Raw genomic sequence first — 72,089 nt, forward strand, 5'->3', positions numbered from 1 at the left:
AAAAAGACAATCTGATACATTTGGGGGACCTCTTATCTTGATAATAACTATTAGCTGAAAAAGGTAATTAATAACTTAAGTTCTTATAGATTGAACATCTTTTCATATGTCTAAGGTCTTTTCTACTTATTTTAGTTTGTCTTGGGGACTACAACAGCTATGCTCAGCTTTTATTCCTGACTTTGAGTTCAGGGATCACTCTTGGTTGGTCTCGGGGGATCATATAAAATGCTAGGGATCCAATCTGGGTCTGTTCATGCAAGGCTATGAGGTAAATAGAGACCTTTGAAATAGTTCCCCTCTGTGTCTCTGTTTCCATTGACTTTCTTCAGGCTTTTTCCACTTCCCCCAGGGGAGGGGTTTTGGCGTTATAGATAAATAAAGGGGAGGCAGATCAATAAAGGGGAGGCAGGAAGATGGAGCTAGAAAGCTTTTACTCTAAGCTTATGGTTCCACGTGTGGAGCTACTGGCTTGTGGGTGAAGAGCTTGTTGTGTGAGTTTCTTGCCTCTTATAACCTTCATATCTGTGGGGATAATTTATTGCGAACTACTACAACTGAACAGAACCTCCTATCCTTTCCAGATAGGGGATATAGGATTTCCATTCCCCACTTGGGGACTGTGGAACAACCAATCTGTCCCTCTACACAAGGCAAATACCCTAACTGCAGTGCTATCGTTCTGGCACATCTATTTCTTTTTAATAGGGGCCACTTCTTATGATACTTGGCCAGGTAGTTCATTGCTCAATTTAGAGGTGCTCTGTTAGGTTTAACAGTTCTCTGGGGACACCAAGACCAGAGCGGAGGGGTGGAAATTTTGGTGCCAAGGTTGAATCTAGAGAATTACATCATATAGGCATGCATTCTACCACTTAAGTTATCTTCCAGGCCCTCATTTGTATTTCTTTTGTCTGAAAAAACATCTATACTGTTTTGGCACATTTATTCTAATGGGGTATTAACCATTGTATTAGTTATTTGTATGAGTATATTATTACAATATTAGTCATTTGATGAAATGTACTTAAGAGATTCTGTTTTTTTTCTAAAGTTAAATCTTTTTTTTGAGAACTCAACTTATAAATCTTCCTCAAAGCATACTTTGTTCACAGGCAATCAATTCCCAAAAGCTTAAAAGTCATTAGTAACATTTTTACGGCAACTCTGTACTCCCAGGCTCATCTCCAGGAAAGGCCTCCCTGTCTTAGGGGCTGCTCATCAGGGATCTTCCTGCTCGGGTATCATATTTCAATGTTCTAAGAAAGAGGCTGCCTTAAGAGTCTATATTTAGTGTCTGATCCCCTAACCTAGACAGATGGATGTCTGTGAACTAACTTCAGCATAACTTTGTCCCTGAATTCTGGAATTATTTAGAGGGAATGTAGGATTAAAAAGTTAACAAAAGGGAGGAATGAAAAGCTTATTTTTTTTGACAACTATTTGGGGGTCCTGTAAACTCTTCATTTCATGAGGAAAAACGACAAAAACCTCAAGGGTGTTTGAGAGATTTGTTCAGCCACAGACCCTCACCACTCTCTTCACTAAAAGATGGTGACCACTAGTCTCTGCTATGGAGACACATGAACGACAGCAATAGAGATACAGCTTACCAGTACCCTCATGGAATGAAAATGACATCATCTTATTTCCTAATGTGGGACAGCAGTAGATTGTATATAGTATATTGGTGTGATAAGATTGAAGCAATCACATATATTTTGTAAATCTAAATAAGCCCCTCATATTGAAAACAGGTTAATCTGGGAAGTCACTAATTTTCATGCTCTGGTTTTAGAAGGAGTTGGGTCTTTTAAAATGCTGGAGTTATTGATGAACAAAAAAATCTCAGACATCTGACAGAAATCTTAGTCATAACTTAGTTGTAACTTCAAAGGGTTATAAATTGTGTCAAATTGCCAAATTAGACTGTTACAAGTAAATAAAATGAAATTAAAGGCTAATTTATAGATTACATAGAAAATATAGTAATTTTTTTTAGAAATTTTTGTATTTAAAATGTCAATTGTGGGACTGGAGCAATAGTAGAACGAGGAGGGCATTTGCTTTACACACTAATGACCTGAGTTTGATTCTCAGCATCTTATATGGTTTCACAAACTTGCCAAGAGTAATTCCTGAGCACAGAGCCAGGAATAACCTCTCAGCCATATGGACTGTGGCCCCAAAACAAAACAAAACAAATTAATAAATAAAATTCAATAACAGGGAATAATGGGCACTCCCCAGAGATAATGGCATGTGGCTGACCAGGAATAGATTCCCAGCATATAGCATCTGGTATCTCAAGCCCCTTCAGGAGTGATCCCTAAGCTAGAGCCAGGTGTTGCCCCGCAAACAAGCAAACAAAACAAACAAAACATAAAATGTCAGTAATACTAGTCTTCTGTGACAGTTGCACAATCCTTTATAGCAACTAGAAAACATTTGAAATGTATGTATTTTTACATGTATACCTCCTCCCTTGATTTGGTTATGATGATCATGGAATCTCATTATTTAGTTGTATACTGAAACACTCTTGGTTGTGTTAGCCACAGATAGCACATGTGTCTGGTAGCACCATGGTTCCTAAATGGTAGTGTCAGTAAATCTACCAGTAAATCTATCAAGGAGGGATTTGAATGTTGCCTCATGCCTGCAAGGGAGGCATTTTTGCTGCTGAACGACACTCCTTAGACCCATGGATTTTTTTAATAATACCTATCAGTGCAGGGGGTTGCTTCTGAGTCAGGGCTTGGGTTTGTTCCTTGTGGATCTGGGGAGAGGATCACGTGAATTAATGAATTAATCATTTTGTATGTTCTGACTCTGAAGCCTCAGGTGAAATGCAATGATGGCGTTCCTTGCTTACAAAAGCAGCGACTGTGAATGTTGAGAGGGAAAACAGTGGAAAAAAAATAAAAAGAAAGATAAGCTTCTCCTTCCACTATCTTTTTTCCCTACACTTTTCCCCTGGTTCATTGGGGGTGGGGGACAGCAATGTCCTACAAGTGGAGCGGTGAAGAAAACCTCGATTTTACAGCCTAAGAGGAAAACAGGGTTCCTTCTAGAAGCCGCAGTGAAAATGGGACCCGAAGCTGAGGACTAGGTGAGCGATGCCGATCTCCCCTGATAAGCAGAGAAAGGCAACCCCCAGCCTCGGGCAGGTGAAGGCTGGGATGTCACAATATGCAGAGGACCCGACTTGGTGGCCCGCTGGTGCTCCCAGGCACCCCGCATTCAGACACAAGAAAGGGAGCCGGTGGTTGTGGGGTTGGGGGGATTCTGTCTTACTGGTCTGTGGGAATGGGGTGAGGAGGAGGGGTAGCTCAGCGATGACGCGGGGCTTTCACGTGACCGTGAGCTGCAGAGTAGACGCAGCCTTCGGTGCAGTCGTCACTCGCATCTGGATACCAGAGCCCCGCTGCCCAGCGGGGCGGGCTGGGACCAGCCCGGGGAAAGCCGAACAGGTAAGGTTTGAAGGGCCCTTGCGCCAAGGCCTGGGGGATAGTGGCCTGCGGACCGGGTAGCGCGTCGGGATTTGGGGGTGAGGGACAAAGCAGGTTCAAGTTCCTTGGAGGAAGGAGCCTTGCCTCTGAGTGTCCAGAACTCTCCCTCCCCCTTCCTAAATCTCTGCTGGCGAGGCTTGGGCTGGGAGCATCAGTGGCCGGGATGGGGGGAGATGGGAGCAGTGTCGCCAGTGGGAAATGCAGAATTTGAGATCCCCAGGGTCTCTGGCCTCTGACTCACTGATTGTACATGCCCGCCCAGCTTCCTGCTTATTTCAGTGGAAGAGACTCCATGGTGGCGTTTGCAGATAAAATGGTGGGCAGTAGTGAGTGGACGCGGGATTGTGAAAGGTGGTGGGAGAAACGTTGGTTCGCATTGGGTTCTCGGAATCCAGATAAGTGATGTGGCCTGGATGTCAGCTAGTTGGGCGCCTTTATTCTCTCCTGTTCAGTGTGGCAATGTTTGTGGCAGGGAGAAGGACAAAGGAGAGGAAAACTGCACAGCATTTGTGGTGATTAGTGAACACAGGCTCTGGCTGTGAAGCCTTGAGATTCTGTAAGAATTCTCTACAACAGGAAGTTAGACATTGTGTATTTGTGATTTTGGGGTGGGGCGAGCGAGGCAGGAGACTTTCTCCTGAACTGATTGTATTCACAGATCTTAGGATTTTTAACTGAAATGGAAGATTGAAGGTCAGTAAAAACAGCAAATTGATTTTTACTTGCATTTCAGTTCAGATTGAGAAAATAACAAGTGTTGTACCAAAGAATATTAATTTTTATGGGTGGAGGGATTATAGCCTTTGCTGGATGAAGCTAGGTATTTGTAGGCTTTGATTTTGGAATATGGTATCTGGGGTGGGGTTTTCCAATCTCTTGTCATCCTCTCCTTTTCCAGATATCACACTTGTCTTACTATCTTCATGAAGGAAACGATGGAGAAATCCTTGAATCTTACAGGTGGTTATAAACTATTTTACCTCTGTTTTCCCTTTTTCCTGCCTCCCTTTTCCACACTGCCATATTTGATGTAAGGAAATTCCAGGCTCTGGTTGTCAGAGAATGAAACTCTAAATACAGGGAGGTGGGTGCTGGGGTTCATGTCTTTGATGATGGAATGTTCAAGAATTCAGCATTCACCTCCTCCCTTGTCTGTATTTTTCCCAGATCTTTCCCTGGGCCTACAGTAGGGCTGTTTACTACTGGAAGCAAGGGCTAGGAAGGCCTGGAACCATGGAGGTTGGTGTGAAAGTGTTCATTGCCCAAGGATAAGGGAGCTCGTGCATAGGACGTTGCTGAGACTTGATAAAATCTAATAAAAGGTAGATTTCTGCCATTTTATACTGTCATATTTCTACCAGGTAGATTTACCTCCAGTTGATTTAGGAATATGGAATTAATGTTGGGTAGGAATGTGGCTAAGAGGAGAAGACCTCAGGGTGGGGGGAGACTGGGAGGTGGGACCTATTAGTAAACTGGACCCAGTTTCCAGCAAGGCTGGATTAGGATTCTTGTCTACTTTATATGTCTTAGTGTTCATTGCCTTGTATTTGTTTACTTTTTCATAGAACTGCTTGCAGATCTGCTATAAGGTTTGAGATCAGTGGAAACAAAGAAAAAAGGAATTTGCTCTTGATCAGTATAGACTGGTAAGAAGATGGGGACTGCCTGACTTCATTTTAGGGTGGGTTGATGGGACCAGTATGTGTCTAGAAAAACCAGTGTCCAGTCTGGAGTATCCTTAAACTCTCCCTTTCCAACACCTTTTCCCAGCATCCCTCTAATTGGCACAGAGAGTAGGGTGAACTGATGGGATAGAGTTATCTTACTAATAACATACCTGTTTCATCAAGAGTAAAATGTTAATTTGCATCTGTCACTCCGTATATTTGTTTATCTGTCTCTAGGTTCACAGGTCTTGTGAATAAATAAATCGACTTTAGGGTTTATTACCAATGAAGAAAAGGAAAGAGGAGGGAACTGCCTTGGATCGTTACAGGTTGGTATGAGAAGGGGGATCTAAGGGAGTGTTGACTTGATTAGGTCTAGTAAAAATAAAAGTTTGAGGGCTTGTTATTCTTTCCAGTTCATATTCAGCTCTTCCACCATTCATTTTGGGTAAGGAAATATGCATAGAAGTAGCTTGGGAAAATTTTGGGGCATTGGGAAAAATGTACAGAAGATAAAAATAAAGGGATAGAGAAAGTTTGCTACTCATCTTTTTCTTATACTGAGAACATCATTTCTACATTTCCTGTCTTGTGTATCTATCTATATGATACACAATATTAGAAGGGAAATTTTAGTCCATTTCCTTCCTCCACTTCTAGGTCTACTTCCTGTGGCAGCTGTAGTGGCCTTTGAGTGGCTGAAGACCAGCACCCTCACAGGCCTTCACCCAGACCTACCACCCTCTTTCCCCAGCTTGACTGAACCCCTGCACCTTGTTCGTGCCTTCAGCAGGGGTGATTACATGGGTCGTGTTCAGGATGTGGGCTGGGTGACTGCAGGACTGTTGCTCTCAGCTGGTGCTTGCTACTACATTTACAGATTAACAAAAGGAAGAGCCCAGAGTGTGAGGAGACTGGACAGAAATGGGTCAGAAGACAAGATGGAGACTGTGGTTGGGGCACAGAACCAGACCTTGGCCAGAGTCAGTGAAGCCATGGCTGAAATAGATATTGAGACTAGAACTAAGGCAGAGACTGGATCAGTAACTGGAGTAGGATGTGAGGCTGGGGCTGAAGTAGAGACTCAGATTGCAAGAGCCAGACACAATGCAAGCTCTAGGGCCAACGCAATGTCTGGATCAGAGGGAGAAATCCAGTCAGAAGGTAAAACAATGGCTGGAACAGTGGCCATAACAGAGGCACCTCTGACTGAGGCCACGGACAAACCTGAGGAAGCGGGCCTAAAAGAGGCAGTGACCCAAACTCACTCTGGTGCTGGGAGAGTGGTCAAGAAAGAAGCAGTCACCCAGACCAAGACTAAAGCTTGGGCACCAGTGGCCAGGGAAGAGATCAAGAAAGAAGTACTGACCCAGACCAAAGCAGAAGCTTGTATGTTGGCTGAAAAAGAGGCAGAAATTAAGAGAACAGTGACGACACAGAGTGAGACCTTGACTGTGATGAAGGAAGAGGCCAAGATGGGTGCTGTAAACAAGACTGGAATTATTGCTGAGACCAAGGCAAGAGCTCTGGAAGAGACTGTGAGTGTGGCCAAGATTCCAACTGAGGGCAGGCCTGGTACCACAATTGATGTTAAAGGAAATGTTGATACCATATCCAGGGCAGAAACTGGAGTAGATTTGAGGGCCTTTGCACAGTCTCAGACTATGGCCATAACCCAGGTTGACAATATGCCTGGTTCTGGAACTGAAGCCACACTGAATTGGAAAATTATGTCTGGGGCAGATGTGAGGGCTTCAGCCCAGCCTCAGATTATAGCCAATGCCCAGGCTGAGGCCATTTCTGGGGCAAGGAGAGATACTCATGGTAATGCCAATGCTAAGTGTGAGACAGGGGCAGCAGCAGATATGATAGCTTCTATACAATCTCAGACTGTTTCTAAGCAACAGACGGAGGCAATATCTGCTGCCAAGGCTGATGACAGGGAAAATACCAGTGTCACATCTAGAGTAATGATTGGAATTGACATGAGAGTTACTGCTCAGCCCCAGGCATTCACCGTTGTTCATACTGAGGCTATGGCTGATGCTAAGGCTCATGATAGAGGCAACCCCAATGCTGTGTCTAAAACAGGGGGCAAGGCGAACTTGAGGGCCAATTTCCAGACTGGTGCTATGTCCAATGAGGAGGCTGAGACATACATGTCATATACACAGTCTCAGCCTATGGCCAATGTGCAGACTGATGCCTTGTCTGATTACCAAGTTAAGGCCAAGAGCAATCCCAATGTGGTGTCTAAGGAAGAGTCTGGAATGGACACAAAGGCACAGTCTCAACTTGATACTGCTAAAAATCAGGTTGAGGTCCTACCAAGTAAAAGAGCCAAGACTAGAAGCAAAGGTAAAGCCAAGAGTAAAGCAGGGATGGGGACAGACACAAAAACTTGTGTGGAGCTTCAGACTGAGACTAAAACACAAACTGATGCCTTGCTTGATTTTAGAGTTGGTGACAAAAGTGATACTAATGTCATTTCTAGATCAGAGACTAAGACGGAAATGAAGCCTCAGGCTATGGCCAGTTCCCAAGGAGAGACCTTGCCTGGTGCCAAGAATACAGTCAAGGGTAATCCTAATGTCATGTCTAAGGTCAATGCTATGGAAGATGCAACATGTTCTCAGCCGCAGACTGTGGTCAATTCCCAAAGTGAACCTTTGCTTGGTACCAAAAATAAGGCCAGAGGAAATCCCAACGCTATATCTAAGATTGGGGACAGTGCTGATACAATGGACTTAATCCAGGACCAGGCTTTGGCCATTTCCCAGACTGATGTCTTGCCTGGTACCAAGAATAAAACCAAAGGAAAGTCCAATTCTGTATCCAAAACAGAGACTGGGTCAGATACATGTTCCGGTCAGTCACAGACTTTGGCCTGTTCCCAGATTGAAGTCTTGCCTAGTACCAAAAATAAGGCCAAGGGAAATCCCAGTGCTATGTCTATAGCAGGGACTGGGTCAGATATTGTACATTCTTGTCAGCCCCAGACTTTGGCAAATTTTCAAAGTGAAGCCTTGCCTGGTACCAAGAATAAGGTCAAGGGAAATCTCAGTTCTGTGTCTAAAGCAGGGACTGGATCAGATACAGTATGTTCTGATCAGCCCCAGACTTCAGGCAGTTTGCAAAGTGAAGCCTTGCCTGGTACCAAGAAGAAGGTCAAGGCAAATCCCAATGCTATGTCTAAAGTAAAGACTGGGTCAGATTTGGTATGTTCTGGTCAGTCCCAGACTATGGCCAGTTCAGAAGGTGAATCCTTGCCTAGTGCAAAGAATAAAGCCAAAGGCAAGTCCAATGCTATATCAAAAGCAGGACCTGGGCCAGATACACTGTGTTCTTTCCAACCCCAAGCAGATACTATAACTGTTGCTCAGCTCCAGTCTGTAGACAAGCCCCAAGATGAGGCCTTGCTTGGGGCTAGGAATAAAGTGAAGAGCAATTCTGGGGCTAAACTAGATTTGACAGTCTCTGCCCAGCTCCAGGCTGTGGACAATTCACAGAGTGAATCTTCGCCTGTTACTAAGACTAAGGGCAGGGGCAATCCTAATGCTGTATCTGCTCAGCCTCAAACAGAAAAAACGGGCTCTGCTCAGCTACAAGCTGTAGCCAACTCTCAGGATGATGTCTTGCCTAGGACTAGGAATAAAGTCAAAGGCAATTCTAATGTATCTAAGGTAGACATCAAGTCAGGTCCAATGAGCTCTGACCAGACTTATGCCGTGTCTAAATCTCAAAATGAAGGTGAGGCCTTATCCTGTGCAAGAAATAAGGCCAGTGGAAATACCAATACTACGCCTAAATCTGGGGCTAAAGCACATACAACAGATTCTGTCCAGCCCCAGGCCAATTCACAATGTGGATCTTTGCCTGGTACCAAGAATAAGGGCAAGGGCAATTCTAGTACTATATCTAAAGCAGGGACTGGCTCAGATGTATTATGTTCTGCTCAGCCCAAAACAGATACCACAGGCTCTACTCAGCCCCAGGCTATGACTATCTCTCATGATGACACTTTATCTGGTGCTAGGAGTAAATCAAAGGGTAACCCAAATAATGTGTCTAAGGCAGATGCTAAAGCCAATACAGTAGGCTCTGCACAGTCTCAGGCTATCACTACTTCTCAGTGTAAGGTCTCACCTGGTGCCAAAAATAAAATCAAGGACAATCTTAATGTATCTAAAGTAGAGTCTGGAGCAGGCATGGTGGGCCCTATCCAGCCCCAAACTCTGCCTTATTCCCAAAGTGAATGTTTATCTGGTACCAGGAGTAAGGTCAAAGGCAATCCCAATACTATGATTAAGACAGGGGCTGAACCAGGTTGTTCTCATAATGAAACTTTGCTTGGTGCCAGGAGTAAGATTAGAAGGAATCCTAATGTTGAGTCTAAGGCCGGTAAATCTGGAACTCATTCCCAGCCTGAGACAAAGAAAAAGAAAGCAACCAAATCGGAGGCAGAAGTCACAGAAGGTGGAAGCTATGCAAATCCTGAGACTATGGCTACTACTGAGAGTGAGGGTGGGATTGGCTTCCAGGCTTCCAGAAAGACTCGGCCTAAAGCCCAGGACTATTACTGGAGTGAGATTGGTGTTGAAGACTGGATAGATTCTGATCGATGGATCAAATTTAGATTTCAGGCCAAGGATGGATACTGGGAGAACAGCATGTCTTGGGCTGATGATGAGAATGAAGTCAGTATTGGATCCTGGAATGGTGTTTGCAATGAGGCTAGCATTAGGACCTGGCCTGCGTCAAGGACTGAGAATGAAGTTAGTATTGGTTCCTGGGCTGGAACTGGGGACCAGGCCAGTGGAGGTCTTTGGACTGGGAGTCAGGCCAGTGAGAGTTCTTGGGCAGAGGCCGGGAATAAAGCTATTGCAGGATACTGGACTGGTACTGAAAACCAGGCCAGTGGCGGGTCCTGGGTTAGCACTGGAAATCAGACTATTGGAGAGCCATGGGCTGCAAGCCAGGCCAGTGGAGGGCTTTGGGCAAGGAATCAAGTTGGTGATGCATCCTGGGCTGGGGCCCAGGCTAATGGTATGTCCTGGGTTGGTGTCCAGGTCACTGGAGGGTCCTGGACTGTGGTGGGAGACCAGGCCAGTGGAGGGCCCTGGGCTGTGGCTACTGACCAGGCCAGTGGAGGGTCCTGGACTGTAGTTGGTGACCAGGCTAATGGAGGGTCTTGGACTGTGGCTGGTGACCAGGCCAGTGGAGGGTCCTGGACTGTGGCTAGTGACCAGGCTACTGGAGGGTCCTGGACTGTGGCTGCAAACCAGGCCAGTGGAGGATCTTGGACTGTGGCTGGTGAACAGGCCAATGTAGGGTCCTGGACTATGGCTGCAGGCCAGGCTAGTGGAGGATCCTGGACTGGGCCTGAGGAACAGGCCAGTGGAAGGTCTCAGGATGAGTCTAATAGAGAGTTCTGGACTGAAACTAAGACTGGTAATGTGAGTAGCATTGGCTACTGGACTGCTTCTGTGGACCAGACCGGTAAAGGGTCTTGGGTCAGGATGGATGGTTCCAAGCCTAGATTTGATCATTATGCCTGTGATAACACGTCCTGGACTGGAACTGTGGACCAAACCAGTGGAGAGTCTAGGTTGGGGCCAGTAGGCCAGTCAAATAGTGAATCCTGGGCTAGGACTGGAGAACAGACTGATGGAAGGTCTCAGCCAGTGTTTCTGGACCAGTCCACTATCAATGCCTGGGCTGGTACTATAAACCAGGCCACTGGAGGCTATTTACTTGTGGCTTTGAACCCGCCCACTGTCCAGTCCCAGACTGGGACAGTTCATCAGTCTGGTGGTGATTCTAATCCTGGATCTGGGGATCATATCATTGAAGATGGGTCTTTGGTTGGCGCTGATGGCCACACTGATGGAAGTTCTAGGTTGGGGTCTGAGGACCAGTCCAGTGACAAATCTTGTGCTGACTCTGTAGATCAAGTCCATGAAGGGTATGTAGTTGAAGCTGTGGAGGAGGCTAATAAAGAGTCTTTGAGTGTACCTGGAGATCAGGCCTGTGGTGGTGAAAAGCTTGGATTTGAGGATCAGGCCAGTGGAAGAGGGTCATGGACAGAGAGCAAGGGGAAAGTTGGTGGAGATTCTGGTTTGGAACCTAGAGACAAGTCCATTGGAGAACCCAGGCCAGGGTCTGAGGATCAGTCTAGTAGATGGCTGAATGCTTGCACTGGGAGTCAGGGCAATGCAGGAGAGTCCTGGAGTGCTGCTGGTGGTCAGGCTATTCAGGCAATAGGAGGGTCTAAGGTAGAGACTGTTAATCAATCCAGTGGTGAGCCCTGGGCTGACACTGGAATTCAGGTCAGTGGTGTGCCCTGGGTTGGGTCTGAGGATCTTACTGGTATCAGTCACAAACCTGAAGTTAAGGATCAGATTAGCAGAGGTTTGTGGCTCGGTGCTGAAGGCCAAACTAGTGGAGAATCCAGGCTTGAGCTGGAGGACCAGTCCAGTAGAGGAAGTTTCAGGGATGCAACCGGTGCTCAGGGTGTTGGAGATTCTGCTTCAGAACCTGCAGATAATTCCAGTGGTGGTTCAGGATCTGGAAGTGAGAGCCAAACCAGTGAAGCATTCTGGATTGGGACTGAGAATCTCACTAGTAGCGGTCTTGAACCTGAGCAGGCTAGTGGAGTCTCTTGGGCTAGCTCAGGTGATCCAACTGGTGTAAAGTTATGGATTGGATGTAGTCCAGTGAATGAGGCCAATAAAGTATCTAGAGTGGAACCTGTGGACCCAACAAGTGGAGGGTCCTTGTCTGTAACTGAGGACCAGGCCAGTGGAAGATCCCAGGCAAGTACAGAGACAGAGGCGAAAAAAGCACCCTCCTGTTTTGGCGCTGAAGGTGAGGTTAGTGGAGAGTCCTGGTTTTGGAAAGGGGAAGAGGTTGGTTGTATATCCAGACTTGTCAGTCAAAAGGAAGTGAGTATTGAATCCATTTCAGAGACTGAGGAAGAGGCAGTAATTAGCTCCTGTAAGACATCTGGAGAAGTGGTCGGTATGGCTTCTTACGTAGGACCTGCGGCCAGGCCTGGAGATAAAGTCAGAGAGGAATCTTGGCGCTGGGCTAGAAATGCAGCTGCTTCTGTATCTAGAGTTGGCACTGAGGGAGAGGGTAACATGGAGTCCTGGGCTTTGTCTCAAGATGTAGATGATGATGATGAACTAAGTAGAGTGTCCAGCCCTGAATGTGGGGCTATGGGTAAGACCAGCACCGATGATAAACTGGAGGCTGCTGGTGGAGTTGATCCAAGCTCTTGGTTCTGGGATGGTGAAGACAGAAGTGAGGACAAGTGTGCACCTCAGACTAAGTCAAAAGGTACCTTTCCCTTTATGGTCCCTGGGGCAGGAATGGACTCATGGTCAGGAGCCATGTTCCGGTCAGAAATGAAATTACCAAACCAAAATCAGTCCTGCTACCCACATGAAGAAGGGCACAGAAAACATGTCAGATCTGAGGAAAAAGCTCAGTCCGGGCCTTGTCGTTGTAAACATGAAGCAAACACGGATCCAAAAGACCTTGAAAAACTCATTTCCATGATTGAGATGACTGAAGATCCTTCTATTCATGAAATAGCCAACAATGCTTTGTACAACAGTCCTGATTGTCCACTTGTTCATGAAGCTACTCGTAATGCAGGTAGAATCTCAATTATTGAAAGCTTACTCACTAATCCCTACCCCAGTGTTAGGCAAAAGGCCTTAAATGCACTGAATAACATCTCAGTGGCTGAAGAAACTCATAGGCAGGTGAAGACATACTTAAACCAGGTATGTGAGGACACTGTCACCTATCCTTTGAATTCAAATATGCAACTGACTGGACTAAAATTGATAAAGCACCTGACTGTTGTTGGTGAATATCAGCATATGATTACAAATTACATATCAGAATTTCTTCGTTTGCTAACTGTGGGGAGTGGAGAAATTAAAAATCATGTTTTAAGAATGCTTCTGAATTTCTCTAACAATCCATCTATGACAAAAGACTTGCTAATTGCCAATGCACCAGCAACACTGATTAATATTTTTAACAAGAAAGAAACAAAAGAAAATATTCTCAAAGCTCTTTTATTATTTGAAAATATAAATTTTCATTTTAAGAAAAGAGCAAAAGTATTTACTCAGGACAAGTTCAGTAAAAATTCCCTTTATTTTGTATTCCACCGGCCAAAAGCATGTGCTAAGAAACTTAGAGTCTTAGCAGCAGAATACAATGACCCTGAAGTAAAAGAAAGAGCTGAGTTATTATTAAGTAAACTATAAATATTTGTATATTTCCAAACAAATCTGAGGTTTTTAAGTCTGGAAATAATTCTCATTGTAAATTGCATTACAACTTTGGAACTCATTTTACTTACGATGAATGGTCTATAGCTGGACCATTTCCTGAACACTAAATCAACTCAAACTTGTACTGAAAATACATGTATTGATTTTTACCTTGTCTGGATTGAGATATTTTTAGTATGCTTCATGAGCAGAAACTGAACCGATTCTTCATAAGTAAGGTAATCTTTGGTCCTTTTAGTGGACTTATGTTTATACATTTGAGACTTTATTTTTATGTCATCAATAAAGTTGTGTGTGTTTACGCAGGAAAAAAAGGCATGTCTTTGTCCTTGAATTCATAGTCTTTGAAAAGTCAAGATGTATGAAAACAAAATGGTGCTAACAAAATGAGGAGCCTCTGTTCATGGCTACCTCTTCACATTAGTGAAGACACTTGTCTGCCTCAGTTTTCAGAGACGGTTTTATAGAGGTGGACACAGGTGAACAGGAGGTGAAGGGAAGATAAACATGGGGCAGAAGAACATTAAAGGAAAGAGAAGTGGTGGGAAAAGGGCATGGAGGAGAAATTCCTGCTGAAGACCCTGGCCTGCCTGTAACGCAGTCTGGAGAAGAGTGATGAGAAATGTAGTCTGGCGTGAACCTATTCCTTGAGAACATTCAGTTGCTAAATTGAGGTGACCTTCAAACATTGCTCCATCCAACCAGAGAAGACACCAAAGCTTGAAGAACAACAGGATGATAAAAAAAAAGATGATGTATTTGATTTGTGTGTAGGATGAGTTGGAGTTGTGCTGGATATAGGAGTGGCCACTGAAGATGGGAAAACCAATTAGAAAGTTACTCAGTCCAAGAAATACATGATAAAGGGGTAATGTTTTACTGGTGGCTGTAGTGGAGGCATAATTGGAGGAAGGATGTGAGAGATCCTCTGAAGTGTTGGAGCCTAACCTGGGATAAACTGAGGAACAATTTTGGTTTAGTGTTTAGGGGGTATTTTGTAGGAAAGTGCCCTATCTCTTCACCAACTCTGGTGTCCATGTAGACCAGTATTCTAGGTATTCTTTTAAAATAAAGAAAAAGCCAAAGAAAGAGTAACGTTAGTATATCTATCAGAGGTATAAGTTTGGTTAAGTTAGGGCTTTGATGTAGCCATATAGTGTGCTGTTGGAATTCATAGTGGAAAAGAGCCACCTCTCTCCCACCCAGAGTATGGTGAAGGTAAGAAAGGGGAAATAATCTCATATGGTCATAGTGGGAGGTTAAAATAAATGTGAAATCTTGGGGCTGGAGCGATAGTGCAGCCATAGGGTATTTGCTTTGCACGCAGCTGACCCATGATAGACGTGGGTTTGATCCCGGGAGTCCCATATGGTCCCCTGAGCCAGCAGCGATTTCTGAACGCATAGCCAGGAGTAAACCCTGAGCATCACTGGGTGTGCCCCTCCCCCAAAATAAATGTGAAATCCATTTGGACACATGTTTTAGAAGCCCTCAAAGAGGGAATTGCCTTTTATCCAGTAATTCTTTTTTTTTTTTTTTTTTTTGGGTCACACCCGGCAGTGCTCAGGGGTTATTCCTGGCTCCAGGCTCAGAAATTGCTCCTGACAGGCACGAGGGACCATATGGGGCGCCGGGATTCGAACCAATGACCTCCTTTATGAAAGGCAAATGCCTTACCTCCATGCTATCTCTCCGGCCCCTTATCCAGTAATTCTATAAAGTTATTCTTAATGGGGTCAAAAGGATGGTACAAGTGTTAAGTTGCTTTCCTTGCATATGGCTGACCCTGGTTTGATATGTAACTGCACATACCACATATTTGACCACCTAGTTTACACCACAGGAATGACTCCTGAGCACAGGGCCAGGAATAAACCCTGAGCACAGCCAAAGTGATAACAAAGTAGATAGCTGATAGGGGCTAGAGAGAGAACACAATAAACTCAGTATATGCTTTGCAATGGGAAACCTGCATTTGATCCTTGGCACCTTATGTTCCCTGATATTGCCAGTGACAATCACAGAAAAAATAGTCTTCATATTCATAGGAAATGATTGTTGTTGTTGCTATTGTTTTTGACCCACACTTACTGGTGCTCAGAGTTACTCCTGGCTCTGTGGTCAGGAATCACTCCTGATGGTGAGAATCAGATACAGTGCAGGGGATTGAACTCAGGTTGTCTTCTTGAATGGTAAGTGCTTTACCCATTATACTGTCTCCCCAGCTCCCATGAAGTATTTTTAATAATGAAAAATTATATATACATTATCTCACTTTATATACATATTTAAGTGTAAAATATGAGTTTTAATCATCCCCTATGTGTATCATAGTTATTAATTAATAAGACATTTAGTTATTTATTAAGCTTAGGTATTTTCTGAGTTTTACAGAACAAACCAGCTATGAAATTAGCATAATTTTTCAAAAGGGATCTGGTGGCTTCAGGCTAAATACCAGTAGTGGTTTTCCAGGATTGTAGAGCAAAAAATAGAAGTGAAGGCTTACATACTTATATCTTAAAACTTTGAATATTTACATTATATTTTCAAAAATCTGTCAATCATATTCAAAATTTAAAACATTTATTAATTACACTAAGTAAAACTTATATTTCTAGCATTATATTATCACCAACTTCATAATGGAAAAACTGATGTCATGCTTGTGGTATATTCTGCAATCTACTGCCCTGATCCCCTTTCATGAATAAAGAGCTTACTATTTCAGTTGCTAGGAGTGTTGCCAGCTGCCAGTCAATAGCTCTCAGCTGTCAACTCTCTTTAAGAACTGCTTCACTAAAGAAAGAGCTACCTCTCCCAAGGTCATACCTTCTTCTTAGGATACTTTATGTTCAATAACCATTTACATAGTCTTCTTGTCCCACATGGAATAAGCTTAACTTCTCCCTCTGTCCAATCCTGCTTCCATCTTTTCCCTTCCACAGGTGTTGACCCAAGATCATCCCTTAATAAAAGTCCTTCATGAAGAACTTTATCTGAGTCTGCTCTACAGGAAGCCAACCTATAATGGTTGGTATAAGAAGTGGGACAGGACTTCACCTGATGCCATGCTGGCAATGAAGATCCCATCATTGGTGGTAGGTAGTGTAGATAGGCACCTGGAATAAGTGGAAAATGAATGGTTAGGTCTTACGTAGGTGGCTTACTGGTGGAAGGTAATGCGTTAAATTGTGCATGTAGTAAATCTGAGAAACGTGTGGGACATAATATAATAAGAAATACCAGGATAGCTCATGACTACTGCCACGCATAATTAACTCTAGTTTAAAAAGAACAAAAGTGGCCAGAGAGGTAGAGTAGTGGGTAAGGTATCTGCCTTGTACATCACTCTGGGTATGACCCAAGCCCCACCCCTAAATAAAAATTTTAAAATGAAAAAATAGTGAGTTTAATTAATCAATAATCAAATCAATATATGGAAATCAATATATGGGGCATTCATAGCATATAAAATGCTCCTGTCTTTTTCAGGTAGAGGATAGGCAGGCTTAGGAATTCCTGAAAGCAAAAGTCAAAGTTAAAGTTGAAATGAAGATAAATATGCTTACAAAGATAATGATCCTGGTTAGGAAAAAATGAGACTCTGGCACAAGGAATGGGGATCCCTATAAATCTTGGTCCATCCTCTGGGGCCAGGGAGATACTACATAGGTTAAGGTGCATTCCTTACATACTACTGACACTGGTTTGAGTGCTGATACCATATGACACCCTGAACATTAGCAGGTCCCAGAGGCCCCTGAACAACTCTGAGGTGACCATGGTGGTCCTTAGCACTGCACTGCCTGAACAACATTGCATATCCTATAACCCTAGTACCAAACTATAGGCCAAGTTGGTTGAGTCATCAGAGAGAGGTCTGGGTAACTCCGAGCACAATTTGGGAGCCTCCACAAATTGGGTTTCATCCTCAATTTACCTGAACCTTTGGATACTTATACATTTTCCACTTTTTCGTATTAAGGAATAACACTTCAGCTTATTTTAATACACAGAGTAATATGCTCCTTACTTTTCACCTTCCTTCTTGTAAAATAGTCTGTGTTGTTCTGAAAACCTGCCCCCACTTCCAAACCTGGTCACTGGAACTATTTATAGGATTAAGTCAAACATTATTAAGCATGTTTGGGCTTACTAAAAAAGAAGAAAATTTCCCTGAAAGTTGTGGTAGAACTCAGTGAATAACAGATATTGAGGAAATAAGCTTGAGATTCAATTCTCTGGGCTTTGATCAAGAGATCTGGAATCTAAAATTGAATAAGAAGAATTAATTAACCCAGGCAATCTGTTTCAAGATACAGGATTTATCTTTACCCTGGAAAAGACCTCAGGAGATCAGCTGAACTCACTATGGGAATGGATCCTCAAAGTATTAGAAAAGACGACAGTTTACTTGCCAGATTTATCACAACAAATGGTGGAAAATTTATTAAAATCTCAGTGAAGTGATAATGTTAGTATAAATATAATATGTAAGGGACCAGAGCATGTAGGACTTTTGCCTTGCATGCAGCTGATTTGGGCTTGATCCCTAGCATCCCTGAGTGCATAGCCAGGAGTAACTTCTGAGCACCCTGGGTATATCCCCAAACCAAAACAAATAAACAAACACATTATGTAAGGACAGAAAACCCTTTCATAAGATGTATGAATAAGAGGGGTCATTCTTAGTATCACTAAGAACTTTTGTGGCAACTAACTACTATAGATTGGGGATCAGAGTAGGATATATTACAGCATGAGGATCACTGATAAATATGAAGCTATCTGTGAAGTAACAGAGGGGTATAGTAACACATAACTGTCAGTTCGTGGATGTAAATAGATCAAGCATGGGTCAAAGTGGCAGGAGAAAGACCTGACCTTCAGCGAACTATGTAGATGTTAAATAGAATGTTGAGTCCCTGGGGGATATATAGGTAAGAGGGAGTTATTTGTATGTGGGTGGTCCATAGCACAGTGCCTGTGAAAAAATAGATATCCAACAATTTGTGCTCAATTAGCATAATCAAAAGAACTCAAAATAATTAAGAGTTGGGGCCGGAGAGATAGCATGGAGGTAAGGCGTTTGCCTGTAATGCAGAAGGTCTGTGGTTCGAATCCTGGCATCCCATATGGTCCCCTAAGCCTGCCAGGAGCGATTTCTGAGCATAGAGCCAGGAGTAATCCCTGAGCGCTGCATGGTGTGACCCCAAAACAAAAACCAAAAAAAAAAATTAGGAGTTTCAAGGGTTCTTACTTCAGTAAAAAGTTGCAATTGGGACCAGAGGGATAGCACAGTGAGTAGGGCATTTGCCTTGCACATGACAGTCTTGGTTTCAATGCTGGCATCTCATATGGTTCCCTGAATTTGTCAGGAACAATTTCTGAACACCAAGCCCAGAGTAACCCTTGACTGCTACCAGGTGTGACCCAAAAACCAAAAGAAAAAAGTCACAATTATTTGCACAGCTTCTTGTTCTAAGTTTTTGGTATATACTGGTGATGTAGAAATTGAATGTATAAAGAACTTACAACACATGAATAGTAATGATTTATTTCAGTCGTTTCATTTGATCAGAGAAGTGTATAAATATAACTTTATTTTGAGGACTGAAGAACTCTGGTTTTGAGTTGATTTTGATTGTCAGAAATATAAAGTCTCACTAGAGTTCTCTGTGAGAATAAGGGCAGATAGGAGTTTACTACTGCATGAACTCCATCTAAGATTAGGTTCACAGTGACTCCCATGGTTCCACAAACCTATCTAGTGTTTACTTTTATGGTCCCTGAATGCATAATTGGAAAATTATGATAGTTGGTGTAAGCTCCATATTGGTTCCTATGGAATCAAAGCTATTTATAGGTAAGAGGCAGATATAAGTTTCTAAACTTAATCTTTCCTTCCTCATCAAATCTATTCCAACCTAGGGGGCATGATAGAAATTAGCACCATCTTTGAAAACCTAGAGTGCTATGGTGTAATTCCCATTAGATCTCCATTTAACTCCCCAGTTTGAATCCCTACAACATGTGGCTGGATTCTGGTATATGACAATAGATTATTGACAACTCAAACAAGTAGCAGCACTGTTCTTTACTAAGATTGGTCTTAGCCATCTAGTAAACTGCTATTGGTTTAGACAGTGAAATTTTTCTATCCCCTCAAAATTAAATATAAGAGCAGGGTCATATTAACAAATCATGGTTGACAATACACATTTATAGTTTTTTCCTAAAGATTCTACTACACTTTTTGTATTTTGTATTAGTACAATCTCATTAGACTTGTAAAATTTGAATGTAATATTAACCCACTGTGTGATTACATCAAATTAATTGGGCTACATTGAATAAGTGCATTACAGAGGATAGGAAATTAACCCTACAAAAATCTGGGTTCTGGATACATTTATTATAGCATTTAGTTATTGACTAGATTAGGGCATGCCAGGATATCGCCTTAAAAGTAAAGGACAAAAAAAAGTAAAGGACAAGTTATTTTATTTTTCACCTTTCCCAAAAGAGATTAAGCTCAATGTCTTATAGACTTCTTTGGGTTGTACAAGTAGCACATTTCATACATGGAATCACTGATTCAACACATATACTGGGTGACAAAAAAATCTGACAGGTTTGAGGGAGGGTTAAATAAGAGAAACCCTATAGTAGGTCCTGGCTGTAGTTCCAAGCAGTTCTGCCATTGGCCTACAGAATAGGAATACTTTTTTGGCTGTATACATCTCAGTAGGCTTTGCATGCAGGAGACTCAAGTTAGATTAGTGGAACCATGGAGACAAAAATACCCCTGAGCCAGATGTGGTTCCCAAACTAACCAACAATAACAATAAAAAACTAGACTTCCTGCCATTCTAAGTATCTCTGCTGTTGAAAGCATGCCACATGTAACAATATGCAAATTTTATACATGGGATCACACATTTAATCACAAGTTTGACTAAAGAGAACAGATATCTATATAGTCTCAACATATCTTCCATGACCTTCAGTACACAAATGTCCATCCTCAGGAATGGCACATTCAGTGGTTCTCACAGGAACTAGAAAATGCCTGAGTGTTACGCTGGGCATCAAATTCAGGGGCTTGCATATTCAAGATATGCACTCTGTGATTTGAGTCACATTACTGGCCTCGTGGCAGATGCTTTTTTTTTCAGGTTAACTGAAAGAGAACACATGAATTATTCATACATTGGTAAGGCTTAATATTTGAGCATCAGCATGAATAGCAGTTCCAGTCTGAGAACTCTATGGTGACCAGGAATGAGGGCACAGTAGCTGCCAAAACAAGTGGGATGAAATATATAATCGATAGTTGAAGAACAAAGATGATAATTTTCAGTTTTAAGAACAGCTATAGTGTTGGGGGCTATAATTCATTCTAGCTTTTCCCAATAAGAGAGGTCCACCAGAGTACTGGAAAAAACTTACCTGAGAACTTTTATGAAGTAAATATGAGACATTCAAGGGGTAGAGATATGGTAGACAGCAAACTATCCTCTCTAGACTTCATTTTAGCAATTAACTTCAGAGGCCTGGAATTCCTTATAGGGATTGCATCAGCTGAAGACATGTAGTTTATTCATGTATTCTTGGTCCATTCTTGGGATAGTTTAAATTTGGTTCATTGATACATAGGCATAACTCTAGACCTAACTGGAGATAGCTTCAAGTTTCATTCTATTTTCAAAATTCCCTATAGGCTTTGGCAAGACATTCTATTGATAATGCACTAAAACTTGGTTTGTTCTTCTTTTCATACCAAAGTCTTTCCTGTCTTTCCTTTCATAAGTATTTGTACGAAAAGATCTCCCAAACACACCCCCTACACTTCAATAATTGTCTTAGAATTTGCTCCCTAGGGAATCCAATTTGTGATGATGCTTTACACATGGTACATCTCTGTCTATGTCTGGGTGCCAACTCTATTTAATTGTCATTCTAATATCAGAAAGAATTTGTTGTTTCATTTTTAAATTTTTTTTCAGTTTTTGTGCACATTTGTTACAAATGCTACAATACTTTCTTATTACTTCCGTAGCCACAATCTAGAAAGTATTGACAGTACTGGGAACAGAGAGCTTATTACTCAAAATTCTATGTTGTTCATGTAACTGAGAAGAAAGCTTTGAGAAGTTAGAGACTTTTTGGTCTTCCATATGTGCATCCACTCTTCCCTAGAGCCTGAAATAATATTCTTAACTAAGAGAACATAGTTGCCTTTTGTTTTAAGGGGTAGGGAAATGAGCAGAGAAGTTTTGTGGAGTCTGAACAGCTTGAACACTTTAGTGAAAGTGCAGATCTTAGAATTTGCTAGTTGCAGTGTGCCATCTATAAGAACTAGATTATATGTAAGACAGGCACCTCTGTGTTCTTTAATAAGTGTGTGCAAGTGCAAGTGCAAGAAAGATCATGCATGTAATAGAAAGAGTTGTAGGATTCTCCAGAATGTGGAGTTATGGGTACTTGTTCTCACTTGTGAAATACTGAGGCTAAAATAGAATTTTTAGAGAATAGAGAGAGAATTATTTTTATTGATTGAGATTTTGTAATTTACGGTAAAGTTGATAATGATTTCTCATGCACATAATTATAACACCACACCCATAACTCCTGTATCCATAACTCCCACAACTCCAAGAACCCCAGCACCCATCTCTTTAAGCCCTCCACTGTAACACAATACCCAAATATCAACCCCAAACAAAGGTGAGCCCCAGCTTCCTCCTTCCTGAAACTTCTTCTTTTGATGTGTAAAAGCCCACTGTACTTCTCTCTCTCTCACTCTCTCTCTCAACCTTCCCCCTCCTGGTATTGAGAATTGGTTTAAATAAAGAGGAATTCTGTTTTGTTTGTTTGTTTGTTTTGACTCAGGAGAGAGCACAAGGCGAAAGGCCATGGACACCATGATCATTCTTTCCTTTTTTTAATTTTATTTAAACACCTTGATTACATACATGATTGTGTTTGGGTTTCAGTCATGTAAAGAACACCACCCATCACCAGTGCAACATTCCCATCACCAATGTCCCAAATCTCCCTCCTCCCCACCCGACCCCCGCCTGTACTCTAAACAGGCTCTCCATTTCCCTCATACATTCTCATTATTAGGACAGTTCAAAATGTAGTTATTTCTCTAACTAAACTCATCACTCTTTGTGGTGAGCTTCCTGAGGTGACCTGGAACTTCCAGCTCTTTTCTCTTTTGTGTCTGAAAATTATTTTGCAAGAATGTCTTTCATTTTTCTTAAAACCCATAGATGAGTGAGACCATTCTGCGTTTCTCTCTCTCTCTCTCTCTCTCTCTCTCTCTCTCTCTCTCTGACTTATTTCACTCAGCATAATAGATTCCGTGTACATCCATGTATAGGAAAATTTCATGACTTCATCTCTCCTGACAGCTGCATAATATTCCATTGTGTATATGTACCACAGTTTCTTTAGCCATTCGTCTGTTGAAGGGCATCTTGGTTGTTTCCAGAGTCTTGCTATGGTAAATAGTGCTGCAATGAATATAGGTGTAAGGAAGGGATTTTTGTATTGTATTTTTGTGTTCCTAGGGTATATTCCTAGGAGTGGTATAGCTGGATCGTATGGGAGCTCGATTTCCGCTATTTGGAGGAATCTCCATATCGCTTTCCATAAAGGTTGAAGTAGACGGCATTCCCACCAGCAGTGGATAAGAGTTCCTTTCTCTCCACATCCCTGCCAACACTGTTTATTCTCATTCTTTGTGATGTGTGCCATTCTCTGTGGTGTGAGGTGGTATCTCATCGTTGTTTTGATTTGCATCTCCCTGATGATTAGTGATGTGGAGCATTTTTTTCATGTGTCTTTTGGCCATTTGTATTTCTTCTTTGTCAAAGTGTCTGTTCATTTCTTCTCCCCATTTTTTGATGGTATTAGATGTTTTTTTCTTGTAAAGTTCTGTCAGTGACTTGTATATTTTGGAGATTAGCCCCTTATCTGATGGGTATTGGGTGAATAGTTTCTCCCACTCAGTGGGTGGCTCTTGTGTCCTGGGCACTATTTCCTTTGAGGTGCAGAAGCTTCTCAGCTTAATATATTCCCATCTGTTAATCTCTGCTTTCACTTGCTTGGAGAGTGCAGTTTCCTCCTTGAATATGCCTGTAGTCTCAATGTCCTGGAGTGACTGGTTTGGTTTATTATTTCTTTGCCGCTATCCTGCTTCTTCAGCCCAGGCCACATGGGGTTTAGAAATATGGTGCCTGGGGTTATCTCACAAGTCTTGGATTTTTATTTTACACTCCACCACAAACTAAGTTGTGTGAATCAGTTCTCTCCTTGGTCCTTTGCTATTACCTTGCTATGTATCTTTATGATACATATGACACATATGAGAGAGATCCTTATGTATCTGTTCATTTCCTCCTGCCTTATTTCACTCAGCATGATATATTTTAGATCCATCCAGGTTTCTGCAAATTACATAGTTTTGTTCTTTATTAAAACTATTCCATGGTGTATATACTACACTTCTTGATTCTTTTATATATACTTGGATATTTGCATGGTTTCCATATCTTGGCTATTGTACTAAGTGTAAAAATGAACATATGTGTGCATAATACTTTCAAATTAATGTTTTTGTATTTTGGCAATAGATGCCAAGAAGTGGTATTAAATGGGATTTATATTTTTATTTTTTTGAGAAATCTCCATTTATTTTCCAGAGAGGCTTAACCAGAAGAAATTCCTACCAACAGTATATGAGGGTTTCTTTCTCACGATAACCCTTCCAATACTGGCTGTTTCCATACTTTATGATATGTGCTGTTTTGACTTACATTTTTTCAATGAGTGACTTTGAGTACGTTTTCATATGCCCATTGTAAATGTTTCTTTGGACAGTGTCTGTTCATCTCCTGGACCTATTTATAAATGGAGTTGCGGATTTTTTTATGTTGAGTTTTGTGAGAGCTTTGTACATCTTGGATATCAACCCTTTACTTGGATTGTGCACAAATACTTTCTCTCATTCAGTGTGTGTAGTATTTTCCTATAGCTTGATTTTCTTTTGCTATGTAGATGCTTCTTTTTCTTTCTTTCTCTCTTTTTTCTCTCTTCCTCTCTTCCTCTCTTCCTCTTTCTCTCTCTCTTTTTCTCTCTTTCTCTCTCTCTTTCTCTCTTTCTCTCTTTCTCTCTCTTTTTCTCTTTCTTCTTTCTTTCTTTCTTTCTTTCTTTCTTTCTTTCTTTCTTTCTTTCTTTCTTTCTTTCTTTCTTTCTTTCTTTCTTTCTTTCTTTCTTTCTTTCTTTCTTTCTTTCTTTCTTTCTTTCTTTCTTTCTTTCTTTCTTTCTTTCTTCTTTCTTCCATCCACACCTAACAGTGCTCAGAATTTACTAATGGCTCTGCACTCAGGAATAAATTCTAGAGGTGATCAGGGAACCATATATGGTGCTGGGAGTTTAACCTGAGTTGACCACATGCAAGGCAAGTATCCTACACACTGTACTATCGCTTTGACCCCTGTGTAGTCTTATTTATTTATTTTCATTTCTGTTTTCTCTGCCACTGTGGTCATCTCATTGAAGACACCTCTTTGGTTAGTGTTTTGGAGAGTAATGCCAATGTTTTTTTCTATGCATTCTAGTCTGATCTCAAGATCTTTAATCCACTTTGAATTTACATTTATAAGTGGTGTGAGGTACAATTCTAATTTAGTATTTTTAATATGTGTCTATCCAATTTTTCTAACACCATTTGTTGAAGATATTTAGATGTTAGGAAGAGTTCACTGATCTTTCAGTAAAAGCTCTGTGTATGAGTAGCTCCAAATCTACAGAATCTTACTCTAGGATTGTCGCAGACCCAGCAAGTGCCTACCTATTGTACATCTCTCCAGTCCTAAACATAGGCTTTTGAAATTGAAAGTGTAGTGCTTCATCTTGAGTAAAAGTTCCATTTGGGAGGAATGGCATGAACTGATTTTGTCTTTAGGCAGAGTAGTGACAGGAAAGAGCTCAATATGAATTTGCAGATTAAGGAAGCAGCATTGTTATTTCTATTCTCCTTTTATTTTCAAACATAAAGAAGTAGATTTAGGGAAGAGGGGAATAAATTCTTGGAATATGAGTTTGTGGGATTTCCAAGTTGAGATGCTCAGCATTCATTTGGAATTCATGGTGCTAGAGCTCAGAAGAAAGGACTTGTTGAAGGCACAGGAAATCAAAGTAAGATTGAAACCTCAAAACAGAATCTCTAGGAAGTCAGAGAGGGTTGTAGAAATGAAACAGTATAGTCTTTCCAAAATACTATAACAGATCTCCTTATATTTCTTCCATTAATATTGTGGAGACATTAACAAAGCACTGTCTTCTCCATCTTAAGTGCAATGTTTGTAGATGTTACATGTATTCAGATTGTTGTATAGCTATAAAATACAAACTAAAACCACTAAACTTTAAAATGTTGCTTGTTAAGTTGGCAGACTAAGGAATTTAGGAACACTGGTGGAGGAAAGTTGACTCTGGAAGTGGGTTTTGTACTAAAATATTATATATTTAAAACTCAAATATCCATACCTTTGGAAGTCACTATTTTAAATTAAATTTAACAATCTTATTAACAAAATAAATAATTTGGATTAGGGGAGGAATGACACATTCATACATAACAGTCTTACAGTTTTCTGTACACTTGCAACACATTTGTAGTTTTATTCTATGGTCAGTTTTAAAATCTATTTTATTTTATTTATTTTAATTTATTTTAGTTTAGTTTTGATTAAGAAGCAGGAATTATTATGGTGGGTTTAGGTGGAGCTGTGAAGGTTGGGTGGGGAGAAGGAACTTAGGAGAGGATGTCAGAAGGGCAGTGCCTCCATTTATCTAGAGGACAATATTTCAGGATGTATTTGACCACACAGCCGTGTGTGATGAGCCTCTTTTCAGCCACCCTGTCTTCAAATTCATTTGCATTAAACTTGGTAAAAATCTCCCTTCTTGAAACTAACCTGGCATGTTTTTGAGGACATGTAACCTCAATCATAAGACATTGTGCTGCAGATTGGTGTTGAGGAACATTATGACTTGACCAATGTGAACCCTGGTTATTATGTCTTGGTGCTTTCCAAAGGCCCCTTTCATATCTGCTTAAAGCCTGAAATCAGGGCCAGCATGAGAACAGATAGAAATGCCTACTACAAAGGATTGTCTCCAACGGCCCTTAGGACAGCCCATACTAGCCACAGTCAGTATAAACTAACAATGGGGCTGCTTGCTGTCTGCAGCTACTGCATACTATGCTGTACAAAGTAAAATCTAGTTTGTAAAAATATAATTTTCACAGCTATAGAATGAAAAGCTATCTCATAAATAAAAAATAGTAGAAATTAACTTCATCTTAAGTACCCCTGATCTGCTACTCAGAGACAAACACTTTCAAAGATATTTCTTCTCATATGACCTTCATAGATCTGTTTATATTTAGATTTCTTAATCTTTAATGTTTATGTATCAGCGATTCCTTCCTATAATTTTGCTGTCGTTTATCTCACACTACACAAGAAATCACACTTTTCACAAAATTATTACCTATAATCGTGCAATAATTATTGCTATTCACAGTCTTTTACTAAATTAACGCTCAAATGCTTATGTTTATGTAAATATTATTTACAATTAAGCCATGAGAAGGTATAGTCAAGTGCATCAACATTGAAAATACTATTCTTCAAATATGGGTTTTATCATTTAATAACTGTGATTTGGAGCAAATATCTTCACCTCTGTCTCACATACCCATATTTAGAATAGGAGTAACAATAATAATAATAACAATAATAATAATAATAATGATAATAATATCAGTGCCCATTTTATAGGAATAAAATATTAAGTATTCAGGAAGATTGGTCACATACAAACTAGTATATATTATATATTTATTAACCTTTACTGGTATTTTTGCTTTTTCCTGAAATTTATTATTGTCTATTTTTACTTTGTTTAATATTTTTGTATTCATAAATAAACCAGTAGTGAACTTACTAATGGAGGCATAAAGTTACTCTCAGTAGTCAAGCAAAGTAGCAATTGATCAGTTTTTGTATCCTAATCCATCCCTTGAGATTGTCATTCAGTTTTAATATATGGCTAATATTCCAAGAACTTCCTTGATTTCGTACTGGAATATTTGCCTTTTATATTAGATGTTGCTTTTACTGAAATCTATCCTTCCTCTATTTTGGTTTGCTACATTATTCTCATAAAACATATCTAGGTTTCCGAGAAAGGACTAACAGGATAAGTTACTTTGAAATTGTGCATGTCTGAAAATATATCTATACTTTTATCATATTTGATTGATAAGTATTAAATAATGTTTGAAGTAATTTCCTTCAAAATTAAAATTTTTACTTTTAAAATCATAGTCTGGGACAGGAGAAATAGTAGTGAGTAGAGCAGTTGGGTTGCATTCAGCAGACTCAGGTTTGATGCCCAACTTCCCATAAGGTTCCTAGAGCACTGTCCCTGAGTGCAGAGCCAAGAATCAGTCCTGAGTACAGCCACATATAGCCCAAAAACCAATTTTATTTTACTTTAAAATCAAAATAAATTTATATATTTTAAGGCAAATATTTATCCAAGGATTGTATATTAATTTGCTCAGACTGTTGAAACAAAATCCTACAGACCGTGGACTGAACGATAGAAAATTTATTTTCTGGTTTTCTGCTATGTGACCTGAAACATGGCAGGTGTCCTGGGCCTTATCTCTGCTATCCTGTGGCCTGGGATTTTGATCCTCTCTACCATTGTTCCCCAAGGGCTTTTCTTCGACAGAGGTGAGCAGTCCCACACAGACAGTAAAGTTGGTTTCTGCTGTGTGACATGAAACAAAGCAGATGTCCTGGGCCTTCTCTCTGCTATTCTGCAGTCTAGGATTTTGATCCTCTCCACCATTGTTCCCCTAGGGTTCTTCTTCATGAGAGGTGAGCAGTCCCACCCACAGACGGTAAAGCTGGATTCTGCTGTGTGACTTGAAACAAGGCAGATGTCTTGGGCCTTCTCTCTGCTCTCCTACGGCCTGAAATTTTGATCCTCTCCACCATTGTTCCCTGAGGGCTCTTCTTCATCAAAGGTGAGCAGTCCTGCCACAAAGGGTGGAGCCAGAGGAACAAGGTCGCTCCTCTTTGCTTCATGTCTTCCTGCATCTTTTAGCCAATAAATGCCACTATAACAAGTAGAAAAACCCACAATACAAGTGTGACAATGGGGAAACAATGCAGGCCAATGTTAGGCATAGAAAATGAAGATGGCAACTCTGATGATCTGACTACCTAGTTAGTCTCTCAGGTATGGAATTTAGAGAAGAAATATGGAGGATGTTCATAGAACTCAAAGAAAGCATAGATAGAGTTGAATAGAACACAAATAAGAATTAAGAGGATATGTAGATAAAAATCAGAAAACTCCAAACTGAAATAACAGGTCTGAAAAAAATCAGTAGACGAATTGAAAACCTCAATGGAAAGCCTATCCAAAGGGTAACAGCAGCTGAGGACAGAATCAGTAACCTCGATGATGAGATGCATAACAATTCCATACAGCAGAAGAGACTGGTAAAAAAGTCATATAAGAAATAATAAGGGGCCGGGCGGTGGCGCTAAAGGTAAGGTGCCTGCCTTGCCTGCGCTAGCCTTGGACTGACCGCGGTTCGATCCCCCGGTGTCCCATATGGTCCCCCAAGCCAGGAGCAACTTCTGAGCACATAGCCAGGAGTAACCCCTGAGCATTACCGGGTGTGGCTCAAAAATCAAAAAAAAGAAAAAAGAAAAAAAAGAAATAATAAGACAATAGAAAAATTACTCAAATAATGTAAACAGATGAAAATAGAAGTTTTTGATCAGATCAACAGAAACAATGTAAGGAACATTGTTGTCCCAGAGACCCAGGAAAAAAATCTCCAGGAAGAATTAGCAGTCAAGGATATCATTGCAGAGAAACTTCCAGAGATAAAGATTGCATAGAACCAAATCCTGCATTCCCAAAGAGTACCAGCTAAAAGGGACCCAAAGAAAAGCACCCCAAGACACATCCTAGTTACAGTGACAAATCCCACAGGTAGTGATAGAATATTGAAAGGAGCAAGATCAAAAAGGGAAATTACATTCAAAGGAGCATCCTTAACATCTACAGAGACCTGTCACAAGAAACCCTAAAAACCAGAATATAGTGATACAACTCAATGAAATGAATGCTTTGCATAGAATACTGCACCTATCCAGACTCACTTTCAGAAGGAAGTATTCATAGCTTCATAGATAAACAACAGCTTAGAAACTTTGCAGGCTCAAAAGAAGCCTTTAAAGAAAACCTGAAAGGTCTATTTTAAGACAAGACAGACCAACAGACACACCAAACTTCTATACAAAGATGGCACTAAATCCCATGACAATTCTCTCTCTCAATGTCAATGGACTAAATGCACCAGTTAAGAGACAAAGACTGGCTAAATGGAAAAATATTAATCCGACCTTCTGCTGCCCACTATTCTTCTGATTTGTCAGAACAAATATAGACACAAAATCAAAGGCTGGAGGAAAATCATCCAAGCAAACAACACCCTTAAAAATTTGGAATATGGGGCAGGAGAGATATCATGGAAGAAAGGCATTTGCCTTGCATGCATAAGAACGATGGTTCGAATCCCAGCATCCCATATGATCCCCCGAGCCTGCCAGGAGCGATTTCTGAGTGTAGAGCCAAGAGTAACCCCTGAGCACTGCCGGGTATGACCCAAAACCAAAAAAAAACAAAAAAAAAAACTGGAGTGGCCATATTAATATCAGATGACACAAACTTTAGACTCAGAAAGTTGCAATGGACCAAGATGGCATTTCATATTATTCAAGGAATATATACAACAGAAAGAAATCACACTCCTAAACATGTACACACCCAATGAGTGACCAGCAAAATATAATACAATTGCTGGCAAATCTGAAAGAAAATATCAATAGCAACAAAATAATTGTGGGAGACCTCAACACTGCCTTGTCATCCCTTGATAGGTCAATGAGACTGAAACCCAACAAAAATATACTAGCTCTGAAAAGAGAAATGGAAGTAAGTGGACTACTATATATAGTTTATATAGTGTATATATGTATATATACATATATATACATATACATATACATATACATATATATAGGGCACTCCATCCCCAGAAACATGGATACACATTCTATTCCAATGCATATGGTCATTCTCCAGGATAGACCATATGCTGGCCCATAAACATACCTCCATAAAATCAAGAGGATAGAAATTGTGCAGACTACCATCACTGATCACAGGCATTGAAATTAGACATGAACTACAAAAGTGACACAAAAGAAAAATTTTAACACCTGAAAAGTAAACAGCTTATTACTGAACAACCAGTGGGTAAGAGATGAGATCAAAGAGAAAATCAATACATTTCTGGAAACAACTGATAATGAAGATACAAATGATCAGATTTATAGGACACAGCAAAAGCAGTACTGAGAGGAAAATTAATAGCATTGAAAGCACATATCAGGAAGGAAGAAGGGGCCTACATAAATAGCTTAATGACACAGCTTATAAAATTAGAAAATGATCAATAAAACAAACCAGAATACGTAGGCAGAAGGAAATAACAAACCTTAGAGCAGAATTCAATACAGTGGAAATCCAAAAGCCAGTCTGAAAGATCATCAAAAGTAAAAATTGGTTCTTTGAAAAAATAAACAAAATTGATAAACCACTGGCAAAAATCACAAAGAAAAGGAGAGAGAGAAACTTGATAAACAAGATTAGAAATGAAAAGGGAAGGGAGATTACTGGAGATATTGCAGACATTCAAAGGGTATTTAGAGACTACTTTGAGAAACTCTGCCATGAAACATGAGAACCCAGAATAAATGGATAAATTCTTGGACTCCTATAACCTTCCACGGTTGAATAAGGTTGATGTAACATATCTAAACAGCCCCATCACTATTGAGAAAATTAAAGTGGTAATCAAAAGTCTTCCCAAATCCAAATGCCCAGGTCCAGATCGGGTCACTAATGAATTATTTCAAACCTTTAAAGAGAAACTACTACCAATCCCTTTCAGGCTCTTTCATAACATTCAAGAAACAGGAGCACTTCCAAATAAATTTTATGAAGCTCAACTCACCTTGATACCAGAATCCGACTGAGATGCTGCCAAAAATAAAATTACAGATCAATATCCCTGATAAATATAGATGCAAAGATCCTCAAAAAATTCTGGCAAACAGGATACAATGCCTCATCAAGAAGGTCATTCACACCACCAATGTAGCTATTTCTCTAACAGCATTGACCACTTTTTGTGGTGAGCTTCAAATTGGTGGGAATATTGCACTGGTGAAGGGGGTATTCTGTTTATGAATGAAACCCAACTACAAACATGATTGTAATCATGGTGCTTAAATAAAAATGTATTATAAAAATAAGTTTATTTACAATTACCAAGTAGGTTTCATTCCAGGAATGCAAAGATTGTTTAACATTCATAAATCAACCAACATGATACACCATATCAACAAAAAGAAAAATAAAACCATATGCTCATATGAATAGATGAAGGGAAAACATTCATTAAGATTCAACACTCATTCTTGATAAAAACCCTCATCAAGATGGGAATGAAAGGGATTCTTCTCACTATAGTCAAGGCCATCTACCACAAGCCAATGACAAATATTATTCTCAATGAAGATAAGCTAAAAGCCTTTCCTCTAAAATCTGGTGAAGACAAACTGCCCTCTCTCACCACTCCTATTATTGGAAGTACTTGCCCTAGCAATCAGGCAAGAAAAAGATGTCAAGGGCATTCAGATAGGAAAGGAAGAAGTCAAGCTCTCACTGTTTGCAGATGACATGATACTATATTTAGAAAACCCTTAAGACTGCCAAAAAGTTTTTAGAAACAATAGATTCATATAGCAAAGTGGCAGGCTACAAAATTAACATGCAAAATTCATTCGCCTCCATATACACCAATAATTATAGAGAAGAAATGGACATTAAAAAAAACAATCCCAGTGGCCTGAGCGGTGGCGTAAGTGGTAAGGGAGCTGCCTTGCCCAAGCTAGCCGAGGAGGGACGTGGTTTGATCCCAGAGTCCCATATGGTCCCCTACACAGGAGTAACCCTTGAGCGTCACCAGGTGTGGCCCAATCCCCCCAAAACAACCCCCAAAATAATTCCATTCACATTAGTGCCACACAAACTCAAATATCTTGGAGTCAACTTAACTAAAGAGGGGAAGGAACATATCCTGCTCATGGATTGGAAGGATTAATATTAAAATGGCAATAATCCCCAAAGCATTGTACAGATTTAATGCAATCTCTCTAAAGATACCCATGACATTCTTCAAAGAAGTGTATCAAACACTCCTGAAATCCTTTTGGTACAATAAACACCATGAATAACTAAAGAAATTCTTGATAAAAGTAATATGGGAGGCATTAATTTTCCCAATTTTAAATTGTATTACAAATTAGTAGTTATTAAAACAGCATGGTATTAAAATAAAGACAGATCCTCAGATCAGTGGAATAGACTTGAATATTCAGAAAATGTTCTCCAGGCATACAATCAACTAATCTTTGATAAAGGGGGCAAGAAATCCAAAATGGAAAAAGAAAAGCCTCTGCAACACGTGGTGGTGGCACAATTGATTAGCCACTTGCAAATAATAACTCAGACCCCCATCTAACACCATGTACCAAGTTCAAATCCAAATGGATTAAAGACCTTGATATCGGGCCTGAAACCATAAGGTTTATTGAGCAACACATAAGTAAAACACTCCTTGAGATTAAGACTAAAGGCATCTCAAGGAGGAAACAGCACTCTCCAAACAAGTCAAAGCAGAGATAAACAGATGAGACTATTTTAAGCTGAGAAGCTTCTGCATCTCAAAGGAAATAATGCCTAGGATACAAAAGCAACCCACATAATGGGAGAAACTATTTACCTAATACCCATCAGATAAGGGGCTAATATCTAAAATATACAAGGTACTAACAGAACTTAACAAGAAAAAAACTTCTAACTCCATCAAAAATGGGGAGAAAAAATGAACAGACCCTTCCTCAAAAAGAAATACAAATGGCCAAAAAGACACAGGAAAAATGCTTCACATCACTAATCATCAGGGATATGCAAATCAAAACAACAATGAGGTACCATCTCACACCATAGAGATGGGCACACGTCACAAAGAACAAGAGCAATCAGTGCTGGTGGGGATGTGGGGAGAAAGGAAGTCTCATTCACTGCTGGTATGGAGATTCCTCAAAAACCTGGAAATTGAGCTCCCATATGATCCAGCTATTCCACTCCTAGGGATATATCGTAGGAACACAAAAATACAACTCAAAAATTTCTTCCTTATACTGATATTCATTGCAGTGCTATTTACAATAGCCAAATTCTGGAAACAACCAAAATGCCCTTCAACAGATGAATGACTAAAGAAACTGTGGTAATATACACAATAGAATATTATGCAGTCGTCAGGACAGATGAAGTCATAAAATTTTCCTCTGTGTGGATGTACATGGAATTTATTATGCTGAATGAAATAAGTTAGAGGGAGAGAGATAGAGACTAATCTATGGGACTTAAGAAAAATTAAGGAGATTATTGTACTAATGCCCAGAGACAATAGATATGAGGGCTGGAAGAACCGGCTCATAATCTCTTCCTCATATCTATATTCATTGCAGTGCTATTTACAGTAGCCAGAATCTGGAAACAGCCAATATGCCCTTCAAGAGATATATGACTAATTAAACCATGGCACATATACACAATGAAATATTATGTAGTCTTCAGGAGAGATGAAGTCAGTTAATTTTCCTATACGCGGATGAGCATGGAATCTATTATGCTGAGTGAAATATGTCAGAGGGAGAGAGATAGACACTCATCTATGGGTTTTAAGAAAAACTAAGGAAATTATTGTAATAGTGTCCAGAGACAATAGAGATGAGGACCGGAAGGACGGACTAACAATATGAAGCTCACCACAAAGAATAGTGAGTGCAGTTAGAGAAATAACTAAACTAACAACTATCATGACTATCTTAATGAGTGAGAGAAGTAAATTGCCTGTCTCCAATACAGGCAGGGGTTGGGAAGGAGGGAGGTGTGTTGCACTGGTCAAGGATGTGTTCTCTTTATGACTGAAATCCAACTACAATCATGTTTGTAATCAAGGTGCTTAAATATTTTATATAAAAATAAATATTGGCAGGCACACCCAGAAGTTCTCAGGTGTTACTCCTGTATCTGCAATCAGGAATTAATACTGGTGGTGCTTAGGTGATCATAGGAGATACCATGAATTGAATCTGTTCAGCCACATGCAAGGCAAGAACCATACTCTCTGTATTATCTCTCCAGCCCCTAATTTTAATATGTTTAAAGGTCTATTATTAAAGGTCTAATATTAAAGGTATTATTATTAATTGTCTATTAATATTCTTAAAGTGCTTCATTGGTGATGTTATTTTCATTATAATGAAATGGATATCTTAAATGAAAAGAAAATAAAATTTATTTTCTTACCTTCTGGAAGTTTCAAAGATGGCTTATGGTGAGGACTCTCTTTGATTATAAATGATCACCATCTTGTTCTGTCTATACATGACTTCTCTCTGTGCATGAATAAAGAGAGACAGAGACAAGAGAGTAGATCTTGTGTAATATCAGGGTTTCAACTCTGGGCTTCAAGGACACCAGACCTATGTTCCAGTCTGTTGAACTAGCCCTACATCTCCTGTGACACAAAGTCTTAACACATTCTTCTGTCATGAGCATTTGCTTTGTTTTTTGATCTTGGCAATTATAAATAACACTGCAATGAATATATGTCTATATATTTTTGAATTAGTGCATTTTTCTTGTTATTTGGCATGCTATCTAGAAGAGGTTTTGCTGGATCACATGGTAGTTATCATTTTAATTTTTTTTTTGTTTTTGGGCCACACCCAGTGATGCTCAGGGGTTACTCCTGTCTATGTACTCAGAAATTGCTCCTGGCTTGGGGGACCATTTGGGACGCTGGGGGATCGAACCCTGGTCCGTCCTAGGCTAGCGCAAGAAACGCAGGTGCCTTTCCCCTTATGCCACTGCTCCCACCCCATCATTTTAATTTTTATACTGATTCCTCATTCAACCATAGTTTACCAGTTTCCATTCACAATAACAGTAAATGAAGGCTCATTCTTTCCCCACCATCACTGATTGTTTCTCGTCATTTTTAATATAAGCCAGTCTCAGTGATATGAGATATCTCACTGTCATTTTGATTTAAATTTCAGTGGAAAAAAACAGTAAGCATTTTTATGCACTTGTTGGCTACATATAAATAATTTAGTGAAGTATCTGTCTGATGTTCTCCATTTTGGGGTGGGGTTTATTTTTTGTTGTTAAGTTTTGTAAGTTGTTTGTAAGTTATGTATTTTTGGGGGGGCCACACCCGTTTGATGATCAGGGGTTACTCCTGGCTAAGCGCTCAGAAATTGCCCCTGGCTTGGGGGGACCATATGGGACGCTGGAGGATCAAACTGCAGTCCTTCCTCGGCTAGCGCTTGCAAGGCAGACACCTTACCTCTAGTGCCACCTCACCAGCCCTGTAAGTTATGTTTTTATAAGTTTTAATATCTTGGATATTAGCTTTTGCCAAATGGATGATGCATGAAAAATTTCTGAACATCTCTCTGGTCCACTTGCAGCTTTTATAATGAATTATTTTGGCATTAGTTCTCTATCTCTAAAGTACACACTTATTTTGTTATTTCTCAATTTTGAGTTCAAGATAATAACTTCATTCATTGGGAAATGGGAGAGCTTTTTTTAATTATCATTTCTACTTACTCTGATCAGTGGTATATAATCCCACTTTTTTGTTATTGTTGTGATCCTTACCTGGCTGTCTGCTCAGAAATAGCTCCTGGCAGGCACGGGGGACCATATGGGACACCGGGATTCGAACCAACCACCTTTGGTCCTGGATCGACTGCTTGCAAGGCAAACACCGCTGTGCTATCTCTCTGGGCCCCCAGCCAAGTACCTTATGTCCTAAACTATTTCTCTGATCCCTATTTTCATAATTTCTACTTGTTGTATTCATATTTTATTTAAGTTGATAGCATTATTTTGACTTTGTAAATTCCATTGACAGATGAATAACATAGTATAGTAAGATTAATTATCTTATATGGCATTTTTAAAATGTCATCAAAGGGATCTCAGAAGAGTACAATAGATAAAGAGCTTGTCTGGTATGTAACTCAGATTTGGCTTGGCTGATACAACATATGGTCCCTAAGACCTGCCAGGAAGGAGAAAGCCCCGAATACAGCCAGATGTTCTCCCCTGCAAAAAAAAATGAACCAAAACAGAGCAAAACAAAATATCATCAAATGTTCCTTAATTGTAAATCAATATTAAAATTAATATTGCATAAGAAGAATATATTATTCAGCAGTATAATTTCAAAACATAAAAATTTGAATAAGATGATTAAAGACTGGTATTTTGACAGCACAAAAAAGATGTCAACTGAACAATTTATAAATACTAAGGAAGATTGCTAGTGGGGCTGGAGAGAGAACATAGTGGTAGAGCGTTTGCCTTGCAAGCATTCGACCCAGGGCCAACGGTGATTCGAATCCCAGCATCCCACATGCCTGCCAGGAGTGATTTCTGAGCACAGAGCCAGGAGTAACCCCTGAGCACCACCAGATGTGGCCCCAAAAAACAAACAAAAAAAGATTGCTATAAATAAATATGCAATAATTAATTTTTCCTAGGCAATAATTTGGTTAAAATAAATTCATAAAAGGAAAATCATCGACAGAGTAACAAAGTGGGAATAAAATTAATGAGTAAAATTAATGATAAGTGTGGCTTACCTAAAAAATAAAAAATTTCTTAAATATTATAAAATTTGAAAGGGAAACTCAATCTTTAACTATGCTAGTTATCAAAGTAAAGACTTATTACAATTTATACCACTAGAAGTCATGTTTTACTGTTTATATTATTCATATTGGAAGATGACTTATAAATGTGCATACATTTATTTATAGTTCCATGAAGAAAGGTAGAAATTGGTTAAAAGTGGCTGGTTGTGGCACACATTTCAGGCAACTTTCATTTTCCATTCTGTACATTTCTGTATTGTTTTTACCCTTATAACATTTTCCAAGTTATTTTCATTGAGGTACCATGGCTTACAATAGTATTCATATTATTGTTTTATAATTGTAGTGTTGCCACAACCATACCCACCAGAGTGTCAAAAATCCTTTACCATTGTCCCAAGTTTTTTCTGCTCCTTCCCCTTACATGTTTTCTAAAAATAACTTTTACTAACTGAAGAACAGAGAATTACAGAATTATTGATAGCTGAATTTGGGCATATATTTCAATCTAATCACCAGTGTCAACTCCCATCACCAGTGCTCCCAAATTCTGATCATCTTCCCTGATCCTCCAACCACAATTCCTGCCTTCAACTTTGACAGCACACTCAAAGTTCATTGTCTTCAGTTTACATCTCATGTTTTCAGTGTTGTTAGGTATATGATTTGGAAGTATAGCTATACAAGTCTCCCACCCTCACAATATAACAGACGTCAAGACCCCTGTTACTTCCTTTTTCATCTTTCCATTTCCTCCTTGATTTATGTTGACTTCTCCATCCTTCTTACTAAGCTCTGGGGTCAAGTGTGAGTTAGTCATCCCTCCTTTACTGCATTATATTTTTAACACAGTTATTTTATATACCACAGATAAGTGCGAGCAACCTGTGTTTCTTTTTCTTCTAGTTTCACTCAACATGATATCTTCCAGTTCCAGCCAGCAAATTGGGTGACTGCATCATTCCCTGCCGCTGCATAGTATTCCATTGTGTGTATATATTATTGGTTAAATATAAATAAATGTGCCCTAAATGTTGGTGGGTGAGGCCTCTCTCGGCTCGACCTGGCTCCTGCAGTCCCTATGGCCTGGCGGGTCTGAAGATTGCAAAGTGATGGTGGAGAAATTCAAAAAGCAGGTGAAGTTTCAGGAGAAATCCAGCTTTATTATAAGGCCCTAACCTCCATGTGCCACATGGCTTCTAAACTAAGCAGCTTCTTTCCTGCTGCTCTATGATCCCTCCTGCCTCTATTTTCTTTCAGCCGCTCTCCAGGCTTCCTTGCTGCCTTTCTCTTCTCTTTCTAACTCTCTTTCTTATTGCCTCTTCCCCCAGGTAGACTCCTCTACCGGCTTTCCAGGTGTGGGTGGTTCTGAACATTCAGGTGGGATAAATAAGAAGTTGGGGGAGGGGATACCCACATTCTTCACCTTTTTTGTATTATTACACCAAGCACTGTTCATAAGTCTAGAACACCCAAGTATCTTTTCATATGCTTCTCTAAAGAAAATCACAAGAACATCTCTGCAGATAATACAGTTTGAAAATAAGATGCTACATAAGATACAGAATATAACATCATAGCAATTGGGAAACATTCACTAGGCTAGGTGAGAACTTTCAAAACTCTAACATGCATTTCCCCAGAATTGTGCAAACAAATATTAAAGCTAGATATTAAAGTTAGATACACAATTTTCTGTTTGCAATGGGGCTTAGAATAAAACAAAAAGATCCATATAAATAAAACACAATTTAACCAGAAATATAGTGACAGATGAAAATAGGGTCAAGAGTTTAGCCTAGGAGAAAGTTAATTTTTGGAGGTAACTGGGTGCAAGAAGTTTCGAAAGCAGCTTCTTCTCAGCCAGTCTTCAGCTGGTCTTGGATCCTTCATCTTCTCCATCTTCACCTTCTGTATTAGGCTGCTGGTGTCTTCTTGATAAGCTGCTGCAGGTTAGAGGTCCACCTAGGTCCTCGCAAAAGTCACCTCTGGTAGAGGAAAGATGGTAGACCATAGCATCTGGGACGCTGCCAAGAGTCTTCAACTCTTTCCCTTTCACTGCCTGCTTCTGTCTCACCTTATCAGGCCTCTGCCACCATAGGCAGTAGGCCAGCTGAGTCACATGGCAGCTCAATTCTAAGTTTACTAAAAACTCTGCATAAGTTTTTCACAGGGGTTTAACCAGACAACATTCCCACCAGGAGTGGATGAGAGTTCCTTTCTCACCACATCTCTACCAGCAGATTGTTCCTACTATTTTGATAAGTATCATTGTCATTGATGTGAGATGCTATCTCATTATTGACTTGACTTGGATTTCCCTAATAAGTGATGCTGAGCAATATTCATGTGCCTATTGGTGACACTCTTGCCTTCCTCATAGAAAGGCCTGTTCATTTCCTCTCCCACTTTTGGTAGGATTTTTTTAATTTGTTATTGCTGATCCTTGTTATACTTTATATATCTTGGATATTAGGCTTTTATCTGAAGTATTGAATATTAATATCTTTTCCCATTCAATTAGCTGTCTTTTAGTTTTAGCTTGTGTTTCTTTTGCCATCCAGAAACTCTTGAATTTGATATAGTCACATGTTTTTTGGTCTGGGGTCACACCCAGTGATGTTTGGGGATTACTCCTGGCTCTGTGCTCAGAAATCACTCCTGGCAGACTTGGGGACCATATGGGATGCGAGAAATCGAACCTGGGTCTGTCCCTGGTTGGCCGTGTGCAAGACAGATGCCCTACCATTGTGCTATGGCTTCAGACCCAAAATTTGCTTATTTTTATTCTGTTGCCTTTACTAGTTGTTTCAGATCATTAAAGATCCTTTGAGGTTCTAATCTTTTTTTTTGGTTTTTGGGCCACACCCGGTGACACTCAGGGGTTACTCCTGGCTATGCGCTCAGAAGTCGCTCCTGGCTTGAGGGACCATATGGGACGCCGGGGGACCGAACCACGGTCCGTCCAAGGCTAGCACAAGTAAGGCAGGCACCTTACCTCTAGCGCCACCACCCAGCCCCGAGGTTCTAATCTTGGCACATGCTTCCTATAATTTTTTTTCAGTTTCTGGTTGGATTTCTAAGATTTTGATTTATTTTTAACAACTTTTGTTCCCTAAAATGTTTTTTTTTAATTTTGATCATAGCGGCTTACATACCTTTCACAGTAATATTTTAGGTACATATTAACATTGAATCAGGGGAATACCCACAACCAAATTTGTCCTCCCCCCTTTCCCGTTCCTTTCTGCAACCTATATCCCCCACCATCACCCCCTGGGCTGCTAGAGTAGGTGGTACCCTCTTTGTCTAGCTTACTATCAGTGATCATATATCTGTTTGATCCTGGTGCCCTCCCTTGTTTCTCCCTCTATTTGAGAGGCTGAGCTAGATAAATGGAGTTATGTGGTTTTGTTTGAGGGAAAGAAAAGCAATAGAATTGGGGTAAAGAATAAGAAGAAAAAAATAAAAAAAATTAAAATATGCTAAAAATGGGCAGAGTCCTTCTAGTGGTTATCAACCTCAGTTTGAGAGAGGACATGAAAAAGGTAATTGAAACACCATTACAATACAAAAAGAAATGTCAAATTAAATATCCAGTGAGCACTACAGTAATAAAGACAAGCACCACACAATAGTCTCGTTTCTGAAATCAAATCATGCCGGAATGCAAAAAGAAAGAGAAAGATAAGATAAGATAAAATAAAATAAAATAAAAAAGGAGACATCAACTTCAATATCTACACCAAAATAAGGACGTCAAAAAACAATAGATCCATCAATAAATATATATGTGGAAAAATGATTATTTTGTGCTTTTTTCTTTTTTTTTCTTTTTTCCTCCTGCATAGGCACAGTAACTATTGGAGATATTACAGAGGGAATTCCCTTGACCTAGGGGATACAGGGTTTCTCCACACCTGAAGTATACTGCCATGGGATTAACTATAGACTCCTTGCATGATCATTTACTCTTTCCTCGGTGCTTTTGTGGTGTATGGAAGACTCCTGCTTCGTCAAGGATGGTAAAATCAGACCTCTGTATCTAGAGATCTTGGTGACTGTGCAGCTCAAGGAATGGAGCTTATGATGAAGGCTTTCTTTGTGGTTCTAGCAGTTCTGCTTCTTCAGTGTCGTTTTAATTCATCTTCTGTAGTTGGTGTTCTTGGTCATTATGTTGCTCCTAGGATGGAGCCTGGGATAGAGTCTTTCGTTATGTTTCTGGAAGACCCGTTCACTTGCGGTTGTCTCAGTCAGACCTCTGGAATTGGAGATCTTGTTTGTTGAACAGATTGTAGACCAAAAGCTAGGTTAAAGCTTTTTGTTGTTGTTGTTGTTGTTGTTGGTTCCGGGATGCGTACTGTCTAGTCCTGGTTGCAACAACCAGTCATCTGTATATAGCAATCTTGGTTTTTGCACAGATCAAAGGGTGACATGTCTTTTGATTTTGTCTTATCGTTGGCTTGTGAGGAAGGATAACTTGCTCTTAGATCTAGTTGTTCCCATTTCCTCGTCAGGTTATCAGTTTAGAACTGGTGTATGTTGGCTTACATAGCAGCATATGCATAGCAGCATTATGAATGCCCTGGAGGGGATTTAATTTCTGAAGCTGTTGTGAAGAACTCTGTCATTTCTATGTCTGGGATCCAGGAGTCAAGGCTGGATGGTCGGTGTCTATTTCCCTGGAGTCTAGGTTGGTTCCATATGACATACATTCATGGTGGGAGATGTCCCTGTCTTTTAAAAAGTATAAATTCTATTTTTTCTTTTTTTTAAAGTATAAGTTCTTATCCCTAGTAGATAATAGCTTGCTAAAATGTTTTTAATTAAAAATACACCAGCAAACGAAGAGAGCTTGGAGCCATGTCCTCCACTTGTTGCCTGCTGAAGCTTCCGACTCCCCGAGAGGCTTTTGCTTCCTAATTGCTGGAAGTTGAAAGTTCAGCAGTCCCCTCCCAGCCCCTTGCACGAACAAGGAAACCTGGGGTCTCTTTTAAATTGCATCTCACTGGAACCCACTTGCTGGGACCCTGAGCAGGTGTCCAGGAATAACCCTGGGATGGGGAAGAAGGAGAGAGAAGGCTGTGGGGGGCAACCGAGGCTGCATCTTCACTTTATCTTGGCCAAAAAGCCTACAGCATGAAACCTTGCCATGACATATTGCCTGCTGAAGCTTCAGACTCCACCCAAAAATTACTGTGAAAGATATGTAATCCACCTTGGCCAAAACAAAAATCATCAGTACAGAAAATGGTTAAATGTGTGGTAACAAGAGATGGGAGTGAGAGAGCAAAGGAATAAAAGGAGCACATGGACAATGTTCAGAAAATGACTAGCAGATGAAGCACAATGATATCCATATATTTCAATACCGACAACTCAGCAACAGTCTGCATGCAGGGCAGATCGCTCTGCATTTAATGGTATGCTGAAACTAGAGGATGCTCCACATCAGCCTGACATCAATGAAAGTAATGTACAGAATCCAGGTTCTTTAAATATAATAATCTGATACCAACAACAGCTAAAGTGTGAAAAAGTTTCATCGGGACCTTGAGAATGACTGGAGTTGGATGGACTGGTTTGCCTGGAACCCAGAGTCTGTCTTATGCCAATAAACTGAGGTGAGGCCTTTGTAGTAATCAGATCAAGGATTTTTTTCCATTTTCCCCATTTTTCTGGACCTATGCAAACAATGGCAATTGCTACTATCACACCTTTACTTTTTTTTTTTTTTTACTTTTTTCCTTTAAGGAAAAAAAATACAACTTACTGAACTTAAAAACAATTGTAGTAGAATTCCTGTCTCGAATACAGGCAGGGGATGGGAAGGGGGAAGGGAGTAATGTTATACTGGTGAAGGGGGGTGTTCTGGTTATGACTGTAACCCAAATATGATCATGTTACTTAAAAATATATTAAAAAAAAGATTGAATGAGGGGACTGGAAAACCTGTCTAGAGTACAGGTGGGGGGGTTGGGATGGAGGGAGCTTTGGGACATTGGTGGTGGGAATGTTGCACTGGAGATGGGAGGTGTTATTTACATGACTGAAACCTAATCACAATCATATTTGTAATCAAGATGTTTAAATAAATAAAAATATAAAAAATATGAAAAAAATATACCACCATATCAGTGAAGACAATGTTGGTTACAAGAAGGAAAATTAAGGGTGTGTGAAAGAAATGAAGGAGTATTTTACCTGGTGGTGGGATGACACTATAATTTTAGAGATGAGTCATGACAAATACACTTATATAGAAGTATGCAGCAGGACTAGAGATATAGTAGTATGGATAGGGTAATTGCTGGCATGTATATGATCCAAGGTCAGTCTCTGGCCTACCATAAAGTTGACTGATCTTTCAGGAGCTATACTTGAGTGTAATTAGGAGTAAGCACTGAGTAACACCAGGTGTAGTCCTCAAACCAAACACATCGAAATAATTGTAAAGTTAAATTCATATTTCCATAATATTGTAAACCAAAGATTAGTAAGAAAAAATAAAAGTAAAGTAAAAGTTTTTGAATGAGTATGTATAAGAGAGAAGTAGGGAGAGAGATACACACACATAATTTGGAGACTCACAGGCAGAAATTCTCAGGGTCATTCCTGCAGGTACCTGGTATACAAAATATGTATTCCATTCCTTTGAGACATCTCCCAGGGACTACAGCTGTTTCCCTGAGCTATTCATTCTTTGTTATCTTTCATTTGAAGTAATGGATGACTTGAGAATCTGATACTGGGAATGGCTGGGCTCTTACTAAAATGAGATACACACAACTTTGAAAGTAGTTTCAGGTTAAACAAAGAGATAACCTACTCTATGTTAATCGGTATGATCCATGGAAGAGTCCCTAACATACAGTTGGTTGAAGGGTACTTAAGTATTATGGACCACAGATTGTCACCCTTAAGTAATGCAAGGCTCTTTCTGGGTATCCTGCTCTTAGGAGGCCAGAGGTAAGAGAACCATCAGGTTTCATCTCTGGCAAGCATCAATAGTATTAAGAGAAAGGGACACTCAGGCATTGTGCATGTAGACAGGAGAAAACAAGCATGAGTGCTTTCTTCAGTAGGTACCTCTCCAGGCTTCTGGGGAAGACTATTTTCATAAGAAAACACCGGGTGTTGGTGTGGGAATACTGGTCTCTTCTTTGCACCCTCACTTATCTCCATGAGAATTTGGGGAAGGAGAGAAGTCCAAGGCTCTTTTTTATACTTGTCACGTGAGTAACAGCACTTACGGCCTTGGATACTTGTTCACAGATAATTTTGGAGTGAGCAACAGAATTAGGTATATGAATGCAGTCAGTGAGAGATTCTGGAATGTGGGAGCAGAGGAAAGGCAGCATTTTTCTTCAGTCCCTTTTGATAAAGCAGGAAGGAACAGACTGTTTCCACATCCCTCAGAAGAGTGAAATGCCATCCAAAGACAGGTGTTTCAAAAGGCATCAAACTAGAAGAAGTTCACAAGTAGTGATCCAAGACTTTTGGATATCAAATAAATGTCTTTATTTAACCAAAGAAGACAGATTGGAGTTTTTCTTTTATCAAATTGCAAGTTCATAAAAAATAGAAAAAAGTAATAGATCATTCGCATCTATTAGGTTTACATGGATAGCCATTATTATGTGAACAGTCATCTCTGTGGACTGATTTATAGAGATCATGCCTTAAAAATCCACTTTTCAATATAAAAAGATCAACATTATCTGAATGCTGCTATTTGACTATAGCCAGTAGAAACATTTCCTTGCTATAAATAAATGTTGTTATATTTTATGCAATATATTAATATATTTTAATCATATTGTATAAATTATCAATACAAGCATATTAATGCTTATTACTATATAATATAGTCAATTATGTTAATATAATAATATATAATTACATAAATAAATATATAACATTATATACTATATTATGTTATAAAATAAATATGATGAAATGATTGAGACCATTTGGGCACCCTAACATTCTTCATTCAAATGAAAATATTTTATTTTCTCAATAGACAAGCAATGCACCAATGAGTTAAAAACTAGCAGAAATATTTAAAAACATATGACACTCCCGTTCCTTTTCTGAGACCTTGTATTCTATTTTGTATAGAGCCCACGGTGATGTTTGGAAATGGGGTAGAAATATGTAGGGAGCAAATCATGGAAATAATTCCTCTAAGAAAAGAACGAAATTAAAAAAAAAAAGACCAACAGATGCCTTCTCTCATGGCTAACCAAAACACACACACACACACACACACACACACACACACACACACACACACACACACACACACACCCCACATCCCAAATCCCAATCACATGAAGAGTTACTTTGGGTTTCTGGGATAGAGCGGAAAATGAGTGACAGGACCTGATGTTGCTGGGGGAAAAGAGGAAGACCAGCTGCTGGCTCGCTGGTAGTAGGAGTGGTAATTGGGGTCCTGAGCTCATGGGTGACGTAGCCCTCACGTGAGCAGGAGCAAACGTGTGCGGATTTCTTTCTAATCCTGCTTTTTGGGGGGGGGGGGGCGATTGCAATCTCCCTTTTGCCTCGAGGGCTGGCGAGCTGAACACCGGAATCCAGCAGGTCTGTGTGTGCATGGGAGATTCCTGTAGATTCCCTGCGGTGTGGGTGGAGGGGGTGTAGAAGCCGAAAAGGGACAAAGGCTTTTTTTCCTTTTTTCTTTTCACATCCACCGGCCCTTCCAAGAACAAAAATGGTTGACTTTGAGGGTGGGAGAGTGGAGGAGGGCGGGGGCAGATTCCGGGAGCTCCTCCAGCTCAGCCAGGGGAAAACGTTTGGCAGCTAGAGCTTGCCATAGATAGGGTCGGGCAGACATTAGGATTCATACCAAGTGGGGCTGTGCGTCTGACTCATTCTCACGCCTTTCAGAAGGGCTCTCTGCACGACATCCTGCAAAGGAAGAAGAAAAAAAAAAGAATCGGTTCTGTATTCCTGTAGCTTGATGTAAAGGTGAGATGGCCCTTGGCGGTCCTCGGTAGGGGTGGGGGTGGGGGTGGATGAAAGAAAGCCTTTCCTCCTTTGCTGACTCCTACTGCCTCCCTGCAGGTTTATGCAGGAAAAGAATGACAATGCATGCAGGAAAAAAGAAAGAAAAAAAAAGAGAGACTGGCCACTGCGGTGAAACTAAGGGGAGGGGGACAGAAGAGATCTCTTAGATTTTAGATATCTTAGATAACTTAGCTTTTCAGGTTTTCTCTACTCCCTCGCCCCGCCTCTCCCCTGGCTAGTTGGGTCGAAAGGGGTGTGGTGTTTTTTCCTGGTAAAATGGCGGACCGCAGAGGTAACTGGAGACCTAGTTGGGAGGACGCTCTGCAGGGAGGTGTCTGAGGTCAATGGAGTCCTTAGAAAGGCGGCTTGGGTGGGTGGGGAATCAAAGGGTGAAACTCCTTTGAAGATCAGAAACCAATTAAGTTAGAGTTAGGGGATAGTAGGGTTTGGGGGAACGTGAAGGTGGAGAAGGGGGGAAACTGCAAACTCAAGTGGACCCAAAGATCTAAACACCTCTTTCACATCGTTTTGAACCTTGTTTTTCACTAGACTGGGAGGGGAGAGGGTATGACAAGAATCTTGGGTCCGGAGGTGGGGAACACCTGGACCCAGATTTATTCTTTGATGTACAATGCCCTTGGGGTTTGTCCACAAAGCTCCAAGCCCCACAGCTGTCAGTTTTTAGCATTTTGGAGGCAGAAACTGATGACGAGGGAGGAAGGAAATTGCTCCAGAGCTGCGGAAGTTAGTATAAGGGGTGGGAAGGGAGGGAGAAGTTTCTTGGTACCTCTGAGATGGTGACGGTAGAAGAATCTAGGATGGGTTGGGGACTTAATACGAACTTATATTTTACTCGGTCTGGCTTCTGGACCTTGTCTCTTCGCTAACCTTGCATTTTGTTATAAAGAAGGGGGTGTGGCATCCTTTTAGAGGAAGAGTTTATGGAGGTTGAGGTGGGTGGATGATTGGAAGAAGGCCAAAAGACCTTGGAAGACTAAATACTTCTTTTAACTCCATAATACTATGAAGAGAAGGGCATAACCTCAGTGGGAAATTTTGGATTCTGTGAATTAGGGCGTGGGATTCAAGAGGATTGGAGAGATTTCTTTTTTTCTCCTCCCTTCTTCCTTGCCTCCCTCTCTCCCTCTCTTCCTTCCTTCCTTCCTTTGGCTCTTTAGGTCTTTCACACTTTCCTTCTTTACCTCTTTCTTTCAATACCAGTAAATACCCAGTTACAAATTTGTTGATAATTTTTAGTTACACGATGTTCCAAAACTCATTCCTTCACCAGTGTATACTTACTGCCACCAACGACACCAGTTTTCCTCTTGCGCTCTCCTTTCAGCCTGCCTCTGTGGCTGACACTTTTCTTCTCTCTCTCCCCACCTTTGCTTTTAGGAATCGTGGTTTGCAAACTGTTACTGAAAAAGTGTCATGCATATCACTTTACCTTCTTCAGTGCCTGAATCAAAACAACAATGAGATATCTCAGACCTTAGAGATAAAAACAATTCATTGCTTTCTAACCCATGATTGCCTAGCTGTACCACTCTTTTTTATGTTTATTTTTATGCTTATTTTCAGGACGAAGTACACTTCAAGACAAGAAAGAGAAGGAAGAAACTGCTTGATCATTGAAGGTGCCCCTGCACCCAGGACCTCTGAAGGGGCAAGTGATTAGATGTCTTAAATTGAGCATACAAGAGTAGAGTAATGAGCACAAGTTTTCGGAGTCTGAAAGTGGGGACAATTTTCAAAATTAATTCCATGATATATAAAAATATCAGTTATTTATCTATCAAACCACTTAGTATTATGTCTGCATAATTATATCTGCATAAAAGCACAAAAAGAGAAGACTGAAACCTGTCTTTCTTTTATTCCCAGGTCTTGCTGTATCTGCAGCAGTAGCAGCAGCAAAACCTGACAATTGTAGCTGAAGACTGCATTCATCCCACTCAGGGCAAGCCATTCTGCGTGGGGTTCAGTAATTTGCCCCAGCATGGGCCGTACAAGGGAAGCTGGCTGCGTGGCTGCTGGTATGGTGATAGGGGCTGGTGCCTGCTACTGTGTATACAGACTGACCTGGGGAAGAGATGAGAGTGAGAAAATCTGGGGTGATGATGAAGACGAAGAAAGTGAAGAAGAGTTTAGTGATAATTCAGAGACTGGAACTGAGACTGGGAGAGCACTTAATGCAGGGGTGGGAGCTGGAGCTAGACTTCAGAGTGACTCAAAAGCCAAGGTTGAGGTGGGTGTTCATCTTCAAAATAGTTCAAATGCAAAGGTGGAAGCCAACTTGAAAGCCCAGAGTGGAGGCCTAGAGGCCAAGGCCAAGGCCCTTTTCAGCACTCTAAAAGAACAGGCAAGTGCAAAAGTTGGTAGAGGGACCAGGCTGGGTACAGCTGGAACCAGAACACTTGCATCAAGTTTACCCTTCCCAGGAGGCAGAGGTGGAAGCTGCCACCCTACCAAGAATACGACTAGGCCTGGGAATAAATCAAGTGGAAAAACTAAGGGAAAGGCCAAAAGTAAGAGCACAAAGACCTTAGCTACATCATGGCCAGTCCGCAGGGGCAAATTCAACTTTCCCTATAAAATCGATGATATACTGGGTGCTTCTGACCTTCAAAGGGTTCTTAACATCCTAGAAAGAACAAATGATCCATTTATTCAAGAAGTGTCTTTGGTCACTTTGGGCAACAATGCAGCATATTCATTTAACCAAAATGCCATTCGTGATTTGGGAGGTCTACCAATTATTGCAAAAATGATCAAAACAAGAGACCCAATAATTAGGGAAAAGGCATACAATGCCCTGAATAACTTGAGTGTGAATGCTGAAAATCAGAGCAAGATTAAGGTGTATATCAGTCAAGTGTGTGATGATACCATGATCTGTCGTGTGGACTCAGCTGTGCAGATGGCTGGACTAAGACTGTTAACCAACATGACTGTGACCAATCATTACCAACATTTGCTTTCCTATTCTTTTCCAGATTTTTTTGCTTTGTTATTTCTGGGAAATTACTTCACCAAGATTCAGACTATGAAACTAATTATAAACTTTACTGAAAATCCAGCCATGACAAGAGAGCTAGTTGCTTGCAAAGTACCATCAGATTTGATTTCCCTCTTTAATAAAGAATGGGACAGGGAGATTCTTCTTAATATTCTCACCCTATTTGAGAATATAAATGATAACATAAAAAGTGAAGGACTCTCTTCATCCAGAAAAGAGTTCGGCAGAAGTTCCCTTTTTTTCTTATTTAAAGAATCAGGAGTATGTGTTAAGAAAATCAAAGCACTAGCCAATCACACTGATTTGGTGGTGAAAGTAAAAGTCCTCAAAGTACTGACCAAACTCTAAATCGGAATCTGTCCCAAACAATATTATGGTCATTTTTTAGTTTGAACTTGACAACCATGTATTTGATGTGTTTATTTGTTTTTGTTGTTGTTACGGTGTTTATATGGCAGAGATACCTTTAGCTGCTATTTTATAAAAATTGATATCAGGCCATCAATAATGATGCTAGTTGTTACGCTTATTCTAAGGTAGATTGAAGGATGCCAAAAGAATATTAGTTGACACAATGAAAGCATTTACTAATAGCACTATGTTAACCTAGATGGAGATGCACCTACTTTTTCCTCTATCTAAACTGGTAGAACTAATTTTGATATGATATGTGTCTGTACTGTTTTATATATATTAATATCAGATCTGTGTTTTATTAATAAATTTGTCTTTTAAACGTTGAAAAGAAAATTATGTTTATGATCTTTTCAGAAAGGCAAAGATCTATGGAAACAAGGAAGATGCCAAAAACAATGAGGAGCCTTTGATTATGGCCACTTCACATCAATGCATAACCTGCTATAGGCTACAGTGCTCAGAAAAGGTTTCACAGAGGGAGGTCAGAGAGATGGTACAGTGGGCAGGATGTTTCTCTTGTACATAGCCAATATGGATTCCATCCAAGGCATCCCATAGGGTCCCCTGAGCATGGTCAGCCTTGATCCCTGAGCACAGAGTCAGGAGAAATTCCTGAGCACTGCTGGATGTGACAAAAAATAAGAAGGTTTCAGGGGTCTGAGTGGTGGCACAGCGGTAGGGCATTTGCCTTGTATGAGGCTGGCCTAAGGCAGACTGCAGTTTGATCCCCCACTGTCCCATATAGTCCCCCAAGCAAGGAGCGATTTTTGAGCGCAGAGTCAGGAGTAACCCCTGAGCATCAGTGAGTGTGGCCCAAAATCAAAACAAAATAAAACAAAGGTTTCATAGAAAAGGTGGCATATAAGAGCTGGGCATGAGCGCTAGATAGAAATGGGGCAGGTTAATGGAGGAGGGAGGAGTGGGAAAAAGGCACAGAGGTGGAAATTGTGCTCAAGAGTGAAAGTTGGGGACTGGAGCAATAGCACAGTGGTAGGGCTGTTTGCATTGCACTTGGCTGAACCAGGACGGACCAAAGTTCGATCCCCCAGGGTCCCATATGTTCCCCCGAGTCAGGAGTGATTTCTGAATGCCTAGTCAGGAGTAACCCCTGAGAGTCACAGATGTGGTCCCCCCAAAAAGCAAAAAAGTGAAAGTTGGCCTGCCAGGAATGCAGAGTTTAGATGGGAAATACTGTCTTGAATTTTGCATAAATTTTATTTGTGGAACACCGTTAATTGCTAAACTGAGATGTCCAAACGCTGCTCTTTCTATCCCTGAGACACCAAAGCCTGTTGAATAATAGCATAAAGAGAAGATGGTATGAGGTACACATGGTACCTGAGCGCATGTCACCTGCATATCTCCTCTTGAGATGTGCAATTTCCTGCTTTCATGCTGGGTTGTGTAGCTGCCTTTGGGAAAAACTGCCTTTGAGAAAATCCATGCTGTCTTTTGAGCACATTACTTGTTACTATACTTTCTTTTCCTCTCCCTCCCCTTGCACAGTGCCTCAGAGTAAAATTTGTTTTCACTTAAAACAGAAAATCATGTACAAGAATAGGCCACTGAAGATAGGAAAACTAGTTAGTAAGTTATCTACAATTCTGGCAGTATACAATCCAGGGATACCACCTCACAGGGGAGGCATAACAGAAGTATGTGAGAGATCCTTTGAACAAGTGCTGGAACCTATCCTGGGAATAAAGGGACAATATTTGTTTTTAGGGTCTTAAGAAAATGTACCTTCATTGATCAGCTCTGGTGACCATGTAAACCATTATGTTAAGTACTCTTAAAATAATGAGAAAATAGGGGTAGGGTGTTTGCCTTGCAAGTGGCCAACACAGGACCGATCCTCCGAGCCTGCCAGGGGCAATTTCTGAGTGCAGAGCTGGGAGTAACCCCTGAGTGCTGCTGGATGTGAGCACCCCCCAACCAAATAAAAAAATAATGAGAAAATATAATAGAAAAATTACAGGGTTGGTTATGGTAGGGCCTTGATGAAACCATATGGAGTGATGTTGGTTTCCATAGTGGATAAGAGCCACCTCTCACTAAATATGATAAGGGTGAGGGTGTGAAACATTTTCAAATGTTTTTGATGATATGTTATAATATTGTGAAGTCTGAGCTGGAGTGAGCACAGCTTTACAAGTAGCCAGGTGTAATCCTAGGCGTCCCATATGGTCCCACAAGCCTGCCAAGAGTAATTTCTGACTGCAGAGCCAGGAGTAATCCCTGAACTGGCCAGGTGAGTCTCCTCCCAAAGAGCAAAAACAAATTGTGAGGTAATTTGGACACATTTTAAAAGTATTAAAAAGTAAAAAATGTATTGTTCAATATTTCCATTTGTGAAAATTTATCCTTAAGAAGTAGTTGGGTGTTAACAAACCTGTGTATTTGGCGGGGGGGGGGGGGGAACTGGGCTACACCCTGTGATGCTCAGGCACTTCGCCTGACTCTGTGCTCAGGGATCATTCCTGGTGGTGCTGGGGGACCATATGGGATGCTGGGGATCAAACTCAGGTCAGCCACCTGCAAAGCAAATACCTTACACACTATGCTAATCCTCAGGCTCCAAATCTGTGCATCTGATACCCTTGTGAAGAAAGTATTGTCAATGGCCCACATTTTAAAACTAGCAATGTAAGCAATGTTTTACATTGAAACTTTACATGGCTCTTTAAAATGTTGTAGATATCTATACTTATATGGAAAAATTCAATATATGTTATTTTTGTGTGTGATTTTTTGAGCCACACCCTGATGTACTCAGGGTCAATCCTGGCCCTGTACTTGGGCAGAGCTTTGAGGATCACACAGATTGAACCTGAATCTGCCTCATGCAAGGCAAATACCCTATCCACTATACTTGGTAACAGAGTACTGAGAAAATACTTGGAACAAAAAGATGTGTTCATGATAAATTGTGAAGATGTGAACTATCATAGCCCCAATCTGATGTGATTAAATGAAGTAATGATTGTAAAGTGATAAAACGGTTCTGAAGTAGCAGTTAATCAAAAATTGCTTTTAGCAGTGGATAGAGAGAGTACAGAGGGAAGTGCATTTTCCTTGCATGTGGCTATGATGGGTTCAATCCCTAGCACCCCAAATGGTTTCCAGAGCACCTTCAAGAGAGATGTCCGAGTGCAGAGCCTGGAGTAAGCCTTGGGCATTATTGACTGTGACCCCAAAACAAAAAATATTGCTTTTAGCAAATATTGTTGATTATCTAAGAGTCTGGCTATTTAATATTTATATTTCCTATTATTTTCAGGTGTCATTCTGACATACATTAATGGAATTTTTGCCATTTTTATTGAGATCTATTTGACATAATTTTGCATAAGTTTAACATGTACAAGTGTTGATCTGATGTATTAATAGTTTGCAAAATGACTACTATTATAACATCAACTAATGCTTCCACCTGGTTTCATAAATAACTACTTTTAGTGATGAGAGTATTTAATATTTGCTCTCTTAGCAATTTTCAAGTATTAACAATGTGTTATTAGCTAAAACTATCATTCTGTATATTAGATTTATATAACATGAAATTGTAACTAGAAATTTATATATTTTGACAAATATATCTCCATTTCCCCCACAATGAATGTGAACTTTTAAAAATCACCATATATTGTAATTTTTGTACATTTTCTCTTAGAATTTTTCCTTTGGTAAGCGCATATAGGTGATATTACACAATTTGTATTTTGCTTATATTTTTTCACTTTGAAAAATGCCTTCAACTTTCATCCAAGTTGTTTCACACAACAGAATTTCCTTGTAAGGTCTGAATATTTCTTTGTGTGGGTGTATGTGTGTGTAAAATATTTCTTCATTTCTTCATATTTTGGCTAGTATAAATAATACTGTGATAAGTATGAAAGTGTATATGGTCTTTAAGAAAAACAGTTACAATATTGCAAACCAATTTCTAAAAGAAAAAAAATGGAGAGAGATAAAGAGAGAGAGTGGGAAGAAAATGTCTACCACAGAGGCAGGCAAGAGAGAGAGCAGTGGGGGTGGGCAGGAGGAAAATTGGGGACATTGGTTGGGGGAAATGTGCATTGATGGTGTTGTACATTTTTTGACTGAAAACCACAAACAACTTCGTAACTGGGAAAAGGAAACCTGACTGTATTATGAACAACTTTGTAACCATGGTGTTTAAATAAAATAAGTTTTAAAAATGAATACAATTTTCAGAACTAGAGAGATAAAACAGAGTGTAAGGCACTTTTGCAAGTGGCCAAAATGGGTAAAATCCCACGCACTGCACATGGAACCACAAGCCTGCAAAGAAGTGATCATTGAGTAAAGAGGCAAGAGTAATCTGGAGCACATGGTCCCCGAACATAAACAAAAAGAATATCATTTTTATTTCATTTGAATATATACCCAGAAGCATATACTGTATTCTATGGTAGCTCTATTTATTTTACATCCATTTTTCTTTTCTTTTCTTTTTCTTTTTTCTTTCTTTTTTTTTTCTTTTTTTGGTTTTTGGGTCACACCCGGCAAACGCTCAGGGTTTACTCCTGGCTCTACGCTCAGAAATCGCTCCTGGCAGGCTTGGGGGACCATATGGGATGCGAGATTCGAACCACCGACCTTCTGCATGCAAGGCAAACGCTCCACCTCCATGCTATCTCTCCGGCCCCCCATTTTTCATAGTGATTAGATCAAGTTAAATATCACAAAATATAGAGTTCCCTTTTCTCAGTGCCTTCAAAGGCATCTTTTTTTTTTGTCATTTTTGTCTTTGATAATAAATAGCAATCTAAGCAGGTGTGAGGCAATATTTTATTATGCCTTTGTTTTTGAATTTCCCTGATAATTAGTGTTCTGGAGCACTTTCTAGTATATTTGTTGTCTTAGTGACATATAATTAGTGGTTAAAATAATTACTCCAAAGGTCTGTTTCCTTCTGAAAACTGAAAATGTTTCCTCTATGCAATCTCAACTTTTTCAACATTTTTCATGTTTGGGTAATGTGACATAGTTTTGATATGAAGTACTGGGAATATAGATATATGTGTCTTAGAGTTTTGCAAGTTCTTTTTAAATACTTCTGTTTACTTTCTTTTGAGGGGAGATATTCAGCTAGTTCTGTTCCTCCAAATCACTTCTGGCACAGCTTCAGGGACTATATTTGGTGCTGGGTTCAAACCAAGATCAGTTGTGTACAAGGTAAGCTGCTTATTCATTTTATTATTGTCATTATTATTTTAGTTTGGGGGGCACACTGAGTGGTGCATAAAGGTTACTCTTGACTCTGCATAAAGGGGCCATTCGTGGAGGTCCTCAGAGAACCATATTGGTGCTGGGAATAGAACCTGTGTTGGCTGTGTGCAAGGCAGATGCCGTACAGATTGATTGTACAATTATTCTGGCCTCTTTTACTAACTATGTATCTGGCTCCATATATTCTATTTTCATTAAAGAAGTTCATTAAATTGTGTTTCATATTTTCAAGTGATCCTTGGCAACTTGGGAGCCAAATTTTTGTGGTTATGCTAAGTATTGTCAGCCAATAAATAGCAATACAATAATAATTGATCATAAGATGGAGTTTCACTCATCTCACAATTTAATCTCTTTGAAGATATGAATCTTTTTAAAACTTTTTTAAATTTAATTACAAAGTTATTCATAATTGAGTTTTAGACATATAACATTTCAACTCAGTCATAAGAGCAATGCCAAATCCTATCATTAATGCTTCCATATTCCTCATTCCTCAACCCCCAACCAAACTCCCCCAGCACAATAAAATTTAGTGGTTTCAGCTTAGATCTCATGTTTTCAGTATTGTTGAGTATATGATTTGGATATGCAGCTATACTAATCACCCACACCCCCAATAAATCTTATGCCAGGACCCTGTTTCCCCATTACTTCCTTTATTGATCTTTTCATTCCCTCCTTGATTTCTTTTCTTCTCTGTCCTTCTCACTGGACACTGGGGTCAAGGGTAAACTAGTCATCCATCCTTTACTACATTACAGTTTTTTTGTGGGTCACACCCGGCAGTGCTCAGGGGTTATTACTGGCTCCAGGCTCAGAAATTGCTCCTGGCAGACACGGGGGACCATATAGGGCACCGGGATTCGAACCGATGACCTGCATGAAAGGCAAACGCCTTACCTCCATGCTATGTCTCCAGCCCCACTACATTACAGTTTTAATAGTTATTTTATATACCACAGATAAGTGAGAATAATCTGTGTTTCTCTTTCTTTTTCTGGCTTCACTCAAAATGATATCTTTGAGTTTCAACCAGGTTGCAGAAAATTGTGTGATTTTATCATTCCTTGCAGCTGAATACATAGTATTCCACTCTGTCTATATTCTATATATTAATAGTAATTTCTTATTTAAGCACTGTGATTACAAAAAAAGTTCATAGTTGGGTTTTAGTCATTGAATGTACACCATCCTTCACCAGTGTAACTTTCCGACCAATAATGCTCCCAATTTCACCTCCTCACCTGCCCACTGCCTGTCTTCAAGGCAGGCATTCTATTTCTTAATTTCAATATCATTATCATGGTAGTTGTTGGTGCTGATATTTCCCTAACTGCACTCACCATTCTTTGTGGTAAGCTTCATATTATGGGTTGGTCCTTCCGGCCCTCATCTATTGTCTATGTGTATTATTATCATACTGTTTTTTATTTTTCTTAAATCCAGCATATGTGTAAAACCATGAGTCCTTCTGATTCATTTCATTCATATAATAGTCTCCATGTCCAACCATGTACAGGAAAATTTCCTGACTTCAATTTTTCTAATAGCTGTGTAGTATTCTATTGTGTTGATATACCACATTTCTTTAGTCACTCAATTGTAAATAGTGCTGCGATGAACATAGGAGTAAGAGGGCATTTTTTTAATTGTGTTTTTGTGTTCCTAGTATATTTCCCTAGGAGTGGTATTGCTAGATCATATGGGAGCTCAATTTCTAGTTTTTAGATGAATATCCATATTGTTTTCCTGAAAGGTGTGTCTAGATAGCATTCCCACCAGCAGGGAATGAGAGACCTTTCTCTCCACATTCACACCGGCACTATTTTTTCTTGTTCTTTGTGATGTATGGCAGTCTCTGTGACATGAGATGATACCTCACCCTTGTTTTGATTTGCAACTCCCTGATGATTAGTGATGTGGAGCATTTTTCATGTGCCTTTTGGCTATTTGTATTTCTTCTTTGAGGAAATATCTGTTCATTTCTTCTCCCTATTTTTGATGGGGTTAAGTGATTTTTCCCTCGAGATGAGTATTAGGTGAACAGTTTCTCCAGTTCTGTGGGTGGTCTTTGTATCTTAGTCAGTGATTCTGTTGAGGTGCAGAAGCTTCTCAGTTTAAAGTAGTTGTTTATCTCTGCTTCCACTTGTTTTGACAGTGGGTTTTTTCCTTGAAGGTGCCTTTAGTCTTAATGTCATGGAGTGTTTTCTCTATTTTTCTTATATATTTCTTATAGGTCTGGGTCTGATATAAGGTCTTTAATTCATTTTGATTTGACATTTGTATATGATATTAGATAAAGATCTGAGTTTGCATTTTTTTAATTTTTATTTTGACCAAAGTGTATTACAAATCTTTTACAGTAATATTTGGGCACATAGCAACATTAAATCAGATGCATTTGACTGACCAGTTGTCCCCAAAACACTTGTGTTTTTTGGGGGGGCTCACACCCGGCAGCGCTCATGCTCAGAAATCGCTCCTGGTAGGCTAGGGGGACCATATGGGATGCTGGGATTCGAACCACCATTTTTCTACATGCAAGGCAAACACCCTACATCCATGCTATCTCCCTGGCCCTCCAAAAACACTTGTTGAAGAGGCTTTCCTTGTTCTATTTTGTATTTCTTGCCTCTTTATTAAAGAATAATTTATTGTATACTTGGGGGTCTGTTTCTAAATACTCAAGTCTATTTCATTGAATGAAGGTCTGTCTTTATTATAATACCATGCTGCATTAATGACTATTGCTTTGTAGCACAGATTAAAGTTGGGGAGAGTAATGCCTCCCATCTTCTTTTTCCTAAAGTTTGCTTTAGATATTTATGGGTATTTATTGTTCCAAGTAAATTTCTGGAGTGTTTTATTCACTTCTTTTAAAAATGTCAGAGATATCTTTAGAGGGATCACATTAAATTTGAAAATTGCTTTGAGGAGTATTGCATCTTAATTATGTTAGTGATTAGGAGGCCAATCCATGAACAGTGTATTTGTCTCCATTTATTTGTGTCGTCTTGTATTTTTTGAAGCAGTGTTTTGTAGCTTTCTTTGTATAGGTCCTTCACCCTCCTTACTAATGTTGACTCCAAGGTATTTGAGTTTCCGTGGTACTGTTGTGTATTGTGTATGGGATTGTTTGTTAATTCCTATGATTATTTGTGTATAAGAAGGCCATTGATTTTTGCGTGCTAATTTTGTAGCCTGCCACTTTGCGATACTAATTTATTGTTTCTAGAAGCTTTTTGGTACAGTCTTTAGGATTTTTTAATTATAACATGTCATCTGCAAACAGTGAGAACTTGACTTCTTTCTTACCTGGATGCTCTTGATATCTTTTTCTTGCCTAATTGGTATGGCAAGTACCTCCAATACTATGTTGAAAAGGAGTGACGAGAGGTGGGTAGACTTGTTTTGTGCTAGATTTTAGAGGAAAGGCTTTCAGTTTTTCTCCATTGAGTATTATATTTGCCATGTGCTTGTGGTTGTTCAGTTTTGTCATTAATCGGTATTGGACCTTATTAAATGCTTTCTCTGCATCTATTGATATGATAATATGGTTTTTATTTTTCTTTTTGTGAATATGGCATATTATGTTAATTGACTTTTGTATTTTACTTTTTATTTTATTTTGTTTTATTTTTGGTTTTTGAGCCACACCCACCAGTGCTCAGAGGTTACTTCTGGTTCTGTGCTTAGAAATCACTCCTGGCAGGCTCAGGGGATGCTGCTCATATGGGATGCTGGGGATTGAACCTGGGTTCATCCCCTGTCATCTGCATGCAAGGCAAATGCCCTATCACTGTGCTATCTCTCTGGATCCTGACTTTTATATTTTAAACCATCCTTGCATCTCTTGAATGAAATATACTTGGTCATGTTGTATGAATTTCTTGATGAGGCGTTGGATCCTATTTGTTAGGATTTTGTTGAGGATCTTTGAACCTGTGTTCATCAGGGATATTGGTCTGTAGTTCTCTTTTTTATGGCATTTCTGTCTGATTTTGGTATCAGGGTGATGTTAGCTTTGTAAAAACTTTTTAGAATTGTTTCTTTTTTCTTCAATTTCTAGGAATGGCCTAAGAGGTATTGGCAGTAGGTGCTCTTGAAAAGTTTGAAAGAATTTGTTAGCTTTTTTAATAAGAGAGTTAAAATTCACAATTTTTTAAAAAATTATTTAAAGAACATGCATTACATAGTTGACATATCTGATAATAATGCATTTGTTTTAGGAAGACCAAAAGCAACATGATTTAAAAAAATAGAAAATTGAAAGAAAAACTAAAGAGAAAAATTCACAAAATTTTTATGAGAAGAGTGTAAGATTCAGTTTGACATGGATGTCTATAACTGATCCATTACATAATTCCATTACAAAAGTACTAAATCATTTAAAGATATTTAAGGAATGTTTACAAAGAAAATAATAATGCACCAGAACAATAAAAAGGTTAGTAAGAATGTATCTCTGTCTTCAAACATTCAGTCTGGGATGAAAAATAGATAAGTAAGTTAAGGTAAAAGGTGATACACAGGGCCTGAGAGATAGCACCGTGGTAGGGCGTTTGCCTTGCAAGCAGACAGATGGTGGTTCGAATCCCGGCATCCCATATGGTCTCCCAAGCCTGCCAGGGCAATTTCTGATTACAGAGCCAGGAGTAACTCCTGAGTGCTGCCGTGTGTGACTCCCCAAAAGTGGTAATACACAAGGAATCTAGAATTTGGCTCAGTGAAATAATTAGAGACTACATTTGTTTCTTCAAACTACAAAAATAAGTGAATATATACTCTGATGCATACGGTGATAAAGTCATACATAATATACTCACTCTACCAGAGTGACTTGGGACATTATTCCATTTGGGTCTTGGAAGATAAGGAGTAGAAGTTCTGACTTCAGAACTGGAGTTCTTAGCAGGCTGAAGAAGTGGGAAATGCTTTCCAGAAGAAGAAAAGTCTGTGAAAGATACTGAGATTGGCATAAAGTCTGTTTTGTTTTTGTAAGGCCTACAGAGTTCAGTTTGGTGCATGGGAGGCTAAGCTGAACCTACATCAGATCCTAAGAGAGTTGGAATTTGGTGACTTGGACTAAATTATCAGGATCATAATAACACAAAAAGCTACACTACACATCACTGGTGGCCAGGGACTAACAAGACATCCCTGAAGATGTAGCTATCATGTGTCATGGAATCAAGACTCATTATGGTCACTCCATCTAGAATTTCCCTAATGAATTCATTATCAATGTTCTGATCACCTATTTCTTCTGCTGAGATGTTTAGCTTTCACCTAGAAATCCTCTACAACTTTCTGACTAATTCTGATCTTTGCTTCTTTTTTGATAGGAATAATGTGTTAGTTAATTCATCAGGGCTGGGATTTTGTTTTTGGGAAGACATTTGGTTACCATTTAAATTTCCTCAGTAGTGATATGTCTCTATATACCAGATAATCTTGTTTCAACCATTAGAAGTTATAGAAGTGCTTGACCCATGGTTTTTCAGGTTCTCTTGTTTTGTGGCATAGTTTCTCAAAGTAATCTCTGATAACCCTTTTATTTATTTACTGTTTTTTTTTTTGGCCACACCTAGTGGCACTCAGGGGTAACTGCACTCAGAAATCTCTCCTGGCAAGCTCTGGGGACCATATGGGATGCCGGGAAACGAATCCGGGTCTGTCCTAGTTTTGGCAATATGTAAGATAGATGCCTTACTGCTGTGCTGTCACTCTGACCTCTTATGACCCTTTGAATTTCTGTGGTATCTTTAGTAATCTCCCCCTTTTAATTTATAATTATATTTATTAATTTTCACTCTTCGTTTTTGTGAGTTTTGCTGGTGACTTATAGATCTTTTTAATATTTCAAAGAACCAACTCTTGATTTCATTGATATTTATATTGTTTTCTGGATTTCCAGTTCATTAATTTCTGCTCTAAACTTTATTATTTCCTTCTGTCTACCAATTTTGTTTCATTTTATTGATCACTTTCCAATTTTATGAGCTGTGTCATTAAGCTATTCATGCCTCTTCTTCCAGCATGATGTGTGCTTGCAAAGCTATAAAATTTTCCTCTTAGTTCCGCATTAGCTGAGTCCGACAAATTTTGATAAATTGTGTCTTAGTTCTTGTTTGTTTCCAGGGATTGTTCGATATCCTCTTTGATTTTATTTCTGACTCACTGGTTTTTCATTAGTGAGCTGTTTAATGTTCAGGTATTAAAGATATGTCCTCTGTGTTTGTTTCTACACTTTTAATTTCAGTGCATTATGATCTAAGAATAGTTTGTACAATTTCTATCCACTTGATTTTATGAAGGTATGTTTTATGAACCAGCATGTGGTTTATCCTGGATAATACCCCAAGTTCATTAGAGAAGAATGTGTGTCCAGTTTTCTGGGAATGGAGAGCCCTATATATGTATATATTTATCACATCTTAATAATCTATTTATCTTTCCTTGTAGACATAGATTGATTCCACATTTTAGCTATTGTACTAAGTGTAGCAATGTGTATTGTACTAAGTTTGCAAACTTCCTTTTGAATGAATGCTTTAAATTCCTGAGTGTAGATACACAAAAGTGGAATTTCTGGGTCACATGGCAGCTCAATTCTAAGTTTACTGAGAAGTATGCATACAGTTTTCCACCGGGGTTTAACCAGACAACATTCCCATTAGCAGTGGATGAGAGTTCCTTTCTCACCATATCCCTATCAGCAGATTGTTCCTACAATTTTGATAAGTTCCATTGTAATTGATGTGTGATGCTATCTCATTGTTGACTTGACTTGGATTTTCCTAATGATAAGTGATGCTGAGTACGTTTTCATGTACCTATTGGCGACATTCTTATGTTCCTCTGAGAAATGTCGTTCATTTCCCCTCCCCATTTTTGGTAGGATTTTTGAATTTGTTTTTGCTTATTCTTTTACTTTATGTATTCTGGATTTTAAACTTTTATCTGAAGTGTTGAATATGAATATCTTTTCCCATCCAGTTATCTATCTTTTAGTTTTAGATTGTGTTTCTTTTTCTTTTTACTTTATTTAAAGAGAATACATCACATAGTTGAAGTAGTTGATCATAATACATATTTTTTCAGATAAGTGAAAGCGAAGATATTGAAAAAAGTAGAAAGAAAAAATAAAAAATGAACAGAAGAAAGTTTTAAAAAAGAAATAAAAGAGAAAGTACAGTGCAAACACATTTGTGAAAATTACTGTGTCTCCTGTGAAATCATTAATACAGTGGTGGAAGGCTTAGTATACTCTTTTTGTTTGCTGTTCATTCTGTTAAATTGGTCTGTTCTTATTTGGATGATAGCATCAAACAAATGAAGTTGTCCATAAATTCAAAGCACTATTATTATTATACTGCAGCATTTATGAATGTGTTCTCAGTTGATGGCCTCCTGAAAGAAGGAAGATATGAAGAGAGGGAGCTTGCACTTGCTCCAAAAAGTGGGTGATAGACTGGCATTCCTGGTTTGATCAGATTAGTGATGGGAGGGTTGTGGTGGTGGTGGCATCTGATGGACACAAAGTGGAGGGAGGTTGACACTGGTGGTGGGTTTGTTGCCGAAACATTGTATGTCTCATACTCAACTATAAATAACTTAATAAATCACAATGCTTTAAATAAAATAAATTTTAAAAAATTAGAAAGATATGAGTGACTTACATATGTTAAACCATCCTTACATCCCTATGATGAATCCTATTTGGTCATAGTGTCATAGTGTATGATCTTTTTGATGCATTATTGGATTCTATTTGCTGTATTTTATTAAGGATCTCTGAATCTTTGTTTCTTTTTTTTTGTTTTGTTTTTTGGGCCACACCCGGCAGTGCTCAGGGGTTACTCCTGGCTGTCTGCTCAGAAATAGCTCCTGGCAGGCACGGGGGACCATATGGGACACCGGGATTCGAACCAACCACCTTTGGTCCTGGATCGGCTGCTTGCAAGGCAAACACTGCTGTGCTATCTCTCCGGGCCCCGAATCTTTGTTTCTTAAGGATATCGGCCTGTAACTTTCCTTTTTTGTGATGTCTCTGTCTGCCTTAGGTATCAGAGTAATGTTTGCTTCATAGAACCTGGGTGTGTTTCTGTTTTTATCAATTTCCTGGCAGAACCTGAAAAGTATTGGCAATAGACCCTCTTTAAAGGTTTAAATGAATTTATTAGTGAATCCATCTGAGCCTGGGCTTTGCTTTTGTGGAAGGCTTTTTATTACCGTTTCAATTTACTCAGTAGTAATACATCATTCAGGTATTTCAAATCATCTTGGTTCTTCATTGGGGGGAGTCTGTAGGAGTCCAAGAATTTATCTGCTTCTTTTAGGTTCTCTTATTTTAATACCACTAATTCCTGATTCATTCATCTGTAGTTGAACCATTGGGCTTTTTCCATATATTGGTTATTGTACTGAGCCAGCACCACTTTTTAAGAAGTCTATTCTTTCCCTACTACAACATTGTCATCTTTGTTATAAATTATGTTTTCATATATGTATTTCTATCACTAGGTTATATGTTGTATCTATTGGTCTATTTGTCTTTTTACCAATGTTCCAGAATTCTACATAGGTTTAATATTATTTTCCACAGTCGCATAATTTCTGTAGTTTAATAATATTTGACATTTGGTAGTATTCAATGTATGTTTTTATAAAGGTTGCCTTGATTATTCTTGGCCCTTTGATTTCTGTATATGTTTTAAAAATAAGTATGCCAAGTTACATATACGTATCACAAGAAATGAAACTTCTAGGATTGTATCAATGTCTAAATTTTAATTTCAGATCTGGACATAATTTGTTAAAATTGAACCTAGTATCTGGGAGTGTTTCAATGATATTATGGAGGGGATTTTAATTTTTATGACTTAAACTTATTTATGATATTATAGTATTTCAAGGGTATATTCTTTATTTGTGTGTAGGATTCAGCATTCTACTACCATAAAATTATTTTCCCCACCCCTGCACTCATTCCTTTTCCTCCTATAATCTTAGTTTTCACCTACTTTAGGACTGAGTTTTATTGATTTTTTGCCAGTTGTTTGCTTTAGAAACTCATATTCTATCTATAAGTTAATCAATGGTGATTGTCTTTCACTTTTCTTATTTTCACTTAACATATTCAAACTAAAGTTCATATATTTATAGCCAAAGGACAGAATTATTTTGATTACAGAGTTGTATCCTATTCAATATATATAATAGTTTCTTTATCCACTCATCAATTGATGGGAATTTAGGGTTGTTTCATGTTTTTATTGTTGTGAACAATGCTGCTCTTAATATAAGAATGAAAATATGGTTCTGAATTAATGATATATGTCATTTTCATATATGCTTTGAAATGCTGTTGCTGAATTAAATATTATTTCCACATTTGTTTTTATTTTAGGGTATCACACCCAATGGTGCTAGAGTTCATACCTAGTGCAGTGGCTAGGGTCCACTTCCAGCAAAGCCTGAAGCATTATGAGGTTTGAATCTGGGTGCTCCCATATCAAAGGGAACAGCACTTTGATCTGTCTCTCAAGAACTTCATTTTAATTTTTTAAGGACAACTGTTTCTAGTAAAGGCTATGCTGGCTTACTATCACAATGACAGTGTTTTTCCCCTCCACATCCTCAGGAATATTTCTTGTATTAAATCTGTTTGATATGGACCATTTCCACAACTATGAGGTGATAATGTCTTTGTGTTTACATAATAATGACACTGGTAATTTTTTATATTTCTGTGAGTCATCTATATCACTTCTTTTTTTTACTTAAACACCTTGATTACATACATGATTGTGTTTGGGTTTCAGTCATATAAAGAACACCCATCACCAGTGCAACATTCCCATCACCAATGTCCCAAGTCTCCCTCCTCCCCACCGACCCCCGCCTGTACTCTAAACAGGCTCTCCATTTCCCTCATACATTCTCATTATTAGGACAGTTCAAAATGTAGTTATTTCTCTAACTAAACTCATCACTCTTTGTGGTGAGCTTCCTGAGGTGAGCTGGAACTTCTAGCTCTTTTCTCTTTTGTGTCTGAAAATTGTTATTGCAAGAATGTCTTTCATTTTTCTTAAAACCCATAGATGAGTGAGACCATTCTGTGTTTTTCCCTCTCTCTCTGACTTATTTCACTCAGCATAATAGATTCCGTGTACATCCATGTATAGGAAAATTTCATGACTTCATCTCTCCTGACAGTTGCATAATATTCCATTGTGTATATACATGGTGTTAGATGGAGGTCAGAGTTTGCATAAAAATATTTTTTTAAAAATGGACAAAAAGCTTGAAAAGGTACTTGACTAAAGAAGTGATATATGTAGTCGTCAGGAGAGATGAAGTTATGAAATTTTTCTATACATGGATGGACATGGAAACTATTATGCTGAGTGAAATAAGTCAGAGGGAGAGAGACACAGAATAGTCTCATACATCGATGGGTTTTAAGAAAAAAATAAAAGACATTATTGTAATAATGCCCAAAGATGAGGGTTGGAAGGACTGGTTCACAATATGAAGCTCACCACAAAGAGGGTTGAGTGCAGTTATAGAAATAATACACTAACAACTACCATGACAATGTTAATGAGTGAGAGAAGTAAAATGCTTGTCTTGAATACAGGCAGGGGATGGGGGAGAAGAGTAATGGGGGCATTGGTGGTGGGAATGTTATACTGGTAAAGGCTGTGTTCTTTTTATGACTACAGTCATGTTTGTAATCATAGTGTTTAAATAGATATTTTTAAAAATCCTTGGGTCATATGGTAGTTATATTCTTTATGTTTTTGATATATCTCCATATTGATTTCCATAGAAGCTGGATCAGACAACATTCCCACCATCAGAGGATAAGAGTTCCGTTCTTACCATAATTCTGTCAACACTGATTGTTTTCATACTTTATGATGTGTATCATTCTCACTGGTGTGAAGTAACATATTAATCTCATTTTGATCTGCAGTTTCCTATTGAGTGATAATGAACAATTTTTATATACCCATTGGCCAACTGTTTGTCTTTTTTGTGAACATGTCTGTTCTTCTGCCCATTTGTGGATAGGGTAGCTGGATTTTCTTTGTTGTTGAGTTTTGTGAATGCTTTATAGATCTTGGATATCATTCCTTTATTTGATGTATTATGTGCAAATATTTTCTCCCTTTTTGTTGGGTGTCTTATTTTTTAATCATCATTATAATTAATTTGGTTTGGGGCCACACCCAGGAATGCTCAGGGATTGCTTTTGCTTCTTCACTCAGGAATCACTCCCGTCATGTTTATAGCTTAAGTTTCTTTTGCTGTGCAGCAGTTTAAAAAATTGATGGAGCCCCATTTGTTTATTTTCATCTGTAACTGTGTATCTCTTGTTGAAGACACCCTTAAGGTCAATTTTGTGGAAAATTTTGCCAATGTTTCCTTCAATGTATTTTGTAGATTCTGATCTAATCCTTGGATCTTTAGTCCATTTCACTTTACTTTTATGAGGTACAGTTCAAATTTCACTTTGTTATATGTGGATATCCTATTTTTCCAACGCTATTTGTTGAAAATATTTTTTTCAACTTCATATTTTTGGCTTTTTTGTTGTAGATTAATTCTGGTGGTATCTAGGTAACTCTTAATTCTTAGCTAAGAAAATGTTTAACCTGGGGCCGGAGAGGTGGCGCTAGAGGTAAGGTGTCTGCCTTGCAAGCGGTAGCCAAGGATCACATATGGTCCCCCCAAGCCAGGGGCAATTTCTGAGGGCTGAGCCAGGAGTAACCCCTGAGCATCAAACGTGTGTGGCCCCCCCCCCAAAAAAAAACAAAGAAAAAAAAGAAAATGTTTAACCTAAGTTCCACTTAGGTTTTCTGCCTTTAGCAGATTATTGTTTTAGCCTGTTCATCCAAATTGAGAATGAATTAGCAAATGTCTAAATGACAAACTGCCAAATCAGTTTCACTACATTGGTTTTATTGTTGTTGTTTGCTATTTTGTTTTGGGAACACATCTGACAGTGTTCAGAGGTTACTCCTGGCTCTGGTGGGCTCAGGAGACCATATGACATTCCAGGGATCAAACCTGGGTCAGCCTCTTGCAAGGCAAATGCCCTATCTGCTGTACTATCACTCTTGCCCTTACGTCATTATTTTTATTCTCTGTAGGATTTTAATAACTCTAAACTAATCTTAACTGTTTTATATCTATATAATTTAACTTGTACTTATCTTCTTTTTTTCTCATCCTTTTTGTTACAGGATTGTTCATTTTTTAGGTCTTTATTGTATTGTTTGGGCAATACAGGGTGCCTGCTGCTTGGAGCCTGAAGAAATGGGACAGAATGTTGACAAATAATTGGCAGCCTAACCTACTGACTGATGGTCAAATAGTAACTTTATTGGGTGGTTTAAAGTTTTTATAGTCTATTCATCAGAGCCTACGTGACCAGGGCCACATAGCTATGTCTGCTAATGTTAATCACAGGGGAAGTTAAACATGAGGTATGAGGGGAGTAAATCATGAGTGCAGTAAGAGTGGGAACAGAGACAAAGATGTTTGCCTGTTACCATGGGAGAAGAGCAGATAAGGAATTCCTGCGCCAAAGGACAGCCTTATGCTGACGTCTGTGTGAGGCCAGACTGATGATCATCTAGAGGCAGCAGATCCATATGTTCCAGGACCAAATTATCTTAGGAATGTTGTTCCAAGGCCTTTGCCCAAATCCTCAAGCATTCTCGAAAGCAGCTGTTTCCTCATGCTAGGCCAGGTCACACATGGACTCCCACACTCTATAACACCCAAAATAAACTTTTCATAATTTTGATCTGTAATTATTTCTTTATTTTATGTTAGATAGTTTAGGTAAGATAGCTACAAAAGTATAAAAGTTTATGCTATAGATGTTTAAAATGATTGCTCCCCAATGCCACTAAAGTGCCCTCATTACTGTGCCACTGTTCCTATGTCACCTCTAATTCAACCTTTATTACTTCTGTCTCTCCTTTGTGTGCTTAGTAGTCAGTTTTGTAATTCAGGGCCAAAATTGTCAGTGTTTGATATTGTCTATTCTCTTGTTCTGTCTCTCTGTATTCCATAGATGAGTGAGACAGTCCAGTATTTGTCTTCTCTCTGACATATTTTGCTTAACGTCAGTTTCATCTTTGTTTTCTTATCATTGCAAGTTCTTTATAAGTGTACTTACTATATTCTTTGGGCTGTATACCCATCCCTCTTAAGGGATCACTTATGGCTCTATGTTCAATTATCACACCTGGTGATGCTTAGGACACAATACTTGGTATCTGGATTCAAACACACATTGGATGTAAGCAAGACAAGCATCTTATGTGGTATGCAACTTTTTTATCCATTTATTAATCTTTCATTGGACCCAGATTTCTTTTTTTTACATGCCTACCAAATTGGCCAAATTTTTATAATAATTTTTATAATAACATCAAGTTAGCAGATGAGACAGGAATTGAGAGTGCTAAATAAAATGGTGAAATATTTTATTTAAAAAGGTAATTAAAAACACTGTTGTTGATAGTATCCATATTTGCTACTATTTTCCACACTGGACAGGCTATATTTGGGCATTTAGTTATCATCAGAAAAGGAAGGAATTTTTTGCAAATTACTTTTAAATACAAAAAGTAGAGAGCAGACATTTTTAATGATTTTTAAAATCTGCTTATCTTTTTTAATTAATTAATATTTAATGTATTTAAGAACATGGCTACAAACATGTTTGTAGTTGAGTTTCAGTCATAAAAAGTACAACCTCCATTCACTAGTGCAACCTTCCTGTGATCAGTGCCTCCAACTCCCCACTCCCCCACTGCCTGCATTCTATTTCTCTCACTCACTGCCTTTGTCATGATAGATGTTGCTGTAGTTATATATCTAACTGCACTCACTAATCTTTGTGGCAAGCTTCATATCATGGGCTGGTCCTTCCAAACCTTATCTCTATTGCTGGATATTATTATCTTACTGTATTTTATTTTTCTTAAATTCCACAGATGAGTAAAACTATTCTGTAGATACTTATATCTTTCTATACCTGGAGTTTTGTACTAAGTGCTGTGATGACAGAGGTGTTCATGCTATAATATTTTCATTACTGTGGCTTACAAAATGTTTTCTAATTATGATTTCTTCTTATTTGGGGGGGTTGTTTTGTTGTTTTTGTTTTTGATTCCTTTCTTCAATCTTTATTTAAACACTGTGATTACAAATATGATTGTAGTTGTATGATTTCAGTCATGTAAAGAACACCCCCCTTCACCAGTGCAACATTCCCACCACCAATGTCCCAAATCTCCCATCCCCACCCCACCCACACCTGTACTCAAGACAGGCTTTCTACTTCCCTCATTCATTCACATTGTTAGGATAGTTCTCAATGTAGTTATTTCTCTAACAGCACTCATCACTCTTTGTGGTGTGCTTCATGTCATGAGCTGAATCTTCCAGCCCTCATCTCTTTTGTTTCTGAAAATTATTGCAAAAATGTCTTTCATTTTTCTTACAACCCATAGATGAGTGAGACAATTCTGCATCTTTCTCTCTCTCTGACTTATTTCACTCAGCACAATACATTCCATGTCCATCCATGTATAGGAAAATTTCATGACTTCATCTCTCCTGACGACTGCATAATATTCCATTGTGTATATGTACCATAATTTATTTAGCCATTCATCTGTTGAAGGGCATCTTGGATGTTTCCAGACTCTTGCTATGGTAAATAGTGATGCAATGAATATAGGTGTAAGGAAGGGATTTTTGTATTGTATTTTTGTGTTCCTAAGGGTATATTCCTAGGAGTGGTATAGCTGGATCATATGGGAACTCAATTTTCAGTTTTTGGAGGAATCTCCATATCGCTTTCCAATAAGGTTGGACTAGACGGCATTCCCACCAGCAGTGAAGAAGAGTTTTTTTCTCTCCACATCCCTACCAGCACTGTTTGTTTTTCTTCTTTGTGATGTGTGCCAATCTCTGTGGCGTGAGGTGGTAGCTTATAGTTGTTTTGATTTGCATCTCCCTGACTATTAGTGATGTGGAGCATCTTTTCATGAGCATTTTGGCCTTTTTCATTTCTTTTACAAAGTTCATTTCTTCTTCCCATTTTTTGATGGGATTAGATGTTTTTTCCTTGTAAAGTTTGTCAGTACCTTGTATATTTTGGATATTAGTCCTTTATTTGATGGGTGTTGGGTGAATAATGTCTCCCACTCATTTGGTGGCTTTTGTATTCTGGGCACTATCTCCTTTGAGATGCAGAAGCTTCTCAGCTTAATATAGTCCCATCTGTTTATCTCTGCTTTGACTTGTTTGGAGAGTGCTGTTTCCTCCTTAAAGATGCCTTTAGTCTCAATGTCATGGAGAGTTTTACCTGCATGTTGTTCTAAATACCTTATGGTTTCAGGTCTGATATCAAGGTCTTTAATCCATTTGGATTTTACCTTCATACATGGTGTTAGCTGGGGGTCTGGGTTCGCTTTTTTGCAAGTGGCTAACCAGTTGTGTCAACACCACTTGTTGAAGAGGCTTTCCTTGCTCCATTTAGGATTTCTTGCTCCTTCATCAAAAATTAGGTGCCTGTATGTCTGGGGAACATTCTCTGAGTACTCAAACCTATTCCACTGATCTGAGGGTCTGTCTTTATTACAATACCGTGCTGTTTTGATAATTATTGCTTTGTAATACAGCTTAAAATTGGGGAAAGTAATGCCTCCCATATTCCTTTTCCCAAAGAGTGCTTTAGCTATTCGAGGTTGTTTATTGTTCCAAATGAATTTCAGCAATGTTTTATCCACTTCTTTGAAGAATGTCATGGGTGTCTGTAGAGGAATCTTGTTAAATCTGTACAATGCTTTTGGGAATATTGCCATTTTAATGATGTTGATCCTGCCAATCCATGAGTAGCGTATGTGTTTCCATTTCTGCATGTCCTCTCTTATTTCTTGGAGCAGCGTTTCATAGTTTTCTTTGTATAGATCCTTCACATCTTTAGCCAGGTTGACTCCAAGATATTTGAGTTTGTGTGGCACTACTGTGAATGGGATTGTTCTCTTAATGTCCATTTCTTCCCTATCATCATTGGTGTATAAAAAGGCCATTGATTTCTGTGTGTTAATTTTGTAGCCTGCCACCTTGCTATATTAGTCTATTGTTTCTAGAAGCTTTTTGGTAGAGTCTTTAGGGTTTTCTAAGTAGAGTATCATGTCATCTGCAAACAGTGAGAGCTTGACTTCTTCCATTCCTAACTGGATTCCCTTGATATCTTTTTCTTGCCTAGTCGCTATAGCAAGGACTTCCAGTATTATGTTGAATAGGAGTGATGAAAAAGGACATCCTTGCTTGTACCATAATTTAGAGAAAAGGCTTTTAGTTTTTCTCCATTGAGGATAATATTTGTCATTGGCTTGTGGTAGGTGGCCTTGACTATAGCAAGAAAAATTCCTTCCATTCAGATCTTGAGTTTTTATCATGAATGAGTGTTGGACCTTATCGAATGCTTTCTCTTCATCATTGATATGATCATATGGTTTTTTTTTGATATGGTGTATTATGTTGATTGATTTACATATATTTAACCATCCTTGTATTCCTGGAATGAATCCTTGTGGTGTATGACCTTTTTGATGATGCATTGGATTCTATTTGCCAGGATTTTGTTGAGGATCTTTGTATCTGTGTTCATCAGGGATATTGGTCTGTGATTTTCTTTATTGGCTGCATCTCAGTCTGGTTTTCGTATCAAGGTGATGTTAGCTTCATAAAAACTATTTGGGATTGTTTCTGATTTTTCAATTTCATGAAAGAGCTGAAAAGGATTGGTAGTAGTTCCTCTTGAAAGG

General features: G+C 39.2%; 2 protein-coding genes and 1 pseudogene across 3 annotated transcripts; 2 read left to right on the top strand and 1 right to left on the bottom strand.

The window, feature by feature from the left end:
• The first annotated feature begins 3,364 nt into the window (after nt 1–3,364).
• ARMCX1 (armadillo repeat containing X-linked 1) lies at nt 3,365–50,173 on the top strand. 2 transcript variants are annotated; one of them, XM_049766611.1, is made up of 9 exons: nt 3,365–3,473; nt 4,411–4,472; nt 4,680–4,834; nt 5,081–5,161; nt 5,420–5,511; nt 16,446–16,602; nt 46,404–46,481; nt 48,105–48,189; nt 48,408–50,173. In XM_049766611.1, exon 9 carries the CDS (start codon nt 48,523–48,525, stop codon nt 49,888–49,890), a length of 1,368 nt encoding a protein of 455 aa, XP_049622568.1. In that variant the 5' UTR covers nt 3,365–3,473; nt 4,411–4,472; nt 4,680–4,834; nt 5,081–5,161; nt 5,420–5,511; nt 16,446–16,602; nt 46,404–46,481; nt 48,105–48,189; nt 48,408–48,522; the 3' UTR covers nt 49,891–50,173. The 2 variants fall into 2 exon arrangements, with proteins under 2 accessions (XP_049622568.1, XP_049622569.1); XM_049766612.1 differs by lacking the exon at nt 5,420–5,511.
• Nucleotides 3,763–13,811, top strand: ARMCX4 (armadillo repeat containing X-linked 4). The gene is made up of 2 exons (XM_049766929.1): nt 3,763–3,877; nt 5,843–13,811. Exons 1-2 carry the CDS (start codon nt 3,763–3,765, stop codon nt 13,468–13,470), a joined length of 7,743 nt encoding a protein of 2,580 aa, XP_049622886.1. The 3' UTR covers nt 13,471–13,811.
• On the bottom strand, nt 26,690–26,792 carry LOC125999673 (uncharacterized; annotated as a pseudogene).
• Nucleotides 50,174–72,089: the final 21,916 nt, after the last annotated feature.

Source organism: Suncus etruscus, chromosome X (assembly GCF_024139225.1).
Source record: "Suncus etruscus isolate mSunEtr1 chromosome X, mSunEtr1.pri.cur, whole genome shotgun sequence".
NCBI lineage: Eukaryota > Metazoa > Chordata > Mammalia > Eulipotyphla > Soricidae > Suncus > Suncus etruscus.

Bases quoted from the DNA above. Each gene is read 5' to 3' on its own strand.
- ARMCX4 (XM_049766929.1), top strand. From the start codon at position 3,763: ATGCCCGCCCAGCTTCCTGCTTATTTCAGTGGAAGAGACTCCATGGTG. The intron at 3,878-5,842 runs GTTGGTTCGCAT...CTCCACTTCTAG, and splicing joins TGAAAGGTGGTGGGAGAAAC to GTCTACTTCCTGTGGCAGCT.
- ARMCX1 (XM_049766611.1), top strand. From the start codon at position 48,523: ATGGGCCGTACAAGGGAAGCTGGCTGCGTGGCTGCTGGTATGGTGATA.